This window comes from Camellia sinensis, chromosome 10 (assembly GCF_055761805.1).
Source record: "Camellia sinensis isolate YWXY chromosome 10, ASM5576180v1, whole genome shotgun sequence".
In the NCBI taxonomy this organism is placed as follows: Eukaryota; Viridiplantae; Streptophyta; class Magnoliopsida; order Ericales; family Theaceae; genus Camellia; species Camellia sinensis.
Window position 1 is genome coordinate 21,556,908 of NC_138970.1, and position 72,089 is coordinate 21,628,996.

Here is a 72,089-nt window from a genome sequence, read left to right on the forward strand (position 1 = left end):
CCGATTACCGAAATTTCCGCTTGAGGTGCATGGGATGCAGAGGCTATTGCTGGTTGGGGTTGCTGTTGCTGAAGCCTATCTATCACGTCTGCTTGGCGGGCTGCGACCTCAGCTTGGCGGGCAGCATCTAGTTGCATAGTCTCAATGGTTTGTTGGAGTTGACGAAGCATATCTTCCATGCTGATTGAAGGATGTTGAGCTATTAGAACTGGCGAATACTCTTTTTTTGGAGTAGAAGTAGAAGACTGAGCTTGACTGAGCACAGTAATAGATGACTGTTGGACGATTGAGTTATGCCTGATCCTCCTCCGTCTGGTAACTAGTGGGAGTGAAACAAACACTGGTTGTCCCTTGACAAGATCCTCGGATCTATAAAGTCGCCTTATACAGGTCCAGAGTGCTTAGGGGGTAACAGATTCGTCCGAAGCAATTGTGAAAAGCTACCTTGCAAAAAGAAATAAAGCGAAAAGAAGAACAAAAATAAAAAACCACACATCACCTTAGCTCAGATTCTAATCAATGCACTGATGTAATCAAAGCTGTAGAACCATGCTCAAAACTGAATTCTACCTCCCAAAAATTGATACTCAGACTTACAACTGATATATACATTCCTGCAGAGTTTCATTCTTAAAGCACATATCAAGCAAGTATGAGCCAAAACACCCCTATGATGGGGTAGGGTTACCCTGTCCTAGTTTCGTCTGGAGCTAGGGGTTTACTATGCAAAACAAGCGGTTTTATACAATTCTTGCATTCGGGTAAGCAACCTGTCCTAGTTTGGAACAGTCTCTATGGTTTCTAATATGCAACTAGGTCGATTGGTCAAGAAGGGTACCTCAGCAAGACTACCTAATATGCCTCTCACACCTAACACCGAGAAGTGAAAGGAGGATCAAATGGTACAACGGTAGTCCAGATCCAAGGGTTGTGTTCCCATTGTGGCAGAGCCCGCAATCGGTCAGCCTTTTGGCAAGTTTTTCCAAGCGAGCCTCTTGCAAACTATTCAGGAATAACAGATGGAAAACATTGTGACTTAGGCGCACCGATGCAAATGTAAATGCAAAGAAACACATAAGTGTAGACAAAATAACATATCATGAGTTCGAGTCAAGTTATGTAAATCCCCAGCAGAGTCGCCAGAAACTATGGCTCGCCTTTTTTCGCGCCTCCTTTCGGAAGGTTTTGAAAAGAAAGCCTCATAGTTCGGACTCCTGCGGTTCTGAATCTAATCTTACGAGTGCAATGTGAAACTGATAAACACCAATGAGTCCAAATCCGACAAATCTTTTGGAAAATTGATTTTTAGGTCAAAAATGCAAAAATTGGACTGCTTTGCTAGATACAGAGTCGCCACCTAAATATTTTATTTTTGGGAAAATTTAGAAAACCTATGACTCGTGCCAAAGGCCATGTGTTCGTTATCACTAAAGTTGTCTCGACTCCGGAACTTGGATACGAGGGGAGAAGGTCATGAATTGAGCACCCCCGCTCGCCTGATCAAAGATCGGCCTCTACTAATCATGATATGATTTTTATGTACATTATGTGCTCTTGTTCCGGTTATTAAGCTAGTTTTACTATGTGATGCGCACAAGTAAGTAAAGACTAGTTCGCTCAATTTGGAACAATTCAACGCATGTTTGTTTGAGAAATGGTTTGAATTTGCCACCTCAAGTGGGCTTAAGGTTTGCGAATTTGCCACCAAACATAGTGGGCTTAAAACATGATTTGGCACTCAACAAAGTGGGCTGAAAACTTACATTCGTTGAATCGTTCTAATTCAAACAATAAGCCTTCATCCACAGGCATTCAAGTAGTTTAGCAAATAAGCACATAGCCTCATGGAAAACATGCTGATTATGGCAATCACTCACACTCATGCAAATATTCTAAAACATAAAACTCACCTAGTACTCCAAGCCAAGAAAATATGAGTTAGAAAACTATGCATGATTCCTAACTATGCAATATGTCTAATGCAACACAAGTAATATGCGATTAATAGGCTCGGCTACTAATATGGCATATGGATCGATTTGATAACATGCAATTAAACACGTATTCAAAGAATTATTTGAAATTGCAATGCAGTTTGAATGATGCGCCGAGCCTCAGTACATACAAGACAAGATGAATGGATGCAAGCATGCAATATGCTAATTGAAATATGATGCTCCTAATCTAACCATCAAAAGTGGTTAAGTAAAAGGGAGAAAGACGTGGGGTTGGAAAACATGCACACACGCACACACACTCACTTATTACAACATTACGCCCTCGCAAAAGAGGGTCCGAATGAATAAGCTAACTAGCTACCAACTAGCTACGCTAGGCTAATTAAGCCAATTATTACAAAACTTGAATAAATAGCTAAACTAATTAACTAATTATTACAACACTTGAAATGAATAATTAATTAACTATCTAAGCTAATTAATTAAAAGAAATTAACTAGGCTAAGCTAATTTAATATTACAACATCAACTAATTAGCTACAACTAATTAGACTAATTAAATATTACATCATAATTTGCTATGCTAATGAGACAATTAAACAATCAAACGCATTTGACATGAGCACCAAGGAAGATGGATGGAGGTTGCATGCATATTGCCTGAAAGCTGCTCTGTCTGCCCCTAGACTGCCTCTGTTTCACCTTCAGCCACTGCCTCTATTTCTGCAAAATTGCACTGCTGGCCACACACCAAGGGCCGGCCGTGCATTGATTTGGTGCAAACTCTGTTTCTGTGCTCTGAGGTAAAATCAGTGCAGATAGAGCATTTTCAAGCTCTGTTTGTCCCTCTTTCCTTCTTTGTTATAGGAAAACCTCAAGAAAAGGTAGGGCTTGACTCCAAAACCATCAATGAGCAATATGATTGCTTGATGATCTCGAATTTCATTTTGGACAAAAATCAATAAATGTAATGCAAATGACCACCCCTTCTTTTTTGTCATGGAATGAACTCAAAAAAAGGAAGTTGAGACGCTTCAAGGATATCAAAAACACCATGGATTGATGCTTGATGACCCTTGACACAAGAAACTTGGCTTAACGTCTGGCCAAGTTCAAGCTATTCAAGCCATTTTGTTTAAGTGTGTTAATCCAAGTTTTAAGCCAATTATTTTAGTCATTGCCATTCATTAGTCCATTTGTCCAAATGTGATGTTAAAGTCCTCTAAACAAGAAGTGATGTCAAGCAAGAGGTCCTTCGAAAAACATGAGAAGGAGACTACACCATTGACGATGAATCTCCGAAGAGATTAAGCCATTAAGTGTAGTTCTCCTTTACATGTATTGAACAACCTCAATTGGTTGAAACCATTCTCATGAATGAAAGATATGAAATGATTACATGGAAAATGAGCAAAGAGAGTATATTAAACAACAAGTATGCCAACTTATGGGACCACAAGTGTATTAAACAAAGCATGAATCAATTGAAAAAGCCTAGACAACCTCAAAACAGTCCAAAATACATGAAAATCAGAGGTAAAACATGCATGAAAAGTGGGTGAAAAGCTAGGCAATAAAGATGAGAATTGAAGCTAACTGTCACGACCCAAACCCACCCCTATAGGTTTAGTATCGTAACCGGCCAGTAATCCTGGGATTACCGAAGGCCTCTGAGACAGATTAACATAATAATAGGGGCTAGCGGAAGCAAATAAGAATATACAACGTCCATTGAGTTGTGCAGACTTATATGAGATAGAAAAATTTTAAACTTTTTATATACATATATACACATCATCTTTAAGTCATAATATATATACAGATTAGGCAGAAAGGGACTTAGTCCCCTTTTTCAAAATACACATGACTTGAAGAACCAAACAAGAAAACATAACTTAAACTTTAAATTACATAACGATAACACTTAACATATCCGGAACCTCCACGGGAGGCACATAGGTTGGCTGACAGAACAGATTCTAGACAGATGCCTCTAAGCCTGGTCACGCGCCTGATCACCTACATACATAAATAATACAGTAAGCAAAAGCCCAGTGAGTAATAACAGAGTAAAGGGTTTTAATGAATGAGTCCATACAGATTTCAGAAATCAATTCATATTGTATCAAAATCATACTTGTTCAGATTATATACAGACATAAATCATAAGTCATGATTAAATTTACGTGATACATCCATTAGCGTAACAGAACAAAACACATAAGCGTAAGGTCATGAATAACCTAGTTCCAAGAAGGAAACTCCGGATCCGGGTCACAGAACAGAACAACTAAGCCCCCATGGCGGGCCTCCGGTACGGGTAACAGAGCACAGACAGAACGCATATGCGTGAGGTTACGAATAACCAGTTCCATAAAGGAACCTCCGATACCGGGTAACGGCTGTAGATATCACATGATACTAAGGATGTCACGAATACATGTCAGAAATTGGACAATCATTCATTGTACATGACATACCATTTCAGAAAACAGATCTCATTTTGTCACACAGAAAATAAGTACTGTTGAACATATCTTTACTAAGTTATTACTCACAGATGGCTGCAGACGCAAATCAAACAGACTGGACACATCGGAAAAATCAGGCAGACAATGGTGCGTGACCTACACAAGCACATAACATATACACATTGAAATACAACATTACTCCCTTGATTAAACTTGTCATTTCTAGTCTTTATAGTCTAAAGTTCTACTACGTTTATTCTTTCTCAATTAAATAAACCGGGTTCTTATTTCACATATTCTTTCATTACTAATTCCTTCTTTTCCAAATAGATTGATCATTTACTTGGCTTCTTAAACAATTACCACAAGATCAATGATTCAATCTTTAACTAACTAATCTATGGTGATTAGTAGCTTATTAATCTTTATTGAGTCATAAATCATGTTTAGAATGCTTTGGAAAGAGATGAGAATAAAAATATGAACTAATTACAACTTTCCAAAATGTGCTGAAAATGGGTCTCCGCTCGAGCGCCACTTTGGCCGCTCGTGGACTGTAAAATTTGAAAACTACTGGGAGGTCGATTTTCACGCTCGAGCGGGACTTCCCCGGCTCGAGCGGACAATGAAAATTCAGAATTCCCAAAATTGCAATTAAAGTTCAAATTTGGTATTCAAAGCTTCAAAACATGTACTTTAGTATTCCAACATGGAGAACCATTTATTAAAGTCATAAATTGCTAAATCATTTATTCAAAAATCATTTATTCAAAATCATGCCCCAATTGCCAAATTTAGTTTTAATTCATTTCCCCCATATCAAGTCAAATCCCAAATCCAAAGTTATTAATCTCTAAATTGAACTCCATAAATTTAACATGGCCCCAATTTCTCCTTTTCTTCTTAGTTACATAAAATTGGCGTCAAGTTCTTTCTATTTTCCTTGAAATCATGAAATTGAAGTCATGAAACTTCTTATAAATTTTCCAACTAGTTTCCATGATCTTAAACTCAATTTAATTCATAACCATAGATGTCCCAAAATATGTTTAATCACCAATTACAAGTATAGATTAAAATCTAATTATAAAATCAACACTTTATCTAACATTAGGATTAATTCTAATTTTTCATAAACTTAATGTTCATAAAACATTTCATTTTTCTCTTCGAAATATGAGATTGAATTAATCCAAATCCTTCAAAATCCATGATGTATGCAATACAAATAGGTCCAATTTTATTATTAATAACAAAATCAACTTAATTATGAATTACACAAATCAATTTCTTAGAAATTCAACTTAACTCAATTTCTAACCAAAAACTTAATTTATAATCATAGATGTTCTAAAATGTGCTTAAATTGAACAAACCTTTTAAATTAAACCACTTGCATGGATTAAACAAATTCCTAGTTTTCATAATAAAATCAAAACTTTAGGATTAGTTCTTGTAGGAGAGGGTTCGAGAAAAAGAGTTGGAAAATTCGAAGATCTTCGAAGATCCTTGAAGAACAACTTCGAATTCTCTAGAATATGATAAGAGGCTTAGATTCTTCAATAATCTCAACTTAGGAACACAACAACAAAGGAGATGATGGAGATAAGAGATTGGGTGAAGAAGAAGGCAAAATGGCTAGAGAGAGAATAATGGCAAGTCTCTCCCATAGATCTCCCACTTTCACTCTCAAGGTTGATAATGGAGAAGGGAAATTAGTTCTTTCCCAAGAGTTAAAAATCTCCAAAATCCATCCCTTGTAAAGCTATGGATGGGTGCTATTTATAGGCACCTCATGATGTAGGATGGAGCCCATGTGCAAGGCACATGGGGGATATTCTCTCTAACCACCTTGTCCGAGGAGGTGACCTCTCCGAGGATGAGAAACCCCGAAGAGGAGATCAATCCCTCGGCGAACCCTTCTTCTTAGCCACACCTAACCAATGATCCCCAATCATTCCAAAGGGTCAGGGGTAGTCCCAAAGGACGTCCTGCCGCAAAAATATTGCCGAGTCTCATGGACCCCCCGGGGTCGTGCCACCTCGACCCGGGTGTAGGCTAGTTTAACCGAAGAGTGAATTTGTCTCCACTCACCGTCCTCGGGATCGGGTCCTTTGTTCGAACTCCATTACGCCCATGGTTCTGGTGCGTAGATCCCGGAAAGCTCCAAGCCAGCAAGTGTTCTGGGACTCATTAACGGAGCGACTTCTAGATTGCATTTGAATCCGTTCGAAGCCAGGTGCTTCGGATCTCTAGGTTCGTGGATCCGAACCCTTTCGAGTCCGAACTTGAGTAAGTCTCTAAGTTCGTGGATCTGAACCCTTTCGAGGCTTAGAGTGATTCAGCCCGTTTGATGGCGATAAATCCGGGCCCACCAATCTTGGACTTGCGATAAATTCGAGCCCACCAACCTTGGACTATTGGGCCTAAATAATTTAGTGGGCTTAAATTAGCTCCTCTTACATTTGCCCCTTGCGTGTATGAGAAATTGTAACTTTCTCAGACATGCATACTGTCATTTCTTCGACCCTACTTCGCATCACGTTTCCCAAAAAAAAAACATGTTGTCACGACAGAGCCTATGGATAAAGTTGATGATGCCCTTCAATTTATAGAAAAAATTGACAAGCAAAAATTTTATTTTAATACCACCACACATTTTTTTTTTTTTTAATACCACCACACATTTTTCTTGTTTGGCAAGTTGGTGAGTCACCAAGCCATTGCATGTTTGTTATATGGATATATGTATAAATAATATATATGAGGGAATATTCCAGCATCACACCTCCTCTTTTCTATTTAAGGAAAGGGGTAGCAACCCTAATCAATAGCCACTCACCTTTTCTATAGCTCATTTCTTTTTATTTGTTGCACAGCGGCGCCTCTCTCTCTAGATCGAGAGACCAACCTAGCTCTTCTTTTCTTTTTTCTTTTTTTTCTTTCTTTAACAAATTAGAGGCTAATGTTGTGCGCTCCTTCAACAAACCAGAGGCTCTATTTCACCATCGGTGCTTTACTTCGGCTTAGCGACGCAACTCCTCAGAGATCCAGGCACATCGGAGCTTGATTTTGCCGACCAACGTCGACGCCGACTCGTCTGTGACACCACTACTGCTGCTACGGTTGGCCAGCTCCGACAATAGCTCTGCTGCGGTATCACGGTTGTTGCTTTCTTGCGAGCTCAGTTCGCACCTGCCCTGCGCGCAACCACCAGCTCGCATGACTTGCGTGCCTTGTGTTTGACATCTGCGACCTCACTGTTGCTACCAGCCGCGACCGACCAGCGCTGGCCACGCCGCCCACTCAACGCGGTGTTGGCCTGCCCAGCATCCTTCTAGCCCACTGTTCATGTCGTGGCTCCGGACGCCAATGACGCTGTGACCCAAAACACCACCAGCTCGCGCTATCACCAGCCCAGTGCGTCACTGTCCAGCCCTTCGTCAACGCTGGTTGTGGCGCTTGTGATTGATAACTTGGCTCCTCACTGTCGCGACTTCGCCTCCTGCTCCGGTTGTTCAGCGCCACCCACACACGTCGCCCACTCAACGCGTCGTGTGTGGTTTTGCCTAGCGCTATCTCGGCTACATTTTCAGAGCTTGGACCACACAGATTTTGGTTTTTCTCGCACACCCATTGGCTCCAGCCGTGATTGATCATTGCGAAACGCGTCGCCAACGCAACGCGACGTCGGTTTGCTTATCTTCTGTCTCAGCCATGGCTCGTGCCACCATTCTTGTTGTCCACAGTCTGTAAAACTTTTCTGATTTCAACTTATATTTCCACCATTCTTGAACCTCTTCCTCTTGTATATATATGTATTTGTTTTTGTAGCAGCTTTTTGTGGAAAATTTTATTTCAAAATCCATGACTTCAATGACACACATTCTTCTTTTAATAGATTAGAGCTTGAAGCCGTGTGCACATTGGTTGTTATTGCAGAGCCAATCAACGCAATTTCCTCAGAAATCCAGGCTTTCCGGAGCTCTGTTTCACCGAATAACACCAACGCCGGCATCTCTGTAACATCACTGCTGCTTCTGGCTTTCTAGAGCCACTAACGGCGTCGTCTCCGTGACATCACCTGTGACGCGTACCTCGACTGCCCAACGTTGCTCACTGTTGCCTTCACTCTGCTGGAACCCCGCCGTCGGCTTCAACTATTCCAACGCAGGCCACACACGTTGCCCACTCAACGTGACGTGTGTGGTTGCCGACTCCTCTGTGGTGTCACTGTTACTTCCGTCTTCGAATTATCCAGTGCCGACCACACATGTGCACCCACTCAACGCGACGTGTGTGGTCTTGCCTAGCGCCGCTCAACTCGGCGTCAGCCTTAGGTGTATCTGTCTCACATTTATAGTCTTGCCACTACTTCCAGCCGTGCTCTTCCTCCATTGGCGTGAATCTGTGAGCAAGTTCTTTTAATTGTTTTGTTTATTTATTTATTTTATTTATATATATATATATATTCTTTGTATGGTGGCAGCACTGTTTATATATATATATATTTTTAACACTGTTCATATATATATTTATATATATATATATATAAATAAATAAACAAATAAACGAATGAATCCATGCATTGATACATTTTCAAATTTGGTAAATCCCAATGTGAAGCTTGAATTTGTTTGGGCTTTGTAATTTTTGAAATAGGCTGTGGGATTTATTTAACTGGATTTTCTGACTTGAAATTTGCCAAAGAAATTATGGGCTATTGTATAACTTGAACCATTGCTACTGAATTTTGCCATCGTAATAGAATATTTGCCACTTGAATTGAGCAAAAAATAATATTGACTTGGGAGGAACATTCTTGTAGCTTGCACGACAATCCATTAAATCTTGCTACTGATGAGCAATGTAATATACTTCGGATCTCGGACCTGAAATTTTCTATTGAACTTCACTCTGTCCAAATTTTGAGCCCCGTATAAATTGAACCTTTAATATGGAACATAGTGACTTTGAGAAATTGACCCGATTGAACTTCATCACAAAGCGACCCATGACATTGCACCTCTTATTGATGATAGAAACCTGAACTCTGTATGTTGATGATACACCCATTGGTATTACAATTTGTTGAGCTTGAAAAATACTCGAGAAAATGAATTGTTGATGACTTCCGGGGTTGAATCTATTGATAAGCCCATTATGTAAATCTTATTATAAAAATGACTGATTGTTGCGGCCCTTAGCATAGTAGACATCGTGCCTGAACTCTTGGTGTAAAAATTCCTCGTAGAATTTGTTGAATTCATGGACTCTCTGAGAAACGAATAGTTGATGCCGAAATTTCATTCGAATGTATTGCTTTAATTCCAATATTCTAAATTTTAATACGGTCAACTCCTTGCTATTTATACCTGTTATTTCAGCCATATGTCTTCTCGAAAGAAACCCGTAGTCCCGGGGTCATCAGAACCGGCTCTCATGAAAGAGAGGGATGTACCTCCGGCATCTGAGTGGAGGAAATCTCCTTATTTTGGTCGGAAGGACCCCTTCGGGCGGGCGGCTACCTCCACCACTTCTCTTCTATCTCCGAAGGGGGCTCCATTATGTCTCACTGAGGACACTGACTCTGGACATGAGGCCCTCATTTCTCCTTCCTCGGTGCTATGCTTTCGGATTGAGCGGGGGGACTTTCCATACTGTTATCCTCAGTTCAAGGCCTTCTCAAACCCTCCTTTTGGTTGGCAGGAGTGGGTCGATGATGTCCTCTCGGACAAGAGCTTCTGTCAGCGGCTTCAAGAGGCCCGGCTATTGATCCCGGTGAAAATATCTAGATCTCTATCCATCCGTCGCAACAATGCTAGTTTGGAAGCCATCGCTCTTCGGTGGAGCACTAAGACACACACCTTTATACTTGGCCAGCACGAGATAGGGCCCACCCTCGAGGATGTGTTCATGTTGCTGCGTGTGGAAGTGACCGGCCCTGATGCCTTCGACCCTGAGCAGACACCCCCTGAAGATGATTCTTTGATCCAATCTCTAAAACTAAATCTTCAAACTTGTGGTCGGTGGAGTTCCGTTTTCGATGGTTCAGCGAGGAGGACTAGTCGAGTAAGGACGGACCGTGCCTCCTATACTGCATGGATCCGCCACTTCTTCAAGGATCTTCAGCCCTTGGCCAGAGATGCTGACCCTGACTCTCGGGAGTATGAGGCCGGTCCGATGTATGGCTCCAGGCTCTATTTCTTGGGATTTCTGGCTTGCTTCCTTTCATTCTTTATTCTTCCGAGCACACCTCCGGATTCCCTCAATCTTTTCGTCTTCCCCTTGGCAGTCAGGCTCTTCAAAGGAGATCGGATCCCTTTGGCTCCACTATTTCTTGGGAATCTCTACTATCAGCTGGATCTACTACATCGAGATATGGTTCGCTCCGTGGGTCGATATGAGCATGTCTCCTTCATTCACAGCCAGTTCCTGCTTTGTTTCTTCTTCGAGAGGTTCCCAAAATTCGCCCCTGCTCTGACTGTATTCGAGGCGGAGGTTCTTCGGGAGATAGTGGATAAAGATGGCATCCCCGTGCTCGGTATTGATGGGTCTCGGACATTTGAGAAAGCGAAGTCTTGCCAACCGTTGATTACACGTTGGTCACGTACCATTTCCACCTTATCCTTGAATACTCTGGTGGATGATCCCCGACGCTTTGTGGCACGACCGTATGTATGCCCACCTGTGGGTGTGGCCACACCACTTATCTATCATGGTTCCTCCCGCTCGGTGTCCTTTCCTTTGCCGAAGAACATCCCTGCACCCTTTGTTGATATGCTGATTATGATCCGTCCGAGTTCATTACCGATATGGCATGAGGAAGGCGTTGATAGTGCCGTTTATAGGCCTGACCGTGTAGCATGTCAATTCGGGTTTGATCAATGTGCCCCGGGGCCAGCACCTCATTTATTATCATTTTTAGAGAGCTACGAGCGCTTCAGTCGCGGGCTTGCACACACCGTGCTTCCCATATCTGGCTCTTTGACGATGCCAGGCTTGAGCCGAGTAGGGGGTTTCACCCCCTCTTTCAGGCGGTATTGGCAGAAGAATATCGATGCATTTATTGCATTTGTCCAGAGCAGACCGACCGTATGTTTGCCTCCGCCGATTTATAAGAAGGATTCTTCTCTTCGGCTACCCGAGAGCCGAAAATCTGACCACATGTACGAGGGTTTCTTCACTTCATCTGCTCCAACTGACCTTCTGCTCGGGCATCTGCTTCTAGCTTGGCAATTACTTCTCCAGAGCCAGTCCCTTTGAATAAGGCCTCTAGTCCTCGGACGACCCGCCTTAAGAAGATGGCTCACAAGAGGACTTCTAATGCCAGTCCTTCCGCTGCTCGCCTTTCCAAAAGGCTTCATGAGGTACCCGAAATTCTTGATTTTAAGCTACTTTCCTTCTTGCGACTATACCTTCTAAAAATGAAAACTTTTATTTGCCCATGTTGTGTAGGATCCTGCGGTTGTTGACGTTCTCAGTACCGTGGCTCCTGGCCATGCTGCCTCCCCCAGGCCGGACTCAGACTTGGATGACACCCTCCCTTTGTCTGCAAGACTTGTGAAGATGCGCACCCCTCGTATAGCAGTTATAGATGACGATGATGATGAGGCTGAGTCCTCCGATCATTTTTGTGACCTTATTCCGCGCACGCGTCGTCACCGCCCTACCGTAGCTGAGGAGGAGCACTACCTTGGTGACGAGTTTATTGGGGCTCATCGTTCTGATGTTGAGATTGCTGGAGGGACAGATGCCACAAAAATTGATGCCGCGGGCCATGCTTCTAGAAGCAATGTAGAGATGAGGTGCACCTCTAGGAATGGTGTGGAGGTGGATGTGCTAGAGATCTCTGAGACTCGCTCTGGCACTTATGGTGATTCTCATCCTTCGGCCCTCCTTCCTTCTTCAGGGATGACTGCTACTGTTCAGGCTTCGTCAGACATTGAGATCGATCAGGTGCTCTCTATACGGCCAAGTGACCTTGCTGATGCTAGGAGTCCTTCAGTTGCTCCGGCTTTGCATATTGATTCTCCCTCTGGTAATCTTTCTTTCTGAAGTTTGTCATTTACTTCTATCTGTGAGAAATCTTTACTCAAATGGCTTTCCTGTTCCCTACCTCTAATAAGGCTTCCTTATCTTTTCTTCAGTGTTAGCTGCTACCGGGGTCCTGCCTTCACCTGCCTCAGACTCTGCTCCAGTGTTAGCTGCTACCGGGGTCCCGCCTTCACCTGCCTCGGACTCTACTCCGACTCTCTTTGTAACTCCTCACGGTTCTCCTTCTCAAGGGGGAACACCTGCCTTTGAGACGACTGCCAGAGGTTCTTCATCGCCAGTGCCTTCGAATATTTTGGATTTGAATCTCAGTGATTTCCACATTGATAGTGATGCTTTTGGTCTTTCCCCTTATCGTTCGGCATTCTCAGGCTCGGGACCTCTGCCGGGAGTTACCCCTCCGGGTGGTTCATCTAACCCGATAGACATTGGGGAGATTCTTGAGACTAGCAGCTTTCCGGCCCCAATTCCTCCTTCGGCTTCTGGCAAAGTATCATTTCTCCATTATTGGGTAGCTCCTGAGTTTGCTTCAGTTCTACAGCTTGTGCATTCAAGTTACCCGGAGACCTTTGCTTCATTTGCTTGCCAGTGTCCACTCATTCAGACTGCTCTTCTCGAGTCTTTTGCCACTATCTTATATAGCTTGGACAGGCAACGGTTGTGTGACCTTAATGGGAAAGTAGTCGAGACGGCGTATCAGGGGATCTCTGACATGGAGCGTCACCAAGTGGACTTATCATGGCTTCGGAAGCGCCTAGATATAGCTTCAAACGCCAGTCATCGGCTGGAACTTATGTCTGTGCTTGCCTCTTATCGCACCTCTATAGATGAGACAAAGGCAACTCTTCGTGAGCTTGAGTCGGGTTATGCTCGGGCCTTGGAGACTTTAGAGGCACACTCTACTGTTTGTCCTCCAGATGTAGATGTGACGGGCAGCTTCTTCGAGGGTGTCTTTAGGAAAGATTGAGTTTTTTTTTTTTTATCATTACTTTCTTGCCCCTTTCGATAAAAATGTTTTATCTAGGACAATGCAATGAAATGACAAAATTTTTGTTGTTTAGATATTTTCGCATTGTTTTCTCATTCTACTTGATAAAATATTTATTTCGAATGATACAATGGAAAGAACAATCATATGCACATGTTTATAAAAGCTGAACTATTCTCATTAGTTCTTCAACTTTCTTGACAAAAGTATAATGGATTCATTGTAAGTGATGGGATAAAACATACACCATAGAGAAAACCAGCTTCTTCATAACGTAAGGGAAATACAACTTTTAGACAAAGTAAGAAAGTGAAAATGAATTTCAACATAGATGAGTCCAACTATGGGTAGTAATGCTTGATAAACTTTGCATTGAGCGGGCCAGTTCGGAAGCCGTCTTCAACCCTTACAAGTTTGTAGTACCCGCTTGAGCTCGCCTGAACCACCTTGTAGGGCCCTTCCCATTTTGGAGAAAACTTGGGCAAAGGCTGTCCTCGCATGATTGGGTCTACAATCTTCCATACTAGATCACCTTCTTCAAAATTCCTTGGTACCACAGTCTGGTTATAGGCTCGGGCGATGGACTCATGATACCTTTCCATGACTTTTGCAGCTCTGTCATGCTTTTCCTCTAATGCTTCCAATCTGGTGGTTCGAGGCTCCAATACCATCCCCGAGGCGAGAGCCATTCGAGCAGATGGCGTTTCCAATTTTATAGGTAACACTGCCTCGGACCCATACACAAGGGAGTAAGGAGTTGCTTGAGTTGGCTTTCTCTTCGAAGTGCGATACGCCCATAGGGCTACTATCAACTGTTCGGACCAAGTCCCCCCAAACTCATCCATCATCTTGCTCAGAATCCTTATCAGTGTCAGGTTTGTGGCTTCCGCTTGCCCGTTCCCTTTTGGATAGTAGGGTGTGGATTTGTGATGCTTCACTTGGTAAGTCTCTAGGAGGCTCTTCACATATTTGTTTATGAAGGGAGTGCCGTTATCCGAGAGGATGGTGTTTGGTACTCCAAATCGGCAAATGATATTCTCCTTGATGAAGTTCGCGACTGCAGGCCCCGTAGCGTTCTTCAGAGGAATTGCTTCGACCCACTTTGTACTCAATTCTGTGGCTGCGAGAATCCACTTGTACCCCTTAGAAGATGTGGAGATGGGCCCTATCAGATCAAAAGCCCAGGTATGGAACGGCCATGGCGTTCGGATACTATGCAGGTCTACAGCTGGAGCATGGATCAAATTTCCGTGTTTCTGACAAGTCTGGCACCTGTTCACGTGATGGGATGCATCTGACTCCATGGTCGGCCAGTAATACCCAAGGTGTATAAGTTGCTCGAACAGCCGAGCCCCTCCTTGATGTTCAATCTCGTGGGCTCTTCCGAGGACTAGATCTGACTCCTCCTTGGAGAGACACCTCAGGGGAGTGCCCTCAATACTTCTTTTATACAGCTTGTCCTGATCAAGAAAGTACCGCCTCACTCTCCTCTTGAGGTGTGCAATGTCCCTTGGGCTCTCAGGTAGTGTTCCCTCTTTGAGATAGTCAATGTAGACTTGCCTCCAGTCAGGGGTATCAATTTCAAAGCAACTCTCATCCTCCCGGATGTATGACTGACACTTGGGGCATTCCTTCTGTAATTGATTCGAGTCTTTCTCCATCTCGGGCTAATAATAACCTTGTCTTTGGATTCTTCTGTACAGACTGATATCCCCATCCCCGCAAGACTTTTCATGGATCTGTTGTAGTCGGAAGCTTGCTTCTTGCTGGCCAACACACCGGGCTAGGAATCCGGTACCTCCTCGGAAGTAAAGTTCACCTTGAATAATTGTGAATTGGGCAAGCTTGGCCATAGTCAGTTTTCCAACTTTGCTTCTGAGTTGTTCGAGGACTTCTCCTCTCCAGTCCTCCAGAAGGCCTTTGTCTTCGGGTATTATTGAAGGTTCTGTTCTCTTCTTGATAATAATTGTCGCCTCCTCCTCTAGAATATCAACTCTTGCCCCTAATGTTGCAAGGGCATCTGAAAACTTGTTGTCGGAGCGAGGCACATGCTCTATTTCAACCTTCTGAAATTTGTCAAGAAGCCTTTGGACTGTTGTTCGATACGTGGCCAAGGCAGGCTCCTTCAAGACGAACTGTCCTGAAACTTGCTTTACTATCAGCTTTGAGTCCCCCCGGATCCGAATCTTCTTGATACTGTGCTTCTCAGCTGCTATCAAGCCTAAAATAAGAGCCTCATACTCGGCTTCGTTATTCAAACAATGGAAATCCAGTTTATAAGACAAATATAACTTTTCCCCACTTTTGCTTGTAAGGACTGTCCCGGTGCCTCCCTTCCCTCCGGCTGCTGCTCCGTCAAAGCTCAATGTCTAGAAGCTTTCCTCGGAAGCCATAGTTGCGTGCACCTCTCCTCTTAATTCTTCATTCACTGGTTCATAGTCACCACTTGGAAATTGGGCAAGGAGATCAGCTAAGGCTTGGCTTTTGATCGCCTTGGGGGCTACACATGTGATCTCGAATTCACCCAGTGCTAACAACCATCTTGCCACCTTCCCGGTTAGAGCAGGCTTGCTGAGGAGGTATCGGATTGGATCACTTCTAGTAACAATCTGAATCTGATGTGCTAGGAAGTAATGTCTGAGCTTTTGGGCAGTGAATACCAAAGCTAAACAATGTCTCTCTACTGGAGTATATCGGACTTCTGCTCCTCGAATCTTCCGACTGATGTAATACACCGGGCGTTCTACTCCATCTACATCTTGGACCAATAATGCCCCTATGGACTTGGGGGTTGAAGTTAGGTACAACATTAGAGGCACCCCGGGCTGCGGGGCTATCATGGTCTGAGGCGAGGTCAAGGCCGCCTTGATTCTCTCAAAGGCCTTTTGGTGTTCTTGGTTCCACTCGAACTTGGCATCTCCTTTTAACAAAGAGCCGAAAGGCGCAGAGATCTCTGCCAGTGCTGGGATAAACCTCCGAATATAAGACACCTTCCCGAGGAACTTCTTTAACTCCTTTTGAGAATGCGGGGGAGGCATTGCTCTGATAGATTTGACCTTGTCTTCATCTGCCTCGATACCATGCCTATGTACAAGAAATCCGAGGAACTTCCCGACCGTCACCCCGAAAGCACATTTGAGAGGATTCATCCTCATTTTGAATTTCTGGCACCTCTTGAATACCTTCTCAAGGTCTCGGAGATGGTCTTCTTCTTTCTTGGATTTCACCACTAGATCATCAACATAATCTTCCACCTCATGATGGATCATGTCATGAAAGATTGCAGTCATAGCCCTTTGGTAAGTTGCACCGGCATTCTTGAGTCCGAAAGGCATGACTGTATAGAAGAAGTTTCCGAGAGGCGTTCTAAAAGCAGTCTTTTCTGCGTCCTCTTCAGCCATCTTAATCTGATTGTATCCACTGAATCCATCCATGAATGAGAACATCTGGTGTCCCGAGGTAGTATCCACGAGGGTGTCGATGTGAGGAAGAGGGAATTCATCCTTCGGGCAGGATTTGTTCAAATCTCGAAAGTCTACACATACTCTGATTTGGCCGTTCTTCTTCTTTACTGGCACGATGTTTGCTAACCACGTGGGGTACTGTATTGGCCGGATGAAACCAGCCTGTTGAAGTTTTTCAATCTCCTCCTTAATCTTCTCTTCGAGATCTGGATGATATTTTCGAGTAGCTTGCTTAATTGGCTTGGAGTTTGGGAACACATCAAGATAGTGGGAGACTAGGTCAGGATCTAGTCTGGGCATTTCCTTATATGACCAAGCAAACACATCTGAGTATCGGCTTATCAACTTTAACAACTGTTCCCGCTTCTCTGGGCTAAGGCTCGAACTTACGAATACCGGCCTCGGTGCATCTTGTCCATCACTCAGATCTATTTCAATAAGTTGTTCGGGCTGAGGCTTCGGCCCATCTTGCATACATTCTGGAGCCACTTCAGGCTTTATTACTATATCATTGTCAGGAGGCTCTTCTTTTGACTCGTAGTCGGTAACTGAAGAAACTGACTCCCCGCACCTTCATAAATAGTACACCATCTTGCCTCCTTCTCGAACTTTCATCACCTTTCGAGGAATAGGCGGACTTTCTGGTCTAGACATTGCCCGCTTACTTGACTCTGCCATCAGCTCCTTGTCATCTTTGATATCCTCCCAACGAGGAATTTTGACCCCTCGAGACTTAGAGGTGGTGGGAACTTCTTCGACAGCCAGTTCGGTGAAGTAGATGGCATCAGAATAATGAGCTTCATGGATCTCGAAAGGCCTTTCTGTAGCCTGAATTGTCACCGTCTTCTTTCCCCATTTAGCCTTAACACACTGATAATAACTCGATGGTACAGCCCCATATCTATGCATCTAGGTCCTCCCTAGAATGATGTGATAATTTGCCTCAGAATCGATAATATGGAACTTGGTGGCCGAGCGAATCTCTCCAACGGCTAAATCAACTGTTACGCATCCGATAGTAACTCTCCTTTCTCCACCGAAGCCAGTGATGACTATCGGCTACTTCACAACGCGTTCTTCAGAGATTCCGGCCTTTTCTAGAGTAGCGCGAGTCATAATGTTGAAAGAGGCTCCACTATCTAGAAAGGCCCTTTTGAACTCAACCCCGTTAATAAAAGCAGTCACATAAAGCGGGCGATTGTGAGAAAAAGGATACTTCCGATCAACCTCGGAGAAAGTAATGGCACTAGATTGCTCTTTTGCCTTCCTCGGGATAGATCCCTCAGTCGACATGCATTCCTCATGGTGTGCCTCGGCTATATTAATGATAGACTTGGTGATTTCTGTTCTTGCCACCTTGGAAAGTCCAAGCTGGTCAAAGAACTGCTTGAACTTTACACAGTCTTGCAAGGTTTTGGCATAGTGATCTGGATATTTTTCCACTCTTGGAGGCTCGTAGTTAACCATCTCCTCGGTCTCTTCAAAATAAGATGCCACATAAACATGGTGTCCTCCTCTTCCGTAGTACTCTTCTCCTCCTTCTGGATCGAAGGGATCCTCGCCATGAGTCATAAATGTTCTGCCCTCTGGATCGAGAGCACTTCCATAGTAAACTTGCTCACCCTCTGGCTCGAGGATGTCGTCCAGATAACAATCATCGTCATCGAGGTTGGCGATAGCCTTGATCATCAGGCCTTCATAAGCTATCATAGCAACATTCTTGCCCTTGTCTCGGTGTTGAGGATATGGTTGTTCTCGGATGTCTTGAGTCCCTCGCTTTTTGAACCTCAATTCGTCTGCCTCGACTTTATCTCTAAAGATTTTCCTGAGAGTCCAACACTTCTCTGTCGGATGTTTCAATGTACGATGGTAGACACAGAATTCAGGGCTCTCACGGTCCTTTTTTGATGGCATTTCTTCAACATAAGGCAATTTTAGCTCTCCGTCAGCCACCCATTCCTTAACTAGAGCTTTCACTTCCTCGATTCCACAAGGATAAGAAACATTTCCCTTTTCACCATTATATTGCTTTCTCTTCTGGCCTCTATGACCTCCTCCTTGTGAATTTCGGGTATCTGGGGCGGAGGCAGCAGCAACAATAGGTCCACGAGACGATTTGAAACTAGTCCTGTAACTGGCCTTAAATCCGGACTCCTGAGCCTGAGGAATGCTAATGTTCCGAGCTGCTTCTATTAATGCCGAGAAGGTGGTTAGCTTGTGATTAACTAGAAACATTTTGTACCTGCTCAATGCCCCTTCTAGACAGATTTGAACCAGATAACTCTCCTCAACTGCTTCATGACAATCTACGGCCTTGTCCTGAAACCTTTTGACGTAGTCAAGGATGTTTTCACCTTCTTGCTGCTTTTCTTTTCACAACGTAAGTGTGGTTACCTTCTCCGCCACTTGAAAGAACTTAGAGTGGAATTTGTTAACCATTTCCTCCCAACTTCGGACAGAGTTTGGGGCCAAATTAACATACCAACTATATGCTCGGTCGGTGAGGGACTTAGAGAATTCTCTCAGTCGGAGGACGTGGTTTGAACCATGAATACCCAGAGTCTCGATGAATTGCACAACATGTTCTTGGGCATTTCCTTGTTTGCCGTTGAACTTGATGAACTTCGGCACTGTATACCCCTCAGGGTATGGATAGCTCAGCATCTCAATAGGGTAAGGCGGCTTGACGTCTGGATCAGGCAAAGAGGGTAAGGTCCTCTTGCCCCGTTCGAGATCGAACATGGCCTGCACATCGGCGAGAGTGAGAAACTGCTGAGGGAGAGAGTTTGATGGTGGTATTCCCGGGACCTGGCTTGTGGACCCGAAGACTGAACTAGGGGCGACTTGGCCATTCTGGTGCTGCGAATGCATCATTGGTGAGGACATTTGACGATACTAGCCATCAGCGCCTATAGACAAGCCAGTTGGTGATGGGATATTGAATTGAGGCCCGTAGAGTCCACCGCACGGCACCGCTATACCGGGTTGTGCTTGCAGATTTGTTGTCGGCACCAAAGGAGGCCCGCTTGGTGCTTGGGTAACGTTTACTGGTGGCGTAACAAGATTAGGTACGGGCAGAGCTCCCTTTTGCGCCATCATGCTCCTCATGTTTTCCTGGACACCAACAGTCGCCGGAGCGCCATTCATTACACCAGAAACTCCACTAGTCACCATTGGATCTTGGCTTGGCACGCCATGGAGCCCGGGCATGGGCAAACTGCTGCCGCCTACTGTGGTTTGAGCATGTGTTACTGTGGCCGTGTTGCCATGAGCCATAGGCTGATTGGGGCCTACTTCTCCTTGGATTTGATTTTGTGCTCCGGCGGGAATAACTCCACCACCAGTTTGGTTTCCGTTTGGCGCCAGTGCAAAGTTAGAACTCATCACCAACATGGTGTGAGTGAGATTCTGAAGAGTGGTAAGAATCTCTTGCTGAGTATTCTGAAGTCCTTGAATGGCTTCAAGCAAAAGTGGTTGATCTGGAGCCATGGTTCTGTCATCACCACCATTAGAGGATCCTTGTTGGTGAACTTCATCTTCTCCCGCCATCCTTGTTGGAGTTGTGTGGGTTCCAAATCTCGTTGAGACCATTAACCAATCCGCCTCCCCAGTGGAGTCGCCAAAATGTAAGAGAGGGTTCGAGAAAAAGAGTTGGAAAATTCGAAGATCTTCGAAGATCCTTGAAGAACAACTTCGAATTCTCTAGAATATGATCAGAGGCTTAGATTCTTCAATAATCTCAACTTAGGAACACAACAACAAAGGAGATGATGGAGATAAGAGATTGGGTGAAGAAGAAGGCAAAATGGCTAGAGAGAGAATAATGGCAAGGCTCTCCCATGGATCTCCCACTTTCACTCTCAAGGTTGATAATGGAGAAGGGAAATTAGTTCTTTCCTAAGAGTTAAAAATCTCCAAAATCCATCCCTTGTAAAGCTATGAGTGGGTGCTATTTATAGGCACCTCATGATGTAGGATGGAGCCCATGTGCAAGGCACATGGGGGATATTCTCTCTAACCACCTTGTCCGAGGAGGTGACCTCTCCGAGGAGGTGACTTCTCCGAGGATGAGAAAACCCCGAAGAGGAGATCAATCCCTCGGCGAACCCTTCTTCTTAGCCACACCTAACCAATGATCCCCAATCATCCCAAAGGGTCAGGGGTAGTCCCAGAGGACGTCCTGCCGCAAAAATATTGTAGAGTCTCATGGACCCCCCGGGGTCGTGCCACCTCAACCCGGGTATAGGCTAGTTTAACCGAAGAGTGAATTTGTCTCCACTCACCGTCCTCGGGATCGGGTCCTTTGTTCGAACTCCATTACGCCCATGGTTCTGGTGCGTAGATCCCGGAAAGCTCCGAGCCTGCAAGTGTTCTGGGACTCATTAACGGAGCGACTTCTAGATTGCGTTTGAATCCGTTCGAAGCCAGGTGCTTCGGATCTCTAGGTTCGTGGATCCGAACCCTTTCGAGTCCGAACTTGAGTAAGTCTCTAAGTTCGTGGATCCGAACCCTTTCGAGGCTTAGAGTGATTCAGCCCGTTTGATGGCAATAAATCCGGGCCCACCAATCTTGGACTTGCGATAAATTCGGGCCCACCAACCTTGGACTATTGGGCCTAAATAATTTAGTGGGCTTAAATTAGCTCCTCTTACAGTTCCCAAATTTCCATAGACTTGATTTCAGTTCTAAATCATCATTTCCTTATCAATTTCCTTCTAATCCCATAAAATTTATTTCTAACTCTTTTCTATCTCCTTATAAATTATGAAATTGAAATTATAAAACTCCTAAAAAAATATTTGCATGCGTGAAATCATAATCAAAATCAAACCATCTACATCAAAATCCCTTTTATTCAAAATTAAGCTCAAATGTTCATGAATTTATAATTCACCACCACTTGTTCTTCTTATACCCAAACTTGAGATTGATTCTTCAAATCTCCTAAAATTCCATTGATGTATGTAAAGATGGAGCCCAAATTCATGAGGAAAACACAAATTAAACTTAAAATAATTAATTTCCAATTTATTTTCCATAATCATCCACATGCATGCAAGTATGAGTTTTAATTTGTGAAGAATAAAATAAATCAAACTGTAACTAATTAATTTCCAAATATATTTCCATGATCTTAACACATAATTCAAATTTCTTCATGATTTTGAGTCCAAGTTTAACAAATTTAAGAAATCATAACTCATATTCTTCAACCTAACTTGATTTACATGCAAAAATCTAATTTCTATCCATTTATATAATTGATCTACAAATCTTCATTTTAATCTTCTCAAAATACACCTTGAATAAATTTTTGTCTAAATAAAGTAAACAACACTAGAAAGATGATAGAATTCCTTACCTTAAGATGAATTTTCCATGATTTTTGACTTAAGTTTTGATATGCCACAAAGCTTCCTTCTTCCCTTTCTTCCTCCTCTCGGAGTCTCTCTCTGTAGCCGTGCTCTGCCTTTCTTATTACAGACTGTGTTTGAGCCCTAAACGAATATTCAAAGATTTACTAACACACACTTATTCTACATACTACACACGTGCACTCACCTAAGGCCCCCAACGCAACACTCTCACGTGCACACACTAACAGATTTCTTTGCGCACACACACTTTATACACACCCATAATTTTTCATCCTTTCATAATTTAATTTATGTTTATGATTAATTTAATTAAGCATCACTTAATCTTAATAAGTCGTAATCAACACATAATTAAATTAATTATAACGAGTCGTAAATCTCTCATAATTTAATTAATCTATTTGACTTCCGTTAGGGTCCAATTAATTATATTTAAATTTATCGGTATAAATCAGATTTTTAATCAAACTCCCAAAAGGCTCCAAATAATAAATCGAACTTATTGCCATCATCAATTTTGATTTCCCAAATCATTTAGGCCTTCAATTTCTGATCAGACTCGAATTTTCATCAATAAATTACATATTCAAATTGGGCACATCATAATTAAATTTAATTTATAATAACCACAATCCTCAATCCTCATGACTTAATCAACTCCAATTAGGGCCTAATTAGTCGAATCTCCATTTTTACTAAACTGAATTAAATATTTAATTAAACTCTCAAATGGGTCCGTAATTAAAATTAAATTAACTCAACTTCTTAACTTCACTTCTTTGAACCATTTGGACCCTTAATTTCCAATTCCAAAATAAGCACTTAATAGAGCCATAAATGAATCAATCTCCATACTTTTCGTGAATCCCAAATTAAATTATAATACTTGGCAATTAAATTTTAAATCATCTTAATTAATCAAGTACGAATCATTATACGTGATGGGGTTGTTACACTAACAAACAAGGATAAGGAAGGGTGGCTAACCCCCCCATTTTTGAAGCTTCAAAGTATGATTTTTAGCCTTTTTAAACCTCTAAAAATTAGTGTAAATACCAAAGAAAAAGAGTGAAAATGAGAATGTTTGAGTTATGAGTAAAGGTGTAGAAAGAGCAAGCTCTCTCTACCCTTTTGGTAACTCTCCAAACCCAACTCCAACACTTCAAACAAACTCAAAACCAACCAAAATAGCAAGAATAATGAAGTAAAGGATATAAATGATGGCAAGAGAAGAGAAAACAAGTTTATACCTTTTAAGAAGTAAGCTTGTTCTTGGAGTTTCAAACTCAATTTCAATGCACTCTCAAGCTTGAATTACACTTCCTCAAGATCAACCATGGCTTTAGAATGGTAAGACAAGGTTGTATATGATGTATATAGGTGGTGTAAGCAAGCTAGGTTAGCTCAAAGGATGCCTTGCAATGGAAGAAGGAGAAGTCAAGGCTCTCAAGGTATATATATCTCTTCTAGAATTTTGTTCAACCCTCAAAACAATCCCAGAGCTTCGGTTTTTATAAAATTCGAGCTCAAAAGGTGATAAATATCTTCAAAAATGGACAGTTGGCGGCCTCCCGCCCAAAACAATGTTTATTGCCATCGACGGCCGGCCGGCCATTCATAGCCACGACCGGCCATCACTGATGCACGACCGGGCCTTGATGGCCTCCCTTGTTTTTTTGGTTCAAACTCAGCGCAGGGTAAGAAATGGTCCAAAAATGAAACCCAAGGGTTCAAACAAGGTAAATGTTGAAGATGTGAGGTTGTTTTGAAAGCCCGACTGATTCCGAATCGCTACAAATTCATAATTCAACTTTCATTATCAAGTGCATTGAACCAAGCGTCTAAGTCTTGCTGTTGGTAAAAAATGGGGTGTCTACACTCTCCAATCCTGATAATGGACGGAAGAGAAGCACAATCCAATAAATTTCTAGTTCAAGTAGAAGGTTCTATTTATACAATAAAAATATTTATTAATTTTTTTTTATTAAAAGCTTATCTTTTTAAAATTATTAAAAAGTATCTAGATCTTAAAAAATCAAAAATCTTAATTTATGTACTCTTAAAATTCTAATTTTTATTATTCTCACCCCTTCACTAGTACCTATCATCCACCATTATTGTTGCTTCTCTCTACTGTCATAACTGTTGGCGCCACCCTACAACCTTTCTCCAACCCTCCTTGCCATTCCCAACTCCTTCCTAACCCTTCTTAGCCACCAACAATCGTTTGTTTACCACTCCCTCACCATATCCCTCCTTTACGTCGCCACCTTCCTTCTATTCTTCTTCCTTCTCATTTTTCTTCCTTAAACCTTGTACTTTATTTCTCTTTATTTTTTTTCAAAATGGTAGGATTGAGGAGAATAGGTCCTAGTAAAGAGATTGTGGAGCGGATCACAATAAGAAAAGTTAAGAGAGGTTATAGTAGGAAAGGAGGTCGTTAATAAAAAAGAAGAGGCTAAGGTGGTAGTTGGAAGTAAAGGAGGAGGTGACTGTGACTATGGCAACTTGGCAAGCATCACAATACTGAAGCAAGTGAGGACCTTCATTGTTGTAGTTATATTCCATTTTAGCATCTTGTTGACTCCAAAAAATAATTTTCTGTCGATTATGGTTAAGTCTCATTTAATTGATTGTGACTTGTCAATTATGACCAAATCAAATTTCATTGATTGTAGCCTGTCAATTTTGGTTTGTCGATTCAGATCATGACCATCTTCAAAAATTTACTATGGCCATAATTATATTATTATTATTAAGTTTGTTGGTGTTTGTGTAGGGAGTAGGTGGTTACAAATTGAAGTGGTGCCATGTGTGACTGTGGTATAGATAATATATTGGGATAACTTCCCATGTTGCTGATATATAGAGATAGTTTTCATATTGTGGCAAAGGACAAGAACGTGGCTAGAAGAGGAAACTGCCAATCATTTTCTTGCCAAAACAAACTAACCGTGGGTTTTGAGTATAAATAAGCAAAGAAATTTAAGCATAAGGGATCAATCATCAACATAACTCTACATGAGTTCAATTAGGAATAGATAGCTTCTAGCATAGGAGTAGTTTATTCCCTTTAGGAGTAGTTTTAATTTAATGGTTCTGTAATCATTTTCTGGTTCTTACAATCAGTAAACTTTTTTTTGGTTCTTTTGTATTTTTGTTTTTGTTCTTGTTCAAATCTTTGTAACAAGTAACAATTTTAGCCATACTATATCAATTTTTAGTTTGTTTCTTCACATTACAACCTCCAAAGAAGTCCCTGAATTTGTCAAGGTATCGAATACTAACCACATTGCCTGATTGTTTTTGTAAGAGGGGTTAACTTGAGCCCACTAATTAACTAGGCCCAATCGAAGCCCAATCAAAAAGCCTAAAAATTGGTGAGCTTGGAGAAATTGTTGCCAAATGGGCCCAAGTGAATTCTATTAAGCAGCCCATAAGAAAGCCAACAAATTGGTCCGAGGAAGACCCATCAAGCATATATCTCTAAAGAGAGTCTAACAAGCCTATCCCAGGAGGCTCAGATCATACGAGCATCAGAGGAGGTTAACCATTGTTTTCATAAGAGATGAAACCCTCAGGAGGAGATCCATTCTCCGAGGTATTGGCTTAGTCTTGAAAGGTTTCAGAACCATGAACCTAGAGACCTATTTGAGCTCGAACTTAAAAGGATTCAGATCCACAAATCTAGAGATCCGAAGCACTTGGCTTCGAATGGATTCAAACGCAATCTAGAAGTTGCTTCGTTAATGAGTCCCAAAACACTTGCGGGCTCAGAGCTTTCCGAGATCTATGCACTAAAACCATGGGCATGATGGAGTCCAAACAAAGGACCCGATCCTGAGGACGGTGAATGGAGATAAATTCACTCTTCGGTTAAACTAGCCTATACCCAGGTCGAGGTGGCACGATCTAGGGGGTCTCTGAGACTCGGCAATATTTGTAGCGAGGTGTTCTCTTGAACTACCCCTGACCTTTTTGTGGCAGGGCATCCTCTGGGACTACCCTTGACCCCTTGGGATGATTGGAGATCATTGGTTAGGTGTGACTAAGAAGAAGGGTTCGCCGAGAAGTTGATCTCCTCTTCGAGGTTTTTCTCATCCTCGGAGAGGTCACCTCTTCGGACAAGGTAGTTAGAGGGAATATTCCCCATGTGACTTACACATGGGCTCCATCCTACATCATGAGGTGCCTATAAATATCACCCACCAATAGCTTTACAAGGGATGAATTTTGGAGAGACAACTCTTGGGAAAGAACTAATTTCCTTTCTCCATTATCTACTTTGAGAGTGAAAGTGGGAGATCCATGGGAGAGCCTTGCCATTATTCTCTCTCTAACTACTTTGCCTACTTCTTCACCCAATCTCTTATCTCCATCATCTCTTTGCTATTGTGTTCCCAGTTGTGACTGTTAAAGAATCTAAGCCTCTCATCATCTCTAGAGAATTTGAGTTTTCTTCGAAGATCTTCGAATTTTTAGACCACATTCTTGAACCCTCTCATACAGTTTTGTTGTTTGTGAAAATTGGTTTCCCTGTCGAATCTTCTCTGTCAATTTGACCCAAACTAGATTTTTGCTAACACATCCTTAAGTAACATTCTAAATATTAGATGATTTGCAATTATAAACCTTTGCCTTATCAAAATAATACCTCAAAGCTTAGATGGAGATTTCTCACAACCTCCAAGATCGATCAACAACACGTCCAAATCTTAAGGAACAAATTCTTTTCCCATTGCCTTTTACAACCTCCATCTTATAATCAATTATTACTTTAATTTTTAAGATGAAATTTTAATTATTTATTTAATGTCATGCATAGCATGGGTATAATGCTAATATATATATCTAAGAAATAAATAACAAGAAAAAAAATTAGTAGGATTGGGATTTTAGTAGAATCGGGATTGTAATACCATTCCACTCAATTTTATGACTAGAATTGTAATCACTTTAAGATTGTAGTGTGATCAAAATCGTTTGGCCCAATTAAAATCACAAAATCGTAAAATTCTACTGTATGGATCAAGATTTTGATAATCATGATGAGAATTCTTGTAAATTTTTTTTGTTAAGCAAACAGTGGAAAATTCGTAAAATATTTTTGAGGAAAACATTTTACTTAAAAAAAGACGGAGCCTTTATCACTAATGTAGTCAAGAATTTTGTCTTTAAAAGCAATGTCTATTGAGTCCAAAAAAAATGGGTAAAAACTCACTAGGCTGAGTTCAATTCAATTAGATAAGATGCTAGTTGAGTTTTTCACACCAAAATTTCATCTTACGTAAAAACTCACTATTATTTTTGAAGAAATGATAGTCTATTGTTGCATTTCAAATTTTGAATGTGCCATAAGTATTATTCTCAATAGAAACTTTGTATGGATATTTTGTTTGTCAATGCAATTTTGCATCGAAACTAACTTAAATAAAAACATTGTACGAGGAATGGGCTTCTCGAATCTACGAATCTACACCGAACCCACACAATAACAAAGATTACAGATACCAATTGCACAAAAACCACCGTCACAATTTAAAATAAAAAATAAAAAATTCAATATGCATTTGATTTTGAGTTTTCACCAACCCAAACAATTACGTAAGTTTTAAATTTTTTACCGTCTTTATTACAATCACCACAAGAATTTTTACTTTTGGCGACTAAATTTTTAGTTGTCAGAACTTAATTTGTAGTCGCCGAAGGGTTTCAGTGACTAAATTATTTGGTTGCAGAAGTAGTCGTGGAAGAATTGTCGGTGAAGGTAATTAGTGACTAACATTATTTTAGTCGCCAAATGTATTCAATTTATGACTAAATTTTTAGTTGCCAAAAGGTTGGACATAAAATTAAATTAGTACATTTTCGGCAACCAAACTTTTAGTCGCCTAAAGTCCCACATTTTTAGCTACTAAAATTTTAGTCGGCAAAGAGTTCTTGTTTTGGCTACTAAATATTTGGTCGCCTAAAGTCCCACATTTTTTGCTACTAAAATTTTAGTCCGCAAAGAGTTCTTGTTTTGGCTACTAAATATTTGTTCACCTAAAGTCCCACATTTTTTGCTACTAAAATTTTAGTCGGCAAAGAGTTCTTATTTTGGCTACTAAATATTTGGTTGCCTAAAGTCCCACATTTTCGACCACTAAATTTTTAGTCGGCAAAAGTGTTTTTATTCTTTAGCTTTTGTTTTTAGCTATGAAATATTTTAGTCGCTAAATGTTTGATTTTCTTCTGACTACAAAACTTTAGTCGCCAAATCTTTGCTTTTCTTTTAGCTACAAAACTTTTAGTCGCCAAATGTTTTTTTTTTTTTTTTTGCTACAAAACTTTTAGCCACCCAAACCATTTTCCCAATTTATTTTTGGCTACTAATTGTTTAGTCGCCCAAACATGATATTATGTTTTATCGCAAAATTATAATTTCTCCACAACCTGTCTATATTCCAGGCAACCTGTAATACGTATATAAACAAAATGATACATATACTATCCATCATTCCACAATCTGCATCCATATACAAAAAATAAATAAGTTTAAATGTCAAAGTCCATACAGACCAACTATTGTCCAAACTAAAATAATACAAAATATAAAATCATACAAAAATCAAAACCCTCCATATACAAAAAATGCATTTACTACCAAGCGAAATTACCATTTGGCATGCTACATATTACCATTGTAATCTGTACCACAACAAAAGGTGATATATGTACCACGACAAAAGTTTTTCTATAGACCATGACAAAAGGTCATATATGTACGCCGACAAATGGTCATAGATGTACCACGATAGAAGGTGATCTATGTACCACACCAATCATTATCTATTGATTGCCAAAAGTTTTCTGTATCAGTAATAGTGAACTACACAAAAGGTGGGGACGGCAAAAGTATTATATTAGTACTACACAAAAGTGAAATTTCTTCTCCATATACCAAAATGGATTATCCACAAGTCCACACAACAAAGGCATCTACAAAATATATATATATATATATATATATATATTAGAATTGGTTACAAAATATCAATTCAGTCAGCCATAGGGAACATGTTCTAACATGCATTTAAGGTAGAACAATCACGAAATGTCTTCTTGGAAATAAAAGTATATATATATATATGTATCATGCAATATTTATTCCAACCAACTGCACAAATAATCTAATATGTAGTTGCTTGGTCCTATAAATATAAGGCAATTATTAGATTATGTAGATGTTATTTTCATAAAATTGTTGCTCTTTAAACTAAGTGTTACGAGTTTTTCGACTAAGTGTAAGGCATTTTTGGCTCAACCTCCAAGCCTATGAGTCCTAATTACATTCCGTCAGTTGTCACAGGTCATAATTATCAAGGGGAAGCTGTTAGTGAGAGCCACGTAGTGGTTGGGGAGCTTTTTTTAATTTTCGCCCCCGAAACGTCCTTTTTCGAGTAAGTTTAAGGCATATTCGGCTCTAACTCCTAACCTACGGGTCCGGATTACCTTCCGTCAGTTATCACAAGTCTTATTTGTCACGGAGAAACGGTCCGTGAGAGCCACACGGTGGTTCGGGCGTTGTTTTGAATTTTTGCCCCCAAAACACCCTTTTTCAAGTAAGTTTAAGGCGTATTCGACTCTAACTCCTAATCTACGGGTTCGGATTACATTCCATCAGTTGTCACAAGTCCTATTTGTCATGGGGAAGCTGTCCGTGAGAGCCACATGGTGGTTCGGGGGCTGTTTTGAATTTTTCCCCCCAAAATGCCCTTTTTCCGAGTAAGTTTAAGGTGTTTTCGGCTCTAACTCCCAACCTACGGGTCCGGATTACATTATGTTAGTCGTCACATGTCCTATTTGTCATGGGGAAGCTGTTCGTGAGAGCCATACGGTGGTTCGGGGGCTGTTTTGAATTTTTGCCCCCAAAACGTCATTTTTCGTATAAGTTTAAGGCGTATTCAGCTCTAACTCCAAACCTATGGGTCCAAATGAAATTCCATCAGTTGTCACAAGTCCTATTTGTCTAAGGGAAGTAGTCTATGAGAGCCACACGATGGTTCGGGGGCTGTCATGAATTTTCACCCCCAGAAAGCTCTTTTTCGAGTAAGTTTAGGGCGTATTCAGCTCTAACTCCCAACCTACGGGTCTGAATTACATTTTGTCAGTTGTCACAGGTCATAATTGTCTTGGAGAAACTATCTGTGAGAGCCACACAAGGCTTCGGGGCCTGTTTTGAATTTTTGCCCCCCGAAACGGCCTTTTTCGAGTAAGTTTAAGGCATATTCGGCTCTAACTCCCAACCTATGGGTCCAGATTACATTCCGTCAGTTGTCACAAGTCCTAGTTGTCATGGGGAAGCTTTCCATGAGAGCCACACGGTGGTTCGGGGGCTGTTATGAATTTTCGCCCCCGGAAAGCCCTTTTTCAACTAAGTTTAGGGCGTATTTAGCTTTAACTCCCAACCTATGGGTCCGAATTACATTATGTTAGTTGTTACAAGTCGCAATTGTCATGGGAAAGCTGTCAGTGAGAGCCACATGATGGTTCGGGGGCTGTTATGAATTTTTGCCCCTGAAACGCCCTTTTTCGACTAAGTTTAGGGCGTATTTGGCTCTAACTCCCAACCTACGAGTCCGAATTACATTTCGTCAGTTGTCACTGGTCGTAATTGTCATGGGGAAGCTATCGGTGAGAGCCACATGGTGGGTCAGGGCTTGTTTTGAATTTTCGCCGTCGAAATGCCCTTTTCGACTAAGTTTAGGGCGTATTCGGCTCTAACTCCCAGCCTACGGGTCCGAATTACATTCCGTTAGTTGTCACAAGTCGTAATTTTCATAGGGAAGCTTTCCGTGAGAGACACATGGTTGTTTGGGGGCTACTTTGAATTTTCGCCCCCAGAAAGCTCTTTTTCGAGTAAGTTTAAGACGTATTCGGCTCTAACTCCCAACCTACGGGTCTGGATGAAATTCTGTCATTTGTCACTAGTCCTATTTGTCGTAGAGAAGCTATCCGTAAGAGCCACACAGTGGTTCGAGAGCTATTTTGAATTTTCACCCCCGAAATGCCCTTTTTCGAGTAAGTTTAAGGCGAATTCGGCTCTAACTCCCAACCTATGGGTCCGGATTACATTCCATTAGCTGTTACAAGTCCTATTTGTCATAGGGAAGCTGTCGGCAAGAGCCACACAGTGGTTCGGGGGCTCTTTTGAATTTTTGCCCTTGAAATGCCATTTTTCGAGTAATTTTAAGGCGTATTCGGCTCTAACTCCTAACCTACGCATCCATATTACATTCCGTCAGTTGTCACAAGTCGTATTTGTCATGGGGAAGTTGTCCGTGAGAGCTACATGATGGTTCGGGGGCTGTTATGAATTTTTGCCCCCGAAAAAGTCATTTTTCGACTAAGCCTAGGGTGTATTTGGCTCTAACTCCCAACCTACGGGTCCGAATTACATTCCGTCAGTTGTCACAAGTCCTATTTGTTATGGGAAAGCTATCTGTGAGAGCCATATGGTGGTTCAGGGGATTTTTTGAATTTTCGCCCCTGGAACGACCTTTTTCAAGTAAGTTTAAGGTGTATTCGGTTCTAACTCCCAACCTACGGGTCCGAATGACATTCCGTCAGTTGTCACAACTCCTATTTGTCATGGAGAAACTGTCCGTGAGAGCCACATGGTAGTTCGAGGGCTGTTTTGAATTTTCGCCCCCGAAACGCCATTTTTCGAGTAAGTTTAAGGTGTATTTGGCTCTAACTCCCAACCTAAGAGTTTGAATGACATTCCGTCTGTTGTCACAAGTCCTATTTGTCAAGGGAAAGCTGTTCGTGAGAGCCACACGGTGGTTTGGGGGCTGTTTTAAATTTTTGCCCTCAGAAAGCCCTTTTTCGAGTAAGTTTAAGGCGTATTCGGCTCTAACTCCCAACCTACGGGTCCGAATCACATTCCGTTAGTTGTCACAAGTTGACCGAGTGTAGGACTGCGTACACGAGTTGACGTACTTTTCCCTAGTCAAGAAGGGGTAACAAGTGTAAGGCCTTCAAATTGTAAATAATGTCCTAAACATATAATCGACAATAATTAATATTAAATTTTAAATTTTATCAGCAAATTTTCTTGGGGATTATAATTTTTTTATACATTCAAGAAACTTTCTTTCTAGGTAAAGAAAAATCATTTGCTTAAGTTCAATAAATTGATCTTTACGGGCCGAAACACACTTACAAAACTACCAAGAAGAAGAATAAACACTATAGTCCTCAGTCAGTCAACCCTGAAGATGCAACAAAAAAGTACAATGGTCTTACCTACGCCATGTGCCTGTGTCTCTTCCACAAATGTTTGTGTGTCATTCGGCATTGGATAAAGTCAGTGGGGTGACAATGACATGTGCAGATGTTCCTAAGGGTGATGTTATGGGGTCAATTGCTGTTTTCATATGGCGCCCTGTCTTTGTCCCAGGAACCATGCTGGTAGCTGCAAAATAGTTGCAAACATGATATATTAAGTAAAAACGTCACATGCATCATCGATATTATGACCAATATGGATTGTTTACAGAAGCTAAAGTATTCACAAAATTACAACAAGAGAACAATAGGAAAATAATTGATAATGATTGTCAAATAAAAGTGTTGAACATAAACCAATGTTAAGCATAAATGTCAAATGAGGATGTTCATCAATTTAAGAGGTTCAACATTACGACAAATTTTACAATACAGCTCAGCATGATGACATGAAGAACAAAATAAACAAAAGGACTAAACTCTCATCTAATTACATGACACATAAAGAACAACAGTCTCCTTCATCCTTTTCCCTATTACATCAACAAAAGGACAAAAAGACAAAAACAACAGCTACCAAGAACACACATCCAAATTTAGGACCCATACATCAAGACTCTATCACACATCCAAATTTAGAACCCATACATCAACACTCTATGTCCATGTCTGTATCAAAATCACTGCCAAGCTCATCTTCTTCTTCATTGTCACTCTCTATTGTCGGTTCATCTTTATCATCACAGATGAAGTCATCATCCATACCAACCTTAGGTTGTACACGGTTATCAGACTGCAAAGCTTCCATTGGAATAATTTCAACGTCAATATCATCTTAACGCAAAACCACATCGTTATCCATAGGCTCAGTTGGTACAATATCAGTGCTTTCATCTTGTTGGAACACATCATCAGGTTGTGGCATATCCACCTCGGGCACATCCTAAATTCTTCAATGTTGAAACTTTTCTACTACTCTCCAATTGGAACCTAACTTCGTATCATGCACGTAGAAAAATTGTTGCACTTGACTTGGTAACACAAACGGGTCATCTTTATACCATCAACTTCTTACATCAATAGTAGTGAAATGTGGTTCGACACGCAAAGTTCTGTTACTACCGGTGTTATACCATTCACATTGGAATAAAACAACACGGTGCCTCAACAAATATGTCATTTCCAAAACTTTGCAAATGTAGCCATAGAACTTTTTGAATTGGCCTTCATGGTCCCCTTCCACTACCAATGCACTATTTTTAGTTTTACAACGGTTGTCACGATCGCGAGCATGGAATCGGACGCCATTACAAATGCATCCTGAATATGTGTTCACTAAGTTGTTAGGACCATTTACCAGTGACGACATCTCATTGGTTTCTTCGGGTGACTTTTTGTGCCGCAATCGGTTCATCTACATAAAAAATAAATAAATAAATAAATAAATAAAAAAAACTGTCATGTTATTTTTGACATAACTTAACTTCATGTGTAAACTACACTATAAGGAATTTTAGCATACACGATCTTTGAACTATTTAGGAAATTCTTTGCATTGTATCTTGGCAATGTCGCATGCACTTCCATGTTGTTGCAACAACATCTTGTGTTCCCTATGTAGGACAATATAATTCATAAGTAATTTGAAGAATGATTACTAAAAAAAAGCATATAGGTCACATACAGTACGTCACAGGTTCGAGTCGTACTCTAGATATTCTTCCACTTCTAAGTTGTTGTGTAGGACAAACCAATAAGCCCTTTCACGATCGGCTATAGACACATTAGTTTCCCTTGTTAGTAGACTAAACAGACGAACATTTTGAGTGAAAACTGCCAACCCCGAGCCATTGTCACCCCGTCATAGTTCCTTTCTTCCTGATTAAACACCATTTCAACGCCGTCTAAATACATTAAACAAAACATCGTACACTTTTTTGAAATGTAAGCCTTCGCAATGGAACCTTTTGGCTGAGCTTTATTGCGAACAAATCCTTTCAAAAGTCTAAGCATCCTACATGGCAATATGATTTGAATGTTAATGTTTACATTATCTACTACATGTAAATAGGGATGTTCGGGAACTCGTGGTATTACCTCTTAATGAGATACATCTATCGATATTGCACAGGACCTCCAAGCATAGCCTCGTGAGGCAAATGAATTGCCATGTGGACCATGGCATCAAAAAAACGCAGGAGGAAAAATCTTCTCAAGCTTACAAAGTATAAGTATAATTTGTTCCTTCATTTTCTCCAAACCAGTCACCCTCAATGTCTTTGAGCACAACTGTTTGAAAAAATTTCCTAACTCAAAAAGTGTGGTCCCAATCTCCTTGGAAAGGTATCCACGCATCCTAATTGGAAGTAGTTACTGTAGAAGGACATGACTGTCATGAGTTTTGAGGCCAGCTAATTTTCCGCCATGAGCGGTGACACAGTTGGATATATTTGCTGCATAGCCATCAGGGTACTTAATAAATTTCAAGAAATCAAAAAAACCTTGTCGCTCTACCGGGGACAATGTGTATAATGCTGGAGGCTTCTCAAATGAGCCATTGGAACGGCTCTTAAAGTGTAACTCCTTTCGTATCCGTATGTCTTCTAGATCCAAGAGTGCTTTATCCATGTTCTTGTTCTTGCCATCAATGCTAGTAGTGTCCCAACCAGATTGTCACATATATTCTTCTCTATGTGCATGACATCAAGGTTGTGTCGAAGCTTCAGCGTTTTCCAATAGGGTAGGTCGAACATAATGCTTCTTTTTGTCCAATTGGAAGATGGATTTTCATTTCGTTGTCTTTTTTGGTTGTTTGGATGCTTGCCATATGGCTTATATGTCCCCGAATCAATTTGCTATAGTATTTGTTCTCCCAATAACTCCACAGGTTTGGATTAATGCTCATTTTGACCATTGAAGAGATTATTTCTTCGCCAAATATGGTTCTCGGGCAAGTGGTGGCCGACACCCATATAGCCTATCTTACTTTGCAAACGCTGAGATGATGCATCCATGTTACAATTAAGGCAAGCCAAGTAACCTTTTGTAGTCCAACCAGACATGGTATCATATGCGGGGAAATCATTGATGCTCCACATGACTGCTGCATGCATTTTAAATATTTGACCGTTTGAGGCATCATATGTTTGCACACCATGCTCCCACAAATTCATTAACTCCTCCACTAATGGTTGCAAGTAAACATCAATGTCTCTTCCAGGGGCAGATGGACTGGGAATAAGCATTGACATCATCATAAATGGCTCTTTCATACACTTCCACGGGGGAAAATTGTAAGGCATTAAGAGTACGAGCCACATGCTGTATGATGTGCTCATATTTCCAAATGGATTGAAACCATCCATGGCAAGCCCTAACCTTACATACCGGGGTTCCATAGAAAATGTAGGATACTAGATATCAAAGTCCTTCCATGCCTGACCATCGGCTGGATGCCTTAACATTCCATCATCCGCGCGCTTCTCTTTGTGCCATCTCATATCTGAGGTAGTTTTTTTCAACATGTACAATCTCTTCAACCTTGATGTCAAAGGAAAGTACCTCAATATTTTGTGAGAAACCTTTTTACCACTCTCATTGTTGAACTTGTATCTAGACTCCTTACATGTAGAGCAATTCTCTAGTTTTGCGTTGTCCTTCCAAAACAAAATACAATCATTCTTGCATGCATGAATGGCCTCGTATCCCAAACCCAATTCACGTAAGAACTTTTTCGCTTCATAAAGGGTCCATGGAATAGTTTCATCACACTTTGGGAGAATGTCTTTGAAAACTTGCATAACCATATCGAAAGATTTGTTACTCCATTTATTGTACACCTTAATATGAAGCATCTTAATAACGAAGGACAACATGAAAAACTTTTCACACTCCAAGTACACTTTCCGTCGAGCATCATCAAGCAACCTAATGAACTTCACTAAATTTTCTCTCTTCGAGCTATTAGGTTCTTCGTCGATATAATCATCCATGAGGCCACTCATGTAAATCTTTTCTAACATAGTAGGTAACTCGCCCAAATTATTGTCAATGTCAAAAATTGCAACTCCATATCTTTCACCATCATCGTTTGACACACTAGGTTAATCATGACACAATGGAACATGTTCCCCATGGTGCACCCAAGTTCTATAAGAACACGTGATTCCTCTTTGAATCAAGTGCAGCCATACAACTTGTCAACTATGTTTTGTGCCATTCAAGCAATCGACACACGGACAATGAATGTCATCGTGTGGGCCTAAATCCTTTGTAGCAAAGTCAATAAATGACTTAACACCTTGTTGGTACTCTTTACTTTTCAACCTATCTTTTATTATCATCCAACTATTGTCCATCTTTTGAACCCTACAAGTCAAGCAAAGATTAACGTAGGAATGGACAACAAATAAACAAAAATACTCAACAATGGAATTGCGTATCTTTTATCATCATCCAACTCTTGTACATCTTTTCCAACAAAAGTTTTAGTTTTCACTTATTTGAAACATAGATTAAAATTTGGAAACACATGGTTTAAGAATTGTATTCAAAAGTTAGGGTGAAACAACTAACTATTTGGACTATACAAGTATAACATAAACAAGGAGAGGTAAAAAAGAATGAGAAAATTCACCAAACACAACCATCGTAAGTAGAAGAAACAACCAAGCTATCATCAAAGGTTATGAATTATAGTAAACAACCGAAGTTTAAATGTTTGTTCCACTGTGGGTGAAGTTGTACAATGTTTCTTAGGAGCAAATATGGTTTACTAGAAGCAAACTTACTTTTGTTACAGAAGCAAACTTACAAAAGTGTGATGTTTGCAAGGGTTTGGTCTCATAAGCAAAAGACATTTTATCATTCCTCTTATACTCGCAATAGTGGAGAGTGAAGAAGACTCAAACACAAAAGCCAACAATGTAGAAAGTGGTGAAGAAGAAAAAGAGGAAAGCTGATGTGCAAGTCCTCAACAAATATAAACATTGTGATAAACAAAGAAAGGGCACAAGGTCCTCCACCTCTTCTATATCTATTGTCTTTGAAATCCTCAAATCTTGTGAAATGGGAGTTTTAGGTAATAGCAAATTCACTTCTATGCAAGAGTTGTCATGCCAAAAGAATGTTCTAAATTATTCTCAAGGCACACCCAACAAGGATAAGAAAAAGGATCACCAAAGAATCCATATTGTGATAAGCTAAAAATTTATGTCATAACTCAAGCTAATGAAAGACCGACTAGGACTTTTGAGGATGGCCATAAAATATGACAATTTGGGTGAAGTAGGATTATAAAGAAAATGCAAACAAAATTTATACACACACATAATGATGTATCTTATTTATATTATTTAATAAAAATTAAAATGTCTATCAATTTAGTTTATAATTATAAAAATAACATTATTTCATGAATTTTGCCTTTAATATCATTTTTGTTTTAGTAATGGAGCATCAATCTCCTTGTATTGTCTTTCAAGTGTTAGATGAGACTTTTGCACTATATTTGGCAAAATTTATGAAAAGAATGATACAAGACATGGGCAATGTGGAGACCAAATATCTCCATTTATTTATGATGTCTTCAACATAAATAACCAAACATATACTCATTACTAAAAAGGTCATTGTTGACTTGGTTTATTACTTTTAAATCCTTGTATATATAGAAGATTATTTTGAGATTCTAAGATTATTATAATATTGTAAGATTTAGTGAGATAGTTGGTGAGAGAAAGAACCAACTCATTGTAATCTCTAATTCATAATGAAACTTGATAGATAGAGATTTATAACCAAACCACGTAAATGTTGCTATGTGTTTATCATGTTTTCATTGTTGTCATATTTAACAATCATATTTTACCACAATAATAATCAATCAAATGCCCAATTCTTCCAACCATACCAAACCACTAACCAACATAAACATAGATGGAAAATTATGGTTGGAAATATTCAAGAAGTATAAATAATGATGGAAACAAAATTGGGTCAAGCATAAAAAATTTAATAAAAAAAAATTATATCCATTACATTTATGAGAATCCAAAGCAAATAGAATGTGCCTCACCAACTCAACAATCCATTAGTAAAAGCAGAATCAAAAACTTTGAACACATCTAAATCTAAATTTTACACTACTCATAGCGATGTGATTCAAATTGTTTCATGCCTGAATGCTTTGAAAACATACCTTGCAGTAACTTGGCACAACTGCGTTACAAATTAGTATAGCAACATAAATCGAACCTAAATTGTTTCTTTCAGATAATTTCACAAATAAAGGAAATAATTTCCCAAACTAGAAACCACCAGAGGATAAACTATGTATATTATACTTGCCCCAATACAAACAATCAAGAAAATGACAAGAGGGATGGAAAATATTTTCGGAATACATTTCATGTTGGGCCAGCACAATTTTTCTTTGTGGCATAAATGTGAAAATTAGGTACACGAATTGATAAGAGACAAGCTACGGTAATCTAGTGAACATGGGAGCTTAGAATGAGAAGTATATTTGGCGATTACAATAATTGTCGGTTATTCTTGAGGAAGCTAAGCTTGTGGCCATTTGCTTAGTTTACTTGTATGTGGTTTACATCGAATATTTTAGCTACTTTCCATAATATTTCATGCATCTCAGATTTGTTTAGGACGGCATATCAATTTTATCATCCATCACTTTCTTATGGGAATTCTCTTCTTTTTTTATATTTTATTTTTTATAATTATATTTAATTTTTACTTCCTGTATATCACCAATCAACTTCCTATTTCTAAACTTTCTACATTGGAAAGTAATTCTTGAATACTTAGGTTGTCATTTGGAAAACTTAAGTTTTGGGAATGTACATGTACGCTTAAATGGATGGTGCTCCTTTTGTTGTTTTTGATTTTATAATTTATGTTTCTAGTGTTTCTTTTATCACTGGTGTTCAGTAGTGAGATTCTATATTCAAGAGGTAAAAAAAGATATCTCTATGAACTAGGACAGGACCAGAGTAGGTTTCTAAGCATATTTCATCAAACTAGCTTCCCTAGTGAAGCACAAAAAGGGTTTGATTTCGCACAATGTTAAACCACAATTAGTTTCAAGGTGTTGATTTAGAAATTCATCGAATAATAATATTCTAAAGTTGAGGCATAAGGGAAATCTGTAGGGTGACAGGTGACAATATGTCTTTAAATTCATCTCCTTGTACCACCTTCCCTGTTCAAGCACAATTAGAGATGGACATGATGCAATAGTGGGACATACTGGGCTTCATGTTGTAGCTCACTATGATTTTATACAATAGTGGAAGTTTGAAGCTCGTATGATGATTGAGCCAAAACAGAAGTAGCTCTTATGACGGGCTTTTGTTCAAACCATTTGATGAGGAAAACAGAAAACCTTTGCCTGAAGGGTTCCCCCCTCCCCCTTTATAAATATTATTAAAACTCAATAATACCCACTTTATAAAAAATTTCAGGATACAATCTCGGTACCTTATGTAGTGTAGGTTGAATGATCCAGCTACTGTTGAGTAACAATAATTGTAGTGATTGAATCACCTGCATATGTAGACAGAGCATTATATATACACACATTAAATTAGGGCCACATACATTATTTATTAAACAACTGCATATATTAAACATCTGCATATATCCACACAGCATTATATATACACACACATTCACCTGCATATATTACACATTATCTTTGAAATTTATCATAAATTACAGCCACAAACATTAAATTTTGAAGAAACCCTAAAACAACAATATGAGAAAAATGGGGAAACAGAGCAAGGAAGGGGGGGAGAGAGAGAGAGAGAGAGAGAGAGAGAAAGACAGAGAGAGACAGAGGCATATAACAGAGAGAGACTATGCATGTGAGAGAGCTCGAGAGAGAAAGAGAGAGAGAGACGCTTGCAATACGTGTACAAAGCATTATATACACACACATATTAAACATTATCTTTGAAATTTTTAATAAATTAGAGGCACATACATTCAAATTTGAATAAACCCTAAACCAACAATGTCAGAAGAGGGGGAAGCAGAGTAAAGAAGAGAGAGAGACAGAGGGAGAGAGAGACAAAGAGAGACTGTGTTTGAGAGCTCAAGTGATACAGAGAGACGCATGGATAGACTGTGAGCGAAAGCGAGAGTGCGAGAGAGAGAGGAGAGAGAGAGAGAGAAAACCTGCGATGTGCGGCTATGACGGTGGTGATTTGTGATGGTGGTGATTTGTGCGCGAGGAGGGGGGTGGCGGTCATAATGTTAATCGTACGGTAAGCTACGGTGAGGGGGATGCTTTTTGTGAGGTTTGGTGAAGGACGGTGTGTGTGTGTTACAAAGTGTGAAGTTGTGTTGTATAATAGAGAGAGGGGCACGTGCAGAAATAAAGGAATTGGCGGGTTGAAAATTGAACCTTTAGCGACTAATTTCTTTATTTGTCGGCAAAAGAATATATATACCAACTAAATTGTTTTGTAGCCAAACGGTGACTGAACATCGACGAAAATATTAGTCGCCAAAAGTCCTATTTGGCAACTAATTTTAATTTTAGTCGGGAAAAACTAATATTGCTGATTAATTTGATTTTTTTTTAGACCTAAAATGTGGACTAATTGAAACCAATCTCCTTTTTAGTCGCTAAAAGTGGAGTTTTTACCAACTAAATTTAAATTTAGTCGTCAATAAGTAATATTTATTGACTAAAATATTTTAGTAGCAATATCTTGAACCAACGCCAACAAAATTAAATTTTAGTCGCCAAAAAATGTACTTTCTGCGACTAAAAATTGTTTAGTCGCCAAAAATGGTCGCCAAAGGTGCGATTTCTTGTAGTGAATAAATCTATACCAAATCAATATGGTAGCAAAGATTGCAAATATAAATTGCCACTAAACCCAACTAAACATAAGCATGCATTCAATTACGAGTCATTTTGTCTTTCCCAAGTTCCATTCGAGTTCATAGATAATGGATTTTAGTCTATACCATGATATCCTTTTATGTCTTGGCCTATGCAAAAATTTATCAACACAAAATGTCTGTTTACAAGTATATTAAGCTTGCAAGGCTTAGCAAATCTAACTGGAACACCCTTTTCATCAAACAACACATTTGTCCATTTTTGTGAAACAACTTTCATCTAGGGCTAAGAATTAACAAATTTGCCTCTCTTTTTTTTGTCTATTTTTTAATATTTATATGAATTTTTCTCTAAAATCAATATTTATTTTTTTCAAATTTGCTTTTTCCATTGCATAGCCACCACATTCTTTGTCATCCCCTCCCCTACCGTGCAACCTCTCCGTCTCACCAACAACTTACTAAATCAATATTATCTTTCAGGTCGTATGTGTATATTGCCTTGGCTTTGGGTCTTTATTGACTTGGCATTTGCATTCATTGTTGTAATTATATATGTCTTGACCCTAATATTTAGTTGTAATTGTTGTCACATTTGTTTTTTGTAACTCTTTTTATTTATTTATTTATAATTTGTCAAAGGAATGGTTTTGGTATGATCATTCAAGTCTTTACGTAATGGCTATTGAGACATCATGTTACATATATGTTTTCCATTGTTAACTTTGTAATAAATATTTGTATCTTGCTTAGCTTAGAAACGGTTTGCACCAGTTTGACATTAGGACATTTAACGTAGTTACTTTTAACTAGTCTTTAATATCAAAATTCCAAAATTTGATTTCAGGTGATTTGCTAGATATGCTTTTCTTGATAAAGAAGTTGAAGAAATAGATGGCGGTCCAATTTATGCAGAAAGCAAGGTTACAGGTGTCCTTATATGTATTATAGGAAACTATTTAATTGTTATGATTATGTTTTATCTATTGTCCAAACGCGAATAACCTGATAGCTCCTACAGTTTGTCATGTAGGCTGTAGTGGTATTGCTCAATTCATGTAAGTACTGTCTTCCCATTGGCCTAATTTATTTTATACATGTAAGTCATGTTTGTTTGGGCGGACTGGATTAGCATTCCCATGACTAATAGTCCTAGGACTACGAATTCGTTAGATTATGTATCCTATCTTAACTAATAGTCAAGTTTAAAATAATTAGTCTATACTTTAATTGTTTAACCAAACATCGGATTAATAATTTTATTGGACTATTAATCCAATCCCAAGCTCATGTCCACCCAAACAAACATGGCCGTAGTGTGTTTTCTCATTGGCTGGGTCGGGGGTCCTAGCATAGCCTTCTGTCCTGTACCATACAACTGGTCTGCCTTTACTATGAGCCATGTAATAAATTATGTGTGAATACAGAAACTGTACTTGTGGAATTGCTCCAATGTCATCATGACTGATTGTCAATATTCTCAAGTAAATTTGTAGATTTTTTCCTCTACATATGTGTTTGTCTATACATAATCTGGATTTAGGTAAATGAGTGCTCTTTCAAATCTTGACGTGTGTCATTTATTAGCACTCATAACTGATATATTTTTCATTATTGCTTCTTTTTTATTTTTTCTTCAGAAAATAGAAATATATTGACGAAAATTCTATGAGTACATCAATATTAGACATAAAAGAACAGTAGCAACATGCCATCAAAAAGAGGGTTAAAGAGCTTCGGGAAAAAGGCCAAGGAATCAGAACCTTCAAAAGCAGAGCATTAATTAGATCAATGAGCATTTTTTTTCCCCTAAAGTCATTCCTACCTTTCCATACAGACCACAAAACTGCCAAGAAGATTGGCTTTGAAATTGATTATTTTTCCAGACTATTGGATTGGTCCCTTTTTTAAATAAGTCAGACCTAACCACAAGCAATTAAAAATTTGATTGGTCACCTGTTTAAATAGCTCGATGGATAAAGTTGACGGACCTATCACAAGCAATCAAAAATTTGATTGATCACTTTTTTTAAATAAATAGAGTCGGCAGATTTAATCACAAGCAATCAAAAATTTGATTGGTCACCTTTTTAAATAACTCGATGGATAGACTCGACAGATCTAATCACAAGCAATCAAGAATTTGATTGGTCATTTTTTTAAATAACTCGTTGGATAGAGTTGGTCGACCTAACCACAAGTTTCTTCCCATCCGCAAGTAGTGAAAACTTATTTTATAGCATCAATTTATACTCTTAGTTTCCTTTTGATCGGGTTAGATATAAGACATTGAGGATGACATGTAATATGAATAATGTTAGAAATTTATAATTTAAACTCCTAAATTTACTCATAACGATATGGTAATAAAATTGAGTCTTACATAATTGAATGTATAACAAATCAAAAAATAACAACTAATCTGAGTCAAATTTTGTAGGCTTTCTAAGAGTCTTGAACATTTGTCATATAGTATTTAGAGATATCAAATGTGATATAATATATTTATAGTAAGATTACATTTACTATGTTTAATTAAAATAGAATAGAATATGAAATAAGAAGGCAACGATTATTTTTGGTAGTTGAATGGAGCAACAGACAAGCACACCCCATCAAAAGAGTAGTACCACCACCTTTTATTTTCTTTTTTTTCAAATTCAGAGAAAAAATATGAAAAAGTTGTGCTTATATGGCGGTGGAAATAAACACAGCAAACAATATTGTGGATTGGCAAAGTGGTTAATGAACTTCTTGGAAAATGGAAAAACATAATTTGTTTTATTTTCCCTCCATGGTTGAATGGGTTCTCTAGGTGCTTTCTAGGCACACGACTTAGAGTCCAAGAAGTCAAACCATCATGGTTTGGCCATTCACAACATCTTTTTATTTTTATTTTTATTATTATTATTTTTTATTTATTCATAAGAAAGAGTTAACAGAGATAAATTTAACAAAACATAAACATGGTGTTAGGTTTTATTTCTTGGCAATCCCGTTTGACAAAACTCCTTAAAGTTGTAATTTTATTCGCATTTTTATTTCAGTGAGGCTACGAGTTGTTAGATGCGAATCCAACCCGAATCAAGCATTTCAGAGAAGTTTGTGATGATAAAGCTTTCAAGATTGCCACTTCGCTGATTATGACGGGGATCGAGCTGCCCGGTCAGCTCGCGGGGGTCCAGGGGGCAGCGCCCCTTGGCGGGTCCGGGGCAGTGCCACGGCGGGTCCGGGGCATTCAAAGTTGCCTGTCCGATCATGTTATTTTTTTTCCAGTTTTTCCATTTTTGGCCTTCCCGCTCGAGCGGGGAAAGGGACGCTCGAGCGGGGATTGGAAGCTCTCAGCATCTCTGCAGTCGCCTGTAAAAATACTGGAATGTGTGATTTTACGCTCGAGCGGATGCTCCTACGCTCGAGCGCATCTCAGTTTATTCGCACGCAGTTTTTGGTCAGTCCGCTCGAGCGGGCTGTGTTGAGCTCGAGCGGAGATCGCGGGACAGATTCTATAAATTCCCGTGTTGGGTCAGATTTTGGGATGACTTCTCCAGATCTTCTTTTTGGTTTCTAGGGTTTATATCTGGGGATACTTTGGGAGTTTTCTTTGATGTTTTTATTGAGTATTCAACTCATGATCTAAAGAGAGTACATCAAAGGTTTGTTTGTTATACACAAAAGAGAGAGTTATTCTTCAGTTGTGGATTCTGAAGAATTCGAGTCTGAAGCTTTGGTGGAATCCGGAGTGGCTCATCAGAAAGACAATTCCGTGGTGAAGATGGGGTTGGAAGAGGCACATAGAGGTTGGTTCAATTAGGCGTTGTGGATTCGCTAGGTAATTGAGAGTATACCTGTGTAATTCCTTTAATTCTTCTTAGTGGATTGTCTTGTGGCTGTTGCTCGTGGTTTTTTGATCACAGTTGGAGGTGTCCAATTGTGGTTTTTTCCACGTTAAATCGCTGTGTCTCTTTGTCTTGATTGTTTGATTGTTTGATTGGGATTGTTATATTCTGCTTAAAATTGATACATAATCATAAATCAACATCTAGGGGATTTCTAGATTTTTCAATTGGTATCAGAGCGGGTCGTTCTATTTTTTAAAAAAATATATTTTCTTTTAGAACGAGATCTTGTTTGATTTGTGATAATGGATACAATTCGTGAAGGAAATTCTATGGTTCGACCACCCCTACTTGACGGATCCAATTATCCTTTTTGGAAAGCTCGGATGAGATCTTTTTTAAAATCTATTGATGAAAAAGTTTGGCAATCCGTCATGAATGGGTGGACTGAACCAACAATTACTGTTGATGGAGTTACAATCCCCAAACCAATTGATCAGTGGGACACAACTGATTACCAAAATAGTAGCTGGAATAGTAAAGCTATCAATTCTCTCTTTTGCGCCGTCACACCTGAAGAATTTAGTCGTATTTGTAATTGTGAAGTCGCAAAAGAGGCTTGGGATATCTTACAAACTATTCATGAGGGCACTCCTTCTGTTAAACGCTCAAAACTTCAAAGGCTCACATCTAGTTTCGAAAACCTTTCAATGAAAGATAGTGAGACCTTTGATGAATTTTATGCGAAGTTGAGTGACATTGTAAATTCCAGCTTCAATTTAGGTGAAAAAATTCCAGAATCCAAAGTTGTGGGAAAAATTTTGAGATCCTTGCCCGATCGGTTCCAACCAAAAGTTACGGCTATTGAGGAGGCTCAAGATGTTGACAACCTCAAGCTGGATCAGTTGGTTGGAAACCTTCAAACTTATGAAGCACATAGGAATTTCAAAAAGAAACAAAAAGATATTGCTTTTAGTAGTGCTCATAAAGTTAGAGAGGATTCTGATGAGGATTGTGATATAGATTCCAAGATTATGGCTGCTTTTGTTAAACAATTTAAAAAATCTTTTTTGAAAAAGAATCCTAATCTTTTGGAATCTACTCATTCTCATAAATCTAAAGGCAAAGATAAACTCAAAATTAATTCTATAGCCAAGAAGGAGAAAGGAATGATACAAGGAAACTCTGAAAGACTCCAATGCTATGAATGCCAAGGATTTGGCCATTTTGCTCAAGAATGCCCCACTTGTTTGAAGAAGAAGAAAGCCCTTGCCATCACTTGGGATGATGAATCTGAATCTGATGAAGATGAAAGTGACAATGAAGGTCAAGGCGAAGAGGGTCATAAACAATGTCTTGCTTTCATGGCGGCTTCTGAAGCTGAAGGACAAACAGATTCTCCAAAGAGGTCAGTTGAGAATATCACTGATGATGAATCCTCGGAGAGTGATCATGAAGAGCTTGAGGAAGCTTATGAAAAGTTGTACAAGGAGTCTCTTAACTTATTCAAGTTGAATGACAAACTCACAAAGAAACTCAAAGCATGTGAAAGTGAGAATGTCAAACTTAAGGAAGAGATTTCGGAGGCCAGGATTAATGCCATCAAGGTAGCTGATGATCGACAAATTCTTTGTGCAAAACTGTTGACTTGTGAGACAGAGAGGAATGAACTGCTGCAAACCCATGCCATGTATGAAGAAAAGATTGAATCTCTTGAGATGTCACAAGTTGCTTTGGAAGAACTAATGATCAAGAAAGAGGAAGAGCTCAAGTGTGCTATGGCTACCATTGGTCTTTGGAACAAAGGATCAAAGACTTTGGAGGATATCATTGGGTCTCAACAAATGAGTTGTGACAAGAGTGGCATTGGCTTTGGTGGTAAGAAAGAGCAAAAACAGATTGCTTCCTCATCTTATGATATAAGAACTCAAGGAAAGGGAGGACAAAAGATTCAACAAGATGAAAGACTTCTCAAACTCCCTAGAGTTGGTAAGGTAAAAGAAAAGAAGGTACACCCTGTTTTTATTTGTCATCATTGTGGTGTGCATGGTCATATTCGCCCTTATTGTTATAAGTTGCATGGGAGAGTGCCTCAAAAGGGTAGAAATTCGATTCACATGTCTAGGCGGAATACCAAGATTCATGCGGGTGTTCACTACACCACGACACTTACCAAGACCGCTAGACCTGATTTTGTTAAGACCAAAACGATTTGGGTGAGAAAAGTTGACTTGTGTTAATTTGTTTGGTCATAGGTTTTTGTGTGTTTTTTTTTTCCGGGTCTTTTAATGTGTGCTTGTTTGTTTTTTGTCTTACTTTGGTTAAAAAAAAAAAAAATTGAAAAAAAAAAAAGAGGAAAAATTCCAAAAAGATTTTATTAGTATGGTTTTGCAAGCTTGAAATTTTTGAGTGGTCCTTGGTACATATTGGAATTGATGAGAAAATCCATTACATGTTAATATGTGTGTGCTTTCTGTGGTCATTACTCATTTTGGAGTGTGTGTTTTTTGATTAGTATGTCTCATTCTGTACACACTCTTGGATTAGCAAATTTTGGAGTCTTCCACCTTAGTGATTACTTTTTTTATGGACTTCTGGCATTGATCTTTTGCATCTCTAAAGGAATTGACCTATACTAGCATATCATGGGTGATGTTGAGTCTCTTAACCACCTACCATCTTTTTGCACCTCCACGGCTTTCCCCTTAATTCTTTGCAATCTAGCCATGAGGAAAAGGCTACCTCAGAGTCACCAACCAGGCCATCCTTATTATATCCATGCTTCTCTGGTTCGGTTTCCATACTCTTGAGCGTGTCAGCCACCAATGATTGTGCAAAAGAAAAAGAAAAAAAATATGCACAAGAAAGAAAAGAAAAAAAATGTGCAACAGAAAGAAAAGAAAAAGTGTGTGAAAAAAAAAAAAAAAAGATTCATTGATTGAGGGGGAGCCTCCGCCTTTACTCACCAAATACCCCTTGATTCCTAGTGGTTTGACTTTCCTTTGTCATACTTAAGATTCTCTTGTCAGAGGTCCGGCTTTCATATCACTACTAGGATTGAATCTAGTATTTGTCGAACTCCAAGTGTCACACGCACACCTTTTATCATGGGATCTATGCTTTTCACATAATACATCACTTTCTTTCATGAGAAATCTTCTACAGACTGTGCACATTGTGTTTTTTTGTAATGGTGCTTCTTGGATAATCTTATGTGTTTTAAGGTACTAATATGAAATTCCTTGCTTGCTCCACCATATTATTTTTTGTCGTTTTCTTCTTGTTCACTGTTTTCAGTGTTTGTGGTTGCTTTTAGTGAGGGGGAGTTTGGTTCATTTTGATATGTTGTGGTAAGGGAGATTGGCTATTTGTTTTGCATGTTGCTATGCCCTATTTGCCCGTCTTGTATGTTCATGGTATTTACATCGTCATATCATTGCTTGTGTGGTTTATGATCTTGCTTTTGTTGTTTGAGAGTTGTTGTTCATGAGTCTTAGTTTTCATCTATTCTTGTTTTCCATCTCATGTTTCAAGATAATCGTGTCATATGTCTATTGCTTTTTCATATACTATTGTGGGACTAATAGTTGTTTTGGAGATTGTGGCACTAATAACTATTTTGCAGATCAAGACCTTGAAAAAAGAAGTTGGATTTTGTTGGCTGTAATGGGTTGGGGTGTTTAGGATTTTATTTGTTAGGTGTGTTTTGTCACGGCATTGCCAAAGGGGGAGATTGTTAGGTTTTATTTCTTGGCAATCCCGTTTGACAAAACTCCTTAAAGTTGTAATTTTATTCGCATTTTTTTTTCAGTGAGGCTACGAGTTGTTAGATGCGAATCTAACCCGAATCAAGCATTTCAGAGAAGTTTGTGATGATAAAGCTTTCAAGATTGCCACTTCGCTGATTATGACGGGGATCGAGCTGCCCGGTCAGCTCGCGGGGGTCCAGGGGGCAGCGCCCCTTGGCGGGTCCGGGGCAGCGCCACGGCGGGTCCGGGGCATTCAAAGTTGCCTGTCCGATCATGTTATTTTTTTTTCCAGTTTTTCCATTTTTGGCCTTCCCGCTCGAGCGGGGAAAGGGACGCTCGAGCGGGGATTGGAAGCTCTCAGCATCTCTGCAGTCGCCTGTAAAAATACTGGAATGTGTGATTTTACGCTCGAGCGGATGCTCCTACGCTCGAGCGCATCTCAGTTTATTCGCACGCAGTTTTTGGTCAGTCCGCTCGAGCGGGCTGTGTTGAGCTCGAGCGGAGATCGCGGGACAGATTCTATAAATTCCCGTGTTGGGTCAGATTTTGGGATGACTTCTCCAGATCTTCTTTTTGGTTTCTAGGGTTTATATCTGGGGATACTTTGGGAGTTTTCTTTGATGTTTTTATTGAGTATTCAACTCATGATCTAAAGAGAGTACATCAAAGGTTTGTTTGTTATACACAAAAGAGAGAGTTATTCTTCAGTTGTGGATTCTGAAGAATTCGAGCCTGAAGCTTTGGTGGAATCCGGAGTGGCTCATCAGAAAGACAATTTCGTGGTGAAGATGGGGTTGGAAGAGGCACATAGAGGTTGGTTCAATTAGGCGTTGTGGATTCGCTAGGTAATTGAGAGTATACCTGTGTAATTCCTTTAATTCTTCTTAGTGGATTGTCTTGTGGCTGTTGCCCGTGGTTTTTTGATCACAGTTGGAGGTGTCCAATTGTGGTTTTTTCCACGTTAAATCGCTGTGTCTCTTTGTCTTGATTGTTTGATTGTTTGATTGGGATTGTTATATTCTGCTTAAAATTGATACATAATCACAAATCAACATCTAGGGGATTTCTAGATTTTTCACATGGGATAATTTAATCCCTTCTAGAGCCAACATTCATCATGTCAGCTATTAACAAAGAAGATATGAAGCTAGGTGGATCTTCTAGAAAGATGAGGTGTTCCTGTTGGTTAACTCATATGTTGGCCATAGCATCTGCACTTTGATTAGCTTCTCTGGGTATGGCTTCAATTGAACACTGGCATCTTCTTAGGAAGAAGTTGGTATCTTCAATAAGTGCTTTGTATGGTGAATTTTCTTGACCTCCATCTCCAAAGACTCCATAGCCTTCTGGGAGTCTGTCTCAATTTGAATGTTAGTCATTCCTTTCTGCATGATAATAGTTAAGCCTTTGTAGATGCCCCGAAGCTTAGCCTTTAGACTTGTGCAGTTGCCTAAGTAGCCATAGAATCCCTACACCCATGTACCTACTTCATTCCTGAGTAGTCCTCCATATCTTGCTTTCCCAGGGTCTCATTTGGAGCTTCCATTAGTGTTCAACTTGAGCTTACCAGCAATGGGACAAGACCACATCATTAGTTTAGGGTCCCTATAATTTGGGTGCAAGATGGCCTGAAAGGCTTCCTGAGTTTCCATAGATGGCCTGAAAGGATTCCTGAGTTTCCATGGCTTGGTTTAGAATGAGTTTGGCACTAATGTGGAAAGGTTGGGTTAGATTCTCAAAAACTTTCTTATTCTCTCATTCCAAATGATCCATAGAGCTGTCAAGAAAATAGTTGGCCATAGAATATTATTGACTTGGTCCTTACATCTTAGATTTGTTTTGATCCAATCTGGTAGAGGGACATTACTGCTTTGCTACACCAGTCAGTGCTCTTGAGGTTCAACCATATAGCCTTGGCTTTGGGGCAGTCTCTAAGAAGATGATGTATATCCTCTCTGGTTGTTTGGCACCTGGGACATATCTTAGAATCAAAGAGGTTTCTGATAAGCCTCATATGATTAGTAAGAAGTCTTTCATTCATGACAAGCCAGAGGAAACTTTTGAGTTTGTGAGGGGCCTTGATCTTCTAAAGTCACTGCCAATCAATGCCCTTACTTTCTTGATTTGATATAGCTTGATGGGCTGCTGTTGTTGAGTAATTTCCACTGAAAGAGCCTTTCCATTGAGGGGTGTCACTGTAGGTCACATACATAGGTCTACAGATGCTAAGAATGGCCTCTTTGTCCTATTAAAAGATGAGGTCTTGAATTGAAGTCAAGTCCTAGTTCCTTTCTTCATCAATAATAGAACTAACTTTGGTTGTAGTCTCAATGTGCCCTCCTTGGTTTGTTAAGCACAGAGGTTGGTTCCCACACCACCAATCAGTCAATAAGGATATATGTTCTCCTGTACCAACATTCCAGTTTATGTTCTTATCCAGCACATCCCTATTTTTGATAATGCTCTTCCAGGTATGGGAAGCTCTTTTCTTGATGGGCCAGTTGGAGATAGAATGGTTTTTGAGGTACTTGGTTTCGAGAATTCTGCACCAAAGCTTATTTGAGTTAGTGGCAAGTCTCCACCCCAACTTTGAGATAAGGGAAGAATTCTGATCTCTTTCTTTTCTGATGCCTAGACCCTCATTTCTTTACTTTTGCGCACCTGCTGCCAACTTACTAGATGGACTTTCCTCCTGGTATCAGTACTGGCCCATAGGAAGTTTTTTGTTTAACCTGTCTATTTGGTCACAAACCTTTCTTGGAAGCTTCATTGTTTGCATGAGATGATTAGGCATAGCAGAGGTGACAACCTTGATCAAAGTAGTTTTTCCTGCTAAGGATAGATTTTTGGCTTTCCATTCAGAGAGCCTTTTGGACATTGTTTCAATGATGTCTTTCAATTGATTTTTGCTAATTCTGCTATAGAGAAGAGGAGTGCCCAGGTATTTACCTAGGTCATTGGTGAGAGAGATACCACACTGGTAACTAAGGGAAAGGGCTTGCCTTCTAGAGATGTTAGAGGAAATGAACATTGTGGATTTTTGAAAGTTGATTTTTTGTCTAGACATGTCACAAAATTTAGATTACATATCCATAATACAATTACAGTTCCTTCTATCAGCTTTAGCAAATAAAATCAAGTCATCAGCAAAAAAACAAGTGAGAAATGAGAGGACTGTTACTGGAGGCCTTGAGGCCCTTCCATTCTTCACTTTCAATTTTTAATCTAATCATATTGGAAAGGTTCTCCATGCAAAGAACAAACAAATAAGGGGATAGAGGATCCTCTTGTTTGAGGCCTCTCCCCATTCTGATGCTAGGTAAGGTCTCACCATTCCAAATTATTTCAGAGTTGACATTAGACATGCAGTTCATGATGAGGGTGATAGAATTTAGATTTAATTCTTTAAAGGAATGATGGATGAAATCCCAAGATATGTGATCATAAGCTTTCTCAAGGTCAATTTTGATAACCATGCCACCAAATTTTCCTTTTTTACATCTAAGTGTATAAAGGATCTCTTGGGTTATGACAATGTTATCAGTGGTGGTTCCACTCGGGATGACGCTACTTTGATTAGGACTGATGAGGTCAAGGAGAAAAGGTCTAAGTCTGTTGACAATGATTTTAGTGATGGTCTTATAAGTGACATTACAGAGGATGATGGATCTAAAGTGTTTTATGGACTTAGGATTATCCAATTTTGGTATGAGAACAATTTGGGTTTCATTTATCTCTTTGGGCACAATTTTACTAAGAAATCAATCTTTGATGAAATGGCAGACAGAGGTTCCAATAGTGTACCAATGGTTGTGATAGAAGATAGCTTGGAGACCATCTTTCCTAGGGGCTTTAAAAGCTTTTATGTTCCTAATGGCATTCTAGATTTTAGAATTAGACACAGGGGCCAAGAGCCAATCATTATCTTCAGCTATGATTTTGATTCTAGCAATGTTAGTCCAGCTGTTTAATAGGTGGGTGTCCTAATGCTGGAAAAGTTTACTAAAGTGGTCCCTTATGTCGGCTTTAAGGTCATTAGTATTTGAAATCCAATTACCTATCATCTTTTAACGCTTGGATTTTTAATTTTCTTCTCTTGGTTAAGGTAGAAATGTGAAAAAATTTGGTATTTCTATCTCCCATATTGAGCCACTTGTTTCTAGATTTTTGGTACCACAAAATCTCTTCTTGAAAAAGAGTCATGTTAAACTGTTTAATAAGGTTCTTCTCAAGAATATGTAGATTATGTAAAAAGGTCTGAGATTGGGCTCTTTGAATTCCTTTAATACGGGCCAGAAGAACTCTTTTCCTTTTAAAAATGTTTCCAAAAACTTCTTTATTCCATGTTTTAACATTATGAGTGAAATTTTCAATGGCCTCAAGAAGTTTAAAATCCATATTAGACCAGGGTTTGAGAACAACTTCAGAAAAATTAGGGTGGCAAAGCCAAGCAGCTTCAAATCTAAAAGGCCTATTATGAGGGTTGAATGGATGCACACCTTGAGTGTACTTTGGCGGTATCAAACCAATACATCCAAGCTACAGTTCACAAAGAGGATTATGAGGAATGGGTGTTAAATGCAGTTTATGCTAGCCCTAACCCATCAGTCAGAGAGACACTTTGGGAGGATCTTGAAGATACTGCGAGGAGAATGAATAAACCTTGTCTTATAGCTGGAGACTTCAACGATTATGCTAACCAAAGCGAGAGAAAGAGCTTCTCTCTGACCCAGAACTAGAACAGAACCCAGAAATTCACTAAAAGGATTAACAACTGCAACCTCATTGATCTTGGAAGTGTAGCCCCTGTTTTACTTGGACAAATAACAGAGAAGCACTAGCTAACACCATGGAAATGTTGGACAGAGCAATGAGCAATGATCAAAGGCGAGCCCTGTTCCTTGAAGGTAATGTAAGGGCCTTTTCCAGAACCTAACCATTCTCCTTTGGTGGTATACCACTACCATTCTCCTATTCACAACATCATCTATACATATGCTAGTACATTTTTTCAAAGAAGAGAGAAAAATTATTTTCTGTGATGATGTTGGTAGTGGTACCTTGGCATTGCAAGTGCCTTTCCATTTAACACCATAATTTCTTTTTTTTTTCTCCTTTTATTGAATATGACAAATATAATATTAATAAAATGGCCTTTAAACAAAGTAATTCTAATTACTGTGCATAAATTGTAGTTATTTCAAAGGATGTTTTTCTTTTATTGTAATGATGGTGATGCTTATTAGGGTAATTGGTGGTGTTGGTGGTGCTTAAAATCTTGTGTTCTGATGGTAGAGATTGGTGGTGATGGTAGTTTTAGTCATCAATTATTGTTTGGTTTTAAAATATATAAATTTCATGGTTTTGTAATAATGGCTTTTTATTTTTTTTTTTGTTTTTTTTGTTTTTTTTTTTTTTTTGTAACTCTTGAAATAAATAAATTTTAATTTTTTTTTTCATTTTTGTACACTTGATTAAAAATTGAAGACATAAATTTGAAATTAGATACCCTATTTTCATAGTTCAACCTCAATTTTAGAATAAAGAAATTCCTATTATATTTTTTTGGTGTACTCAATTTGATATTTATAATCCTCAATTTGAAAATAAGTACCTAATTTTTGCAGTTGACGTTTATTTTCAATTTATGGATAGGGTAAATTACACTTTGGACCAAATATCACTTTGGCCCCTACACATGAAATCATGATAGTCAACTCCCTACACTTCTAGTCAAATTCCACTTTGGTCCCTACATATGGACAATCAACCCCTCTGCCCTTTTACTCAAATCTCACTTTGGTCCTTACACAAATGTCAATGTCTCTTTTCTATAATTTCATTTTTAAATCTTTAACAAAATCTAATTATGTGACAAAAATTGATTACGAAATGAGGGTAAGAGAGGAAAATTATCCACATTTCTTACCAGTACACTTTGTCCTATGTGATAAGTACATGAGAGTTATATAATACAATATATATATATATATATATATATATTCGTATGATAAAAATTGGGACAAAATGGCAAGAAAGTAGAGCTTTTGAAATTAAAAAAATGCGACAAAGAAATCAAAGAGAAAGAAAGATGAAAGACAAAAGACTGTGTTACCGTGAAAAATAGAGTTTCGTGATTTCAATTTATGCAAAATCCTAATTCATCTTCTTAATTGTTCACAATCTGCATTTTGTTTTAGCCTAATAAGTCATATTTTGATGTAAATTTTGAGATAAAGTGTGAGAGGGAGGTTTGCAACCGAAACGTTGGGCCGAGCTGGTTGTGTCAGGGTCAAGAGCTCCTGCTCGGTCCGTCCTTGAGTGCATATTAAACTGAGGTCTTATTCCGGTTGGGCGAGAACAATTATGGATTGCCGGTCCGGGGAGATATGCACTATTTAGAGTTGGGCTAAATTAGTCCTTCCAACGTGGTGAACTAAGATTATGCTCGGTCATAGCCAAGGAGTTTGACTAAACCATGATGCGGAATTGTCAAAGAGATCGAACAGGTAGATCGGTTGGTATGTGATGGCATGGCTCCGTGTTGAGCGTATCTTGGTCATGGGTGTTGTACGGCGCCACGAGTCTGCAGGAAGGGCGTTACACTGTCCGTGCGCATCGATGCCGGTTGGCGGTTTTGTTAGGTAGTGTTTAGCTATATTTGCACTAACACGTGGGGAAATGAGAGAGGAGAGCAGGTCCACACGTCCAAAGGTGAATGGGCGTAGAAGCGCGCGCAGAAGTTATATAAATGGAGTTGCGCCCCCAAACTAAGGTCGAAAACATCCTTACCTACCACTTTGTCTCCTCTCTTTTCTCTCTCTCTAAGTGTGCTAACTTGACTGTTGGAGGGATTTTTGGCAACACATCGCCGGGTAGCTCACCGTCATTGCGTTCTTAGGTCGATCGGAGTGAAGCGCAGCTTAGACACGAGGAGTACAGACAGCGACGTATATTTGCTCCCCATACAAGTGGCGCCGCTGTGGGAAGACTCCCTCTGGCAGACAAAACCTTGTCCTCCAAGCTCTTCCAATCATCTTTCATGGCGAACAATGATGACGTACAATTGTCCGCCATCGATGGTATCACTCTAGAGTCCGTCTAGAGAAGAGATGGTCCTCATGTTGTCCCTGCCATGGCTGGTTTGGAAACCTCTCCTAGGAGACCCTTCAGAGACACACGAGACAAGTGCACAAGGAGCACTGATCACTCACGAAGCCACGATGGGCACCGGCGATGAAGAGAATCGCACGCTCAGCGCTTGGAGCATAAGCTGAGAGATCAAGATGCCATCATTCGAAGGATGGCGGCGGAGATGGAGGCGCTGAATTGGCAGGTCAAAGGGAAGGGTGTTGTTGGAGTGGGTGACCACAGTGAGTGCACCCAATCCCGTCACTCAGGCAGCCAGAACCAGCAGTGGACGCCTTCACTCTCCATCACCAGAAGCTATGGGGTTAGAGACTCCAATCCACCAGCAGAGAAGTCTTGCGCACAGGATAGCAGTTACCGTTCCTCACGTTTATCGACGATGTCGAGGTATTCCTACTCCACCCGTTCGGAGGACCTGAGGGATGTCCTAGACGAACAAACGCGCTGACAGGAGGCACAAAGAGTGCCGGCGCTACAACGATTATCACATGGGGGTCGCGCTAGTGAAGAAGTTGTTATGCCGCCACCACAACTAGCTGCACTTGCCCCTTTGGACAGGGACTTGGCGAGGCTGAGTGCCACTCCCTTTTCCCTTGAGATAGAGACCACACCACTCCCTGCGGGCTTCCACCAGCCCAAGTTTACGCTCTATGACCGTAAAACCGATCCATACATGCACGTAAGCCACTTCTGGCAGGTTATGGCTGGATACAGCCATAATGACGCTCTCATGTGCCTTCTTTTCCCATCAAGTTTGGGCGAGTTGGGCCTGAAATGGTTCGAGAGGCTGCTAAAGGAAAGTATCGAAAGGTGGCAGTAGTTGGCAAAAGCTTTCATGACCCGATTAAAAACCAACACCAAAACGCCAAAGGAAGTAGACCACCTTTTGAGCGTCAAGATGGAACCGGATGACTCTCTCAAAGAATACAACGCCAAATATTGGGAAACCTTCAACGAGATCCTTGATTGCCCAACCAACCTGGCAATCACCCAATACAAGCGTGCTCTCCCAGTCGGACATAGACTGAGGGACTCGCTCACCATGAACCAACCAACTACCATAGAGCTATTGATGTAGCGCATCAACGAGCACATTCGCGTAGAGAATAATGCAACCGCAGCCACCGTGAAGGAGAATCTAGTGGCAACGGACAAAAGGGTGGCTGGAAAAGTTCACGCGGTCGGACAGGAGGCAAACCGTCCAAGTGACCGCGTAAGAGAGTTAGACCGTGGTGCAGATCGCAGCAACTGAGGTAAAGGTCGCCGCACTGACCAAGCTGATTACCCACGTGACACCGCGACAAATGCAAATAGAAAGTTGAACGCCTGAACATGCATCACCACGATCTTCAAGATCCCAATTTACCGCATCCTTAGCGAAATCCGTGATGAGGTGGACGTCCGATTTCCGGCTAAGTTAGGCGATGCACAGAAGGGCTTCAATCCGCGGTATCGCTGCACCTTTCATGGCGAGGGAGGGCACCGCATAGAGGACTATTTTCCTTTAAAACAACACTTGGAGGAGTTGGTCACCGCTGGTCACTTGGACCGTTACATCGACGGAGGCAACAAGGCCGCGCGTCATGCTCTGGCTTAGCCAAATGGTTTGGTTACCCTAGAAGCACCCCCCAAGGTGTGGTCAATGTGATCCATGGTATCATCAAGCCAACGCGGGTATGCGAGCTCCGAGGGATGATAAAAAAAGTGAAACATATGAAGGAAGTCCTATCTGTCTAGCCCGTGGTCAAAAAGGATAAAACCGATGAGAAAAATGGTCTCAGCTTCTCAAACCGAAATCTAGAGCGAATTCAAACGCCACAGAATGATGCGCTGGTGGTCACCCTTTGCGTCAAGGACTTTGACGTTAAACACATTTTGATTGACCAAGGTAGCTCGGTCAAAATCATGTACTACGACGCCTTTAAGCAGCTCAAACTAAGAGATACAGATTTGGCCCCAGCAACTTTGCCACTGGTTGGATTCAACTCGCGACCGGAGTGGCCCATGGAAAAGATAATCCTATCAGTCAAAGCCGAATCAGTGGTCCAGCAAGTGGAGTTCTGGGTGTTGAAAGTGCCCTCCACATATAATCTGATCTTGGGCAGGGTATGGCTCCACACCATGCAGGTGGTGGCGTCAACCTACCACCAAGTTATGAGGTTTCCCTCTGCTACATGTGTGATTGAAGAGATTTGGGGGGATCAAGTCATGGCCAAGCAGTGTTTCGTGGCCGTGAATGGGAGCCAAGCAGCCAAAGGCTTCGTGCAAATGATCGAAGGTCCGAAAGATCAAAGTGTCGTGGATGATGTGGGCACTAGGGCCGAAGAAAAGGCCGTTGAAGATTTGGTGGAGGTACAGATCAGCGAAGACAATCCTGACAAGTTCTTTCTATTGGGATCCAGCCTGACCGCTCAAGAACGGCTGGATATGGTAGAGTTCTTGGTGGCGAATATTGAAGTGTTTCCATGGACGCCTTACGACATGCCTGGCGTCGATCCAAACTTCATTTGCCACCAACTCAATGTCTTTTTAGATGCCCGACCTGTCATTCAAAGAACGCAGAGATCAGCCCTTCATCACACCGAGGTAGTGGCAGAAGAGGTCAACAACTTACTCAACGCAAGGGCAATCCAGGAAGTGCATTACCCTCGGTGGATATCTAACACGGTCGTGGTATCAAAGAAGAATAGGAAATGGCGTGTCTACGTTGACTACAAGACGATCAACCGAGCTTGCCCAAAAGACAGTTTTCCTTTGCCCAGAATTGACCAGCTGGTGGACCTTACAGCCGGACATAGTCGACTCAGTTTCTTGGACGCATACCGTGATTATCACTAGATTGCCATGCATGAACCTGACCGAGAGATTACCTCTTTCACAACACTGAGGGGATTGTTCTGCTACAAAGTCATGCCTTTCGGCATGAAAAACGCTAAGGTGACCTTTCAAAGAATGGTGACCAAGATGTTCACCCCACTGCTCGGCCGCATGATGGAGGCTTACATCAAAGATATGGTGGTCAAAAGCAACTTGAGGCCGACCATTTGGCCGACTTGTCAAAGATGTTCGCCATTCTTAAACAACATAAGCTGCGACTGAATGCATCCAAGTGTGCCTTCGGCGTGGGATCAGGGAAATTCCTGGGCTTCTTGGTCACCAACTGAGGCATCGAAGCGGACCCCTCCCAAATCAAAGCCATATAGGAATTGAAGCAACCGAACCTGGCAAAGGACGTGCAACATCTTGTCAGTATGGCAGCCGCACTTAATCGATTTATAAGCTGGTCATCAGATCGTTGGAGCCCTTTCTTCCGAGCCTTGAAGTCCAAATTTTCATGGGACAAAGAATGTGACAAAGCCTTGGCCGAGCGAAATTTATCTTTCGCCCCACTCTTGGTCATACCGAAGCCCAGCGAAGAACTCTACCTTTACCGAGCTGTTTCTCAACATGCTGTTAGCGCAGTGCTCGTCCGGGCAGAAGACACCCAATATCTGCTGATCTTCTACGTAAGCAAAACCTTACTGGAAAAACTTGCTTTGGCATTAATGATGGCCTCTTGGAAACTGGCACACTACTTCCACGCTCATATGATCGTGGTGTTGACTGAGTTCTCCTTGTAGGCCTTATTTGAGCAGACGGACTTCTCTGGCTGAATTCTGAAGTGGGCAGTCGAGTTGGGGCAATTCAACATCAAGTTTCAACCCCGAACTGCCCAAAGCCCAAGCATTGGCCAACTTTGTTGCGGAATTCTCGCCTAGAATTCACCTAGTTTTCCCGGTGGACCTTACCGAGGCAACCGGGCTAACAGGGCTTGTATAGCGAAAATTGGTGGCGAAGCAAAAGTTACGCGCCTGTCTACAAACCCATCACTTGAAGGTTTAGTTCAGCCTGACAATGCGACGTTAGATTTAGGAATAACAGGTCAAGCTGTTGAATCCAACGCCGCATCACCAAGGGGGGATGAAGGCCCATTTGTTGCAATCATCAATGGTGCGCTTACATCAGAAATAGCCGAGAAGCCGAGCGATCATGATCGCCTAAACCTTCAAACATCCCAGGATCCCTCAGAATGCTAGAAACTTTTCATTGGGAAAATGTGGAAAATTTTTTGTGGATGACGCCTCAAACCGGCATAGAACTGGGCTAGGAGTAGTTTTGATCTCGCCAGATGGACTAACCATTGAATATTCAATCATGCTCCGGTTTCCGGCATCAAACAACGAGGCCGAGTACGAAGCACTATTAGTTGGACTGAAAACCGCGCTCCAATTGTGAGCATCCGAGCTAATGGTCTACAGTGACTCCCAACTCGTTGTAAACCAGGTGTCTAGAGAATATGAAGCCAAAGATGACAGAATGGCCAAATACCAAACTTTTGTGAGAGAACACATCACGAATTTTCAAGCCATAAGGGTTTAGCAAATTGGCTGAGAAGATAACGATCGGGCAGATGAGTTGGCCAGTTTAGCTTCCATGTTCGACAAATCAACCTCCGACCCTCTCTTGATTGAGTTCCTCCCAAGACCTAGCATTGAAGACTCACAGCAGACAGAAGTTCTATGTGCCGAGCTAGGTCCTTCTTGGATAGAGCCTATCATCCTTTTCCTCAAGGAAAAGATCCTGCCAACTGACAAGAAAGAGGCACACAAAATCCGGGTGAAGTCTGAGCGGTTTTGGCTCTCTATATCTAGCACTTTGTATAAGAAGTCATTCACCGGTCCATACCTCAAATGCGTTCACCCAAGCAGAGTCGATGTTGTTCTTTACGAGATCCACGAAGGGGTATATGGGAGCCACATCGGCAGGAGATCTTTAGTCTATCGTGCTATTTCACAAGGCTACTGGTGGCCGTGCATGCAAGCAGATGCACAAAAATATGTGAGAAAATACGTGAAGTGCCAAAAGTTCGCCCACCAAATTCATCAGCCGGCTAGAGAGCTCCTACCTCTCACAAGTCCTTGGTCTTTCGCAATATGGGGGCTTGACATAGTGGGACCACTCCCAACCGCGCTAGGTAATCGCAAGTTCTTTATAGCGGCAATGGACTACTTCACCAAGTGGCTTGAAACCGAGCCCTTGGCGACAATTAAAGAAAAGGACATGAAGAAATTTGTTTGGCAGAATGTGGTAACATGGTTCGGAGTCCCCAAGGCTTTAATCTCTGACAATGACACTCAATTTGATGGACGGTAGTTCAAAGGATTTTGTGAGGAACTAAAGATAGAATTTTATAATTTCACTCTGGCCTACCCTCAGTCCAACGGCCAAGCTGAAGCATCAAACAAGACCATTCTAGATGGGCTGAAGAAAAGATTAGAGAAAGCCAAAGGAAAGTGGGCCAGCGAACTTCCAAATGTTCTCTGGGCTTACTGAACAACACCAAGACGCTCGATCGAGGAGACATCGATCACTTTGGCATATGGTATGGAGGCAGTCATCCCGTTGGACATCGGTATGCCCACCGTCCGCAATGAAAATTTTGAGCCCGACTTGAACGCCGAAGCCATTGCCTTAGAATTGGACCTAGTAGAAGAGCGCCGAGAAAAGGCTCTGATCCATGTCGCGGCATATCAACAAGAACTATCCCAGAAGTATAACAAAATAGCTCACCCCCAGACCGTTTAAAGTTGAGAATTGGGTCTCATGGAAGGTGATGGGCAACACCCTGGTACCGAGTGAAGGAAAACTGTGAGCAAACTGGGAAGGGCCTTAGAAGATCACCGGTTTGGCAGGCAAAGGGGCATACCATCTGGAAGACTTGGATGGCAAAACTATACCACGACCGTGGAACGCAATTAATCTGAAGTTGTTTTATTTTTAGTTCCCATCTTTCAATGTAATTTTTGTAAAGGGCAAGCATTCCCCTTAGTCTGCCAATGTAATTCTTTTCGTCACCTTGTAAATTCATGAACACAATAACAAAGAGGTACTGTACATAATTAATTTGTTATGATTAATGGATTGTGCAATGAACAAGGGGCAACTGCCCCAGCTGAGATGATCTAGCTCGGCAATAGAGTTGATGAGATGTTCAACTCTTTCCTTTTAACTGAGCTCATTTAGCTCGGTCGATTGTGTTGATGAATTGTTCAACTCTGTTCTTTTAACCGAGATGATTTTGCTCGGCAAATGAAGTTGATGGATTGTTCAACTCCAAGATTTTGGCTGATATGATTTTACTCGGCCAATAGAGTTGATGAATTGCTCAACTCTACGGTTCTAGCCGGGATACTTTTTGTTCGGCCAATAAAGTTGATGAGGTGTTCAACTCTTTCCTTTTAACCGAGCTCATTTAGCTTTGTCAATTGAGTTGATGAATTGTTCAACTCTGTTCTTTTAACCGAGATGATTTAGCTCAGCTGATTGAGTTGATGAATAGTTCAACTCTATTCTTTTAACTGAAATGATTTTGTTCAGAAAATGAAGTTGATGGATTGTTCAACTCCAAGATTTTGGCTGAGATGATTTTACTCGGCCAACAGAGTTGATAAATTGCTCAACTCTGCGGTTTTAGCCAGGATACTTTTTGCTCGGCCAATAGAGTTGTTGAGGGAGTTCAACTTTTTCCTTTTAACCGAGCTCATTTAACTTAATCAATTGAGTTGATAAATTATTCAACTCTGTTCTTTTAGCCGAAAATGATTTCGCTCGGCTGATAGAGTTGATGAATTGTTTAACTTTGTTCTTTTAACCGAAATGATTTAGCTCGGTCAATTGAGTTGATGAATTGTTCAACTCTGTTCTTTTGACCGAGATGATTTTGCTCAGTCAATTGAGTTAATGAATTGTTCAACTCTGTTCTTTTGACCAAGATGATTTAGTTCGATCAATTGAGTTGATGAATTATTCAACTTTGTTCTTTTGACCGAGATGATTTAGCATTGTCAATTGAGTCAATGAATTGTTCACCTCTGTTCTTTTGACCGAAATGATTTTGCTCGGCCGATGAAGTTGATGACTTGTTCAACTCCAAGATATTAGCCGATATGATTTTACTCGGTTTCAGGGAAGACACATTATACATTGCAAAAATATTCGAGATAAGTTTGCTAAAAACTTTCATTAATTAAACATTTAAGTACATAAGGAGGGACTTATAGCCCGGTTACAAAAGTTCAAATCAAAAAGATGGACCATTAAAGGCTATGCTAAAGGGGAGAGGTCAGCAAACTCGTCTCTGGCCCCCTTCGTCGCAGCTTCCAAGTCGACAACGGCAGCTTTTTCTTTATTGCCGGGCTCCTTCTGACCGGCCTCATCCTCAGCCTCCTCTTCGGCCTCCTCTTGCAAAGAGTTGAAGACTTCATTGGCATAGGGTATCAAATAGACCGGTAGGAAGGCGGGGGGAGGAGATGTGAACACCTCGGTCTCAAATCATTGGCTAAGTTTTTCACAAGTAGCCTTCCAACCGGACTTAAAGTAGATGTCCTTGGTAGCGTCAACTTGTTTGATATAGTTCTCTTCGGCCTCCTTGAAACCGAGGTTGTTGGCCTCATCCACGGCGTCCTGCCTCACTTTCTTTTCAACTTCTAGCTCGGCCTTCATGGAGTCCCTCTCTCGCTCGACCCTACCAAGTTGGCCAAGAAGTTTGGCATTGTCAGCGTTGGCGATCTCAAGGGAGGCACTCGGCCAAGCTCAACCGAGATGTTTTTATAGGCGTTGTTCAGCTCGGTGACTTTATGGGGCAAATTGACAACACGATCCATGACCAGATGTTGTTTTTGGATGGCCTGCAAGAAGTAGGAAGGAGGTTAGCCTAAGCAAAAAAATGAACTAAGCAGGGACTTGATGAAATTCTGAATCATACCCTAGTCATGGACTTGACCGCTGATTTCACGAGCCGAGTGTCTGGAACGTGATAACTTCCGGTCACATTGCTCAGCAGCAGCAACGCCTTCGATAAGTCGAAGGCCAAGAGGTGCTCCTTGTCCCCTTAACAGATGTGGTGGCCGGGATCTCTTTGCCCCAGTGTTTGAACTTTGACTTTCACCGTGGAGTGGGCTCGGCTTCCTGCACTATCCGTTCAGTGTTTAGCTCGGCCACAAGCTCGGCAAAGGGGTCGGCTGATCGGGTGCGCTTGCCAGCGTGGCGAGACTGAGCAGGTGGAACAGCTGTGGAGGCCAAGGCAATCACGGTCCCCGAACTCTGACTGAAGGACGGAGCTGGAGGAATGCTAGGTAGCTCGGTTGAAGTAGCGGTGATTAAGTTCTTGATCCGACTCCTCTTTGTCATCTCTTCTTCCTTAGTTAATCGTATTAGTAGGACGTCTGGCAGAGTTGGGTCAGCCGGAGAGGAAGGAGTTTGAAGAAAGTCTATCACCTTGCTCCTGTGGAGAGACCAGTAATGATAGGTGGGAACGTAACCGAGGAAATCGTGGCAATCTTAGTGCCGGTATCTCAGCGCAGCCCTGATCGCCTCTTCGTTGGGATACTGGTAGTTGGCTTGCAATTCTTTGATAGCTGCAAAAAGGAAGTAATTAGCTTGGCACAAACAATATTGACAAAATAAATCGGTTGGGAAGATGGGCTTACAAGAAGAACCAAAGTTCTTGCTGGTGTACCAACCGGGCACGTCAGCTGTTTCATAATTACCGGACACCCAGAAGAAATCATCATCGTGCATAGCTTTGTCTGGCGTGCCGATCACTAATCGTTCTTTGCCTGGCCTTATTTTTAAATAATAGTTGAAACCATCTTTAGTTCGGCCAAGTGTATATTAGCTCAAGATCTTGGCTAGGCCCAAGTTTAAACCAAGCCGGTGGTTCAGCTCAGCCACGTCGTTTATCATCCTGAGGGTATTGGTGGACACTTGTGTCGGAGCGAGCCCGGTGCGTCTCAGGCTCGCAGATCAAGGATTGCACGGGGAAGCGTAACCCCCTTTCAACTATGCTTAGTACGGTGAAAGGGTAGGACTCCAGCCTACCCCATGGGTTTATATCCTCTTCACCAAGCGCCAGGTGCACATCAGTCGGAATATCGTATTCTTTTCAAAATGCGGCCAACACGCCCAGTGTGTCAACAAAGAAACAGTAGCGCCCCATCGAAGGCTGGCTTGTTTAGCTCGGCAGTGTTAAATTGTTAAAGTGTTGCCCGATGGCTGCTCGATCTTTGAGAGCTCTAGTGTTGGTGTCCGGTCTCCTAGGACTCTGCAGTAAAAGCCAAGTGTAAGTGATAGCGTGGTCGCACAAACAAGCTGAGCTTTAGCCTAGTCACTTGAGGTACAGTAGCATCTCGATCTTGATGGGTGAACTAAACAGCTCGGTCATTCGAGTAGACCAAATATTAGCCTGGTCGAGCGGCCCAACGCATTCATTAGCTCGGTTCTCACCCAAGTCCTATAAACATGGATCTTGCTCGGTTCACTTACGGTTTTGGATCAAATAAAGGATTAAAGCCCAGTTAGCCCCAGATTCTGGCATGTTCATCACAAGAAGATGATGAACAGTAACAAGGATAGTTCTTACGATTACATTGGAGAGGAATCCTAACCTAACTTCTTACTAAGTCCTGAGACCTCCAGCTCTCGTACTCTAAAACTCATCTATGGAAGTTGAACTTAGGAACATGGCAAGCCCAAGAACAGAAAAAATGGCCAAGGAAAGTCAAAGAACTTATAGGTTCGGAGGCGAGAATCGAATTTTCAGGTATGGAGATGCTTATGTGCAACAACAGCGAGGCCAAATTCACCAAATGGATGCTGTGATGTGGGCGAGAAGTGTATAGAATAGAGGAGGTTGCACTGTAGCTCTGGGTCGCTAGGTTGTCTGTGAAAGAAGATAAACAATAGAGGAATAAATGTGAAGGGGCATGCGATGTGTATATAGGGAAAGAAGAGGCGCCAAGATTTGAACTTGAAGAGACATCATAAGGCAGCGGGGTTAGCTGTACGAAGCCAATGGAATGGAGGATACGTGTCTATAATAAGACCGGTGTCAGTCTTGAAAGGACATGTTGAAAAATCGAAGCGCCGGCCGAACAAGTCATGGGACTTAGCGTGAAATTTAGCATGGTAAATGACTCGGAGTGAACAATCGAGCAGCTGTGCAACCCCAACCGAAGAATATAATTCCGATCACGCTAGCACGGACGACATTAAGGGGCAATTAAGAGGGAGGTTTGCGACCAAAATGTTGAGCTGAGCTGGTTGTGTCAGGGTCAAGAGCTCCTACTCGATCTGTCCTTGAGTGCGTGTTAAACCGAGGTCTTATTCCGGTTGGGCGAGAACAATTGTGGATTTCCAGTCCGAGGAGATATGCACTATTTAGAGTTGGGGCTGAATTAGTCCTTCCGACGTGGTGAACTGAGATTATGCTCGATCGTAACCAAGGAGCTCGGCTGAACCATGGTACGAAATTGTCAAAGAGACCGAACAAGTAGCTCGGTTGGTGTGTGATGGCATGGCTCCGTGTTGAGCGTATCTCGGTCATGGGTGTTGTGCAGCGCCACGAGTCTGCAGGAAGGGAGTTACATTGTCCGTGCACATCGATGCCGGTTGGCGGTTTTGGTAGGTAGTGTTTAGCTATATTTGCCCTAACACGTGGGGAAATGAGAGAGGAGAGTAGGTCCACATGTCCAAAGGTGAATGAGCGCAGAAGCGCGCGCAGAAGTTATATAAACAGAGTTGCACCCCCAAACTGAGGTCGGAAACATCCTTACCTACCACTTTGTCTCCTTTCTTTTCTCTCTCTCTAAGTATGCTAACTTGACCGTCGGAGAGGTTTTTCGGCAGCACACCGCCAAGTAGCTTACCGTCATTGCGTTCTCAGGTCGATCGGAGTGAAGCGCAGCTTGGACATGAGGAGTATGGACAATGACGTATATTTGCTCCCCGTACAGTGTGTATTGGTAAAAAATGTAGATGATTTTCCTTTCTTATCCTCATGTCGTAGTCACATTCTTATTACATGATTAGATTCTATTTAATTGAGTAACAGAAAAGAGACATTGACACTTGTATAGAGATCAAAGTGAGATTTGACCAAAAGTATAAGGGATTGACTGTAACAATTTCATGTGTAGGGACTAAAGTGAGATTTGATCAGAAGTGCAGGGGGTTAACTGTCATGATTTTATGTGTAGAGGGTCAAAGTGAGATTTTGTGCAAAGTGTAGGGATGCAAAGTGTAATTTATCCTAAGGGATATTTTACAATTTTTTTATCTCTTAATTAAAAATTTCAAATCATAATATATATTTCAAAAAAATTAAAATTTATATGATTCTTTTGTGAAGAATTACATGAGATGAGCATTGCAAAGAATAATAATTTCAAGTTACAACACACAGATCAAACGCTACAACATCTCTAATATTTTAATCCCTGTTGTTGGCTTCATCTCTAATATTTTAGTGTCATGGCAATAAACTAATCAATAATCACCACCAAGCATGGATCTAGAGACTAGAAGCGGCAAGAGGGGCAATTGTCCCCTCATGATTTCAAAAATTTACTATTATAATAGTATTAGTTGATGATCATCTCCAAATTGTGTAGACTTGCCTCTCCTATTTTGTCCAAAGTTTAACACACCTAATTAGTCAATTTCTAAATTCTTCTATATTGATTTAAATTTATTTTGAACAAATGAAAACTCTGAAATCCAAAATTCCCTGTTTTAGTAGATTAGCTTTGGTAGGCATAGAATGGGTAGTACCCCACTAGAAGCTTGTGTTTCCGACGCAACAAATGTGGTTGCAAGGTCACAAAGTCTAGAGGTTGTTTTCGTTGACTAGCATGTAGGTAGTCTAAGTTAATTCCTTATTTGATAGGATAGAATGATTTTCTTTGTTCATTGAATTACTTGGGCAATTTTTTCATTAGTTCTCTCTCCCCTGGTTAGTGATGCTAGCGAGCTCTGGCCCTTACAGGAGGGGCAGTACGAAATATCGGTCTGCTCTGCAAAACTAAGCTTTCAATTCGCTCTCCTTATTTGGGAGCCCTCTGACAAATCTATCTCTTTCCTTTTGATGAATGAAAATTCTAATTAGATGACTCATCGATGAATGAAAAGTCTGTTAGTCAAAATGTTTTGTGATTCATCAATTTTTATTTTCACATAGTATAATTTTCATGTTACTGTATAAAGAGTTCATTCCATTGACGGGGTACATCCAAAGTAAACTGATCATTAATGGAATACAATGGTTTATTATTATGATTTTCAAATTTAGTGCAAGTTTTTCTTGTTCAATTTTATTTCGATTCAACTGCCACAAATAATTCTCTAACCAATATGGATGTACTCAAGGATTTTCTCTGCTTATTTTCAACATGATATCAAAATCTCTATTATGATTCAACCCACCTAGTTTGCCACCGTTGTTACCACTATCACCTCTCTACCACCAACCACCCTATAACCACCACCGTCATTACCACTAATACTATCACCACCCGTACCGCCACCATCACAATCCACATCATCTCTACCACGACTATTAGTATATCATCATTTTTAGAGTCCTAACCAAATATATAGGACAATGTTTTATGCAAAACACATTTTGTGAAAAATCTTATAGAATTTTTTTTTTTTTTTTTTTTTGCAAAAACAAATAGAGCATAAGTATATGAAATTAAAATAGATAGCAACTGTGTATAGCCTTCTTTTTAATGAAATGAAATAAATTTTGAAATGATTTTATGCTAAATTAAAAGTATAACCCAATGAAGACAAACGAATAGATGAAATTATATGTTTGTACTTTGTTCTTGTTTTAGCACTTTTATCCTTTCTGATTTTCTTAATAAATTTCTTCTTTTGATGTCAACCTTTTTTTGATATCTCTGGATTTGTTAATTAAACCAACTAAGAAACGACATATGTTGTTGAGACATCTATATTTTCTGTTCGAAAGAAAAGAAAGTAAAGAAGAAAGAAACAAAGTATATGAGAACATGTGTTTAATCCTTTTTTAATATTTTCCTCCTCTGGTTTCTCTGTAAACTATTTAGATTTGACTTTTTGTCTCACAGGTGATTTTCAAGACATGATTTTTTCAAATTCTATGAAGATCAAGAAGTTAGGGAAACCAACCAAGGTTACAGGGTGGTCTCATATATCTATGGAAACTATTTAATTGTTATGATTAAGTTTTATCGGACTATGATATCAATTTGAATAAACTATTAGCTCCTAGTGTGTGTTCTTGTTTGTTGGGTTGATGATGCTAGCAAAACCTTATGGTTGGGTACAACTGGACTTACTTTATTATTAGCCATGTAATAATTTATGGGTGAATTTGAAATTGGTGCTTTGTGTGCAATTGCACCAATGTCACAAGTGATTGTCAATTTTCTTGAATAAATTATAAAGGAGGCTCTAAAGTAGTTGCTTTTAATTTTAATGTTGGTTGATTGATTGAAAAATGGGCAATGGCATGTATAAAATTCTAGGTTGATATTACTATTTTACTTGTTTGCTCTTTTAACAGCTCTGTCTTATTTGTTTATTTATTTTGTCATTTTTTTATTCATGTAGTGAAAATTGCACCCAGTCTTTTATTTATTTAGTTAGTTAGTCAGTTAGTTATGTTATTTTGGCATATTTTGATTTAAAATTGGTTGTGAAAAACTCTCACACAAAAAAAATTGGTAAGACATGTCGAAAAGATATTTGCTTTGGGGCTAATGTAATTATCAATTTTAAAAGCACCATCCAAGTTTCAGCCAGCTGATATATGGTTACAAATTCATAGTAATTGGAAATTGTACCAAGATGAATGCTTTAATTATTTATTTTGCTCGGCTATCAAGATAAAAAATGTGAAATTGTACTGAGTTTTTTTATTATTTTTAATTTAGTGATTTTTTAAAAGATTTTTTTCGTAAAATTTGTACTTTTTAAGTATGGCAAGATTAAGAGGATCTAAAATTAAAAAGTTAAAACCAAAATATTAAAAAAATACTAAAAATTTACAAATTCAAAGAAAATATTTTTAAAATTTTCAAACCAAACAGAGTGCTCCAAGGGGTGAATCTTTTATGGGAAGTGATTGATCTTAACAAATTTAGAATTGGCTTCCGGGTCAAACATTATGTGAAGAATTTGGTGTTTCACCAAGCGTGGTTTTCTTTTTCTTTCTGCTGTACCAAAAACAAAAGAAATATGTATATGTGGTTGATCAGTTTTTGTTTGACAGCTCCTTGTAACTTCGAAGCTTCAAAAGAGGTTTGATTTTTTTCTGAAATTTTTAATTTTTTTTATTGAAAATAAAAATTAGTTTGACCCAAAAAAAAAAAATCAAAATATATTTTTAAATTTGTAAATTTTTTTTGTCATCCAAAGAAATAAAACTATACAAAAGATATAAGTGCTTTTGATTTGATTTTATTTTTTTCAACAAACTAATTTTTAATTTTTTAGAAAAAATTTCTGGAAACAGATTCTAAAACCAAACCAGACAGATATTAGCATGGAAAAGTAAGCTAAAACCGCATAACTTTAAAATGTTTAAAAGGGAGGAGTTATTGTGGAGATATTTTTTTAATATTATTTTTAATTATTTTGCAATTTTGAAAAAGAGACTGAAATAAAAAAAAAAATTGTAAAACTTGTCCTTTATCATTATCGTTTTAAGTCTCAAATTATCTCAACCGCCCTTTGATTGATGAAAATGTCTATATTTAGTTTTGCCGCCCAAATCAAAACAATAATACTATAAATCCATCCTTATCAAATCAGAATTTACGTAGAAAAAAAAAATCAATAACTTAAATTCATTTTATATGTGGATCTTACTTTTCATTAATTTAATTTCCATCATACAAACACATTCGAGCTAAATTTAGGATTCATAAGAATAAATTCTAACATTTTTCAAATTCAAATCTTAATTTAAAAATCTCCATATGAATTTTCACATTATACTAAAAACATTATTTAATAAATTTTCACCCAAAACAAAGTGGGTCACTGAGTTTACGAATGGCCCATGTGATGAAAATAAAATAATAATTCTATTTGCAGCTAAATAATAATTCATTAGTTTAATTAAAATTTAAAATTTTAATTCTTATTATATTTTAATTTAAATTTATTAATAAGAACAATAAATATCAAATTTTAAAATAAAATATTATTTTTTTCTTTTAACACACCCATATTTTTCACATTCAACTCTCTTAATCTTTTTCTTTAAATTTTTTCTTTTTTTTTTTCGTCTTCTTCCTCGCTCCAAAATTCCAATTCACTCCACCAAAAATTCACCATCTAAGATCAATTGAGTGGTTTTCCTGAACTTGCGCACTGGAAAAGCTTTGAGGCCTTTTAAAAGCCAAAGACAGTTTGAGGAATGCAACTACATGGTGATAAAAACTTGAGACTCTGAGTATTGTTTACTATTTGATCTTTTTTTTTTGGCCTCTGTTTCACTTTTTTTATTTTTGCATATTCCTTGGAAGTCCTTTCTATATTTCATTTTTTCCTCTAAGCTCAAGAAATCCCTAATACCAAAATAAGTTGAAACACCAATGGCTACAAGTCAGAACGCAAATGAAAATGGAACAAATTACCTCCCCCAAATAATTGAAAATGATCAATTGAAACAAGCATCAAAAGGATTTTTGAAAAGAATTTTTAAAGTGGTGTAATTTAAAATTATTGATTTGTTTATTATCTGAGTGTATCTTCAAGGGTAATTCGAGAAAAAACATAAGGTGTATTGAGAATAAATTATAATATAAATAATTTAATAAAATATACTGAAAAATTTAGCATACTTAATAATTTTTTGGATACAAATAGAATCTCCCAAACAAAATGGGCTACTCACATTGATTGGTATCGACAAAATGTGATTGAAAATATTATATAAATTAATATTTAAAAACGATTACTATATAATATACAACAATAAAACTTTGAATTATTGAACAAGATATACATTAAATATAGATTA

At 40.0% G+C, this 72,089-nt stretch overlaps 1 protein-coding gene and 2 long non-coding RNA genes across 4 annotated transcripts; 2 read left to right on the plus strand and 1 right to left on the minus strand.

The window, feature by feature from the left end:
* Positions 1-3,714: 3,714 nt before the first annotated feature.
* LOC145801010 (uncharacterized) lies at positions 3,715-22,432 on the minus strand. Of its 2 annotated transcripts, XR_014341790.1 has the most exons (3): positions 22,299-22,432; positions 4,517-4,585; positions 3,843-3,977 (listed from the first exon to the last, which is right to left on the minus strand). It is a non-coding gene; the product is annotated as an uncharacterized LOC145801010 (long non-coding RNA). The 2 variants fall into 2 exon arrangements; XR_014341791.1 differs by lacking the exon at positions 4,517-4,585 and having other exon boundaries at positions 3,715-3,977.
* LOC145801512 (uncharacterized) lies at positions 12,233-13,557 on the plus strand. The gene is made up of 2 exons (XM_082893260.1): positions 12,233-12,470; positions 12,580-13,557. Exons 1-2 carry the CDS (start codon positions 12,233-12,235, stop codon positions 13,449-13,451), a joined length of 1,110 nt encoding a protein of 369 aa, XP_082749386.1. The 3' UTR covers positions 13,452-13,557.
* A 19,875-nt stretch (positions 22,433-42,307) lies between the features above and the next one.
* Positions 42,308-42,890, plus strand: LOC145801011 (uncharacterized). The gene is made up of 2 exons (XR_014341792.1): positions 42,308-42,563; positions 42,778-42,890. It is a non-coding gene; the product is annotated as an uncharacterized LOC145801011 (long non-coding RNA).
* Positions 42,891-72,089: the final 29,199 nt, after the last annotated feature.

Bases quoted from the DNA above. Each gene is read 5' to 3' on its own strand.
- LOC145801512 (XM_082893260.1), top strand. From the start codon at position 12,233: ATGAGGTGCACCTCTAGGAATGGTGTGGAGGTGGATGTGCTAGAGATC. The intron at 12,471-12,579 runs GTAATCTTTCTT...TCTTTTCTTCAG, and splicing joins GCATATTGATTCTCCCTCTG to TGTTAGCTGCTACCGGGGTC.